Here is a 72,089-nt window from a genome sequence, read left to right on the forward strand (position 1 = left end):
AAACGCTTGCATTGTGCTTCGCTTATTCCTGAGCCTGGTGTCTCCTTCATTTTGGTGCAGCGCACAGAGGAAGACGAGACGAACAAGGAAATGGTTTTGTGCACGAACAGAGCGTTTAGTTTACGCGTGTGTAAATTTGTATAAAATAAATCTGGATTAAGAAAGAAAGAAGGACCATGCTTTATAGTCAGTATACAGGAAAGGAATAAAAGAGAAAGCGATAGAAAAAAGAAGGAAGGTATGCGTTCTTTTGGTCAGATCACCGCCGCATCACGTCCTTATTTCAGACTTATTTCAGAAGTCGAGGTTACGTACTTATACCTGGAATATGAAATATATATGAGGGCGTTAACAGGACTACAAGCATTTGAACAGTGGTGCGGCACTCATTTAATGTGTAAAGGCCACTGCGATCGCGAAACCAGAGCTACATGTCGCCGTATGAAGTCGCGCACCTATATACGGTGGAGCGAATTGAGGTGAGCTGTATAAATTTCAATCTACAGCAGTGATTCTGCGATGCCGCTGTGACATCGCACTCGTAAAAATATGTTCTCTGCTTTGCAGACTCTTTCTCGGCTTTTCGTGTGTCTTCCTGTGCGCTTATTTTCCGTCGATCTGCAATGCACCATCCAGCCCTTATGCAGGTGTTGCTTTGCAGGCGTTTGCACCTGATGTGCTGTTCCACGTGAGGCTGAAAGGCTTTTCCCGCTCCCATCGCCACTTTAACAAATTTTGCCTCCTTCGAGTTCTTTCTTTCTGATTCACAACAAGCGTAACATAACCTTCAACAAGGTCCACCCATCATGAGACGTCCCGCAATGGTATTTCTGAGGGGATAGCTCATAAATGAAAACAAGTTACGCTGCTTAGCGACTGCTTTTACCACGCGCTCTCGGCGGGGTGCATGCTTATGGCGAAACAAATGTATCATCATCATCATCATCATCATCATCATCATCATCATCGTCGTCGTCGTCGTCGTCGTCATCATCATCATCATCCTGGTTACGCCCACTGCAGGGCAAAGGCCTCTCCCATACTTCTCCAACAGCCCCGGTCATGTACTAATTGTGGCCATGTCGGTCCCTGCAAACTTCTTATTCTCATCCGCCCACCTAACTTTCTGCCGCCCCCTGCTACGCTTCCCTTCCCTTGGAATTCAGTCCGTAACCCTTAATGACCATCGGTTATCTTCCCTCCTCATTACATGTCCTGCCCATGCCCATTTCTTTTTCTTGATTTCAACTAAGATGTCATTAACTCGCGCTTGTTCCCTCACTCAATCTGCTCTTTTCTTACCCCTTAACGTTACACCCATCATTCTTCTTTACATAGCTCGTTGCGTCGTCCTCAATTTAAGGTGTCAAGTGTCAGGTGTCAAGCCGCTTAAAATAGCGGCTTTTTGCTCCTGTCCTAGCATTTGTACATTTACAGTTGAATGCTGAAATAAAGGAATGGAATGGAATGAAATGGAAAGTAGAACCCTTTTCGTAAGCCTCCAGGTTTCTGCCCCGTAGGTGAGTACTGGTAAGACACAGCTATTATACACTTTTCTCTTGAGGGATAATGGCAACTTGCTGTTCAATATCTGAGAATGCTTGCCAAACGCACCCCATCCCATTCTTATTCTTCTGATTATTTCCGTCTCATGATCCGGATCCGCCGTCACTACCTGCCCTAAGTAGATGTATTCCCTTACCACTTCCAGTGCCTCGCTACTTATTGTAAATTGCTGTTCTCTTCCGAGACTGTTAAACATTACTTTAGTTTTCTGCAGATTAATCTTTAGACCCACTCTTCTGCTTTGCCTCTACAGGTCAGTGAGCATGCATTGCAATTGGTCCCCTGAGTTACTAAGCAAGGCAATATCATCAGCGAATCGCAAGTTACTAAGGTATTCTCCATCAACTTTTATCCCCAATTCTTCCCAATCCAGGTCTCTGAATACCTCCTGTAAACACGCTGTGAATAGCATTAGAGAGATCGTATCTCTCTGCCTGACGCCTTTCTTTATTGGGATTTTGTTGCTTTCTTTATGGAGGACTACGGTGGCTGTGGAGCCGCTATACATATCTTTCAGTATTTTTAGATACGGCTCGTCTACACCCTGATTCGGTAATGCCTCCATGACTGCTGAGGTTTCGACTGAATCAAACGCTTTCTCGTAATTAATGAAAGCTATATATAAGGGTTCCCAATTCCCAGATCCCAGGTTCCCAGATTATATTCCGCACATTTCTCTATCACCTGATTGATAGTGTGAATATGGTCTATTGTTGAGTAGCCTTTACGGAATCCTGCCTGGTCCTTTGGTTTACAGAAGTCTAAGGTGTTCCTGATTCTATTTCCGATTACCTTAGTAAATACTTTGTAGACAACGGACAGTAAGCTGATCGGTCTATAATTTTTCAAGTCTTTGGCGTCCCCTTTCTTATGGATTAGGATTATGTTAGCGTTCTTCCAAGATTCCGGTACGCTCGAAGTCATGAGGCATTGCGTATAGAGGGTGCCGAGCACGTCCACATCTTGTATGATGGCAGTGTTTGCGCAGAGTATGAGGTCTATTTCATTTCTAGTCTCGCCGTGCGGGCTCCTCCACGTCTACTTTCGGCTATCCCGCTTGCGGAGGAAGGTATTCATTATCCGCATAATATTCTGTTCCGGAAACTGTACTAATAACTCTCCCCTGCTATTCCTAGTGCCTATGCCATATTCCCCCACTGCATTGTCTCCAGCCTGCTTCTTGCCTACCTTGGCATTGAAGTCGCCCATCGGTATAGTGTATTTTGTTTTCACTCTACCCATCCCCGATTCTACGTCTTCATAGAAGCTTTCGACTTCCTGGTCATCATGACTGGATGTAGGGGCGTAGACCTGTACAACCTTCATTTTGTACCTTTTATTAAGTTTCACAACGAGACCTGCCACCCTCACGTTAGTGCTATAGAATTCCTGTATGTTACCAGCTATATTCTTATTAATCAGGAATCCAACTCCTAGTTCTCGTCTCTCCGCTAAGCCCCGGTAGCACAGGACGTGCCCGCTTTTAGCAGGGTATATGCTTCATTTGGCCTCCTAACTTCACTGAGCCCTATTATAACCCATTTACTGCCCTCTAATTCCTCCAATAGCACTGCTAGACTCGCCTCACTAGATAACGTTCTAGCGTTAAACGTTGTCAGGTTCATATTCCAATGGCGGCCTGTCCGGAGCCAGGGATTCTTGGCACCCTCTGCTGCGTCGCAGGTCTGACCGCGGCCGTGGTCAGTTGCTTCGCAGCTGCTGGGGACTGAGGGCCGGGGTTTGATTGTTGTGTTCATATAGGAGGTTGTGGCCAAGTACTACACCAGGGTGGCCAATCCTGCTTTGGTGAGGGAGTGCGTTACCGGTTCTGGTCACCGGGATCAGGCCACACTCCAGGCCTGTTTATGCAATTTTATCAACACGCGGATATTTTTTATTTTTATTTTTTTAATCCGATGGAAAATTTCGCGGCATCGGAATTCGAACCACGGACCTCTTGCACGCGAGGCGGGTGTTCTACCTCTACGCCACCGCCGCACCCTCGAAACTGGCGGGCCCGTAAAACTGTCAGTGCAAAGACGCACTGCGCCTCTGGTGATAGCCCGTCGCTCAAGAGCCCGCGCATCGGGTTACACGATCCCTCTTGCTCTGAAATTGCTTCTTTGCCCCGGAGGCATTGACGGCCTAATGATGTTTTGCCCGTGGTCCGCACTAGGTGCGTGGGGGCAGCCGTTCGCGCCTCCGTCCGCGCTTCTGGGCCAAGCAGCTCCCAACGCCACCCGCGTCTCCAGACCGCACGTGCGACATGTTACGACGCACCGGGACGGCGACGCGGGTTCTTTGCCGCCGAAGAGCGCTTCCTGACCCCCTAACAAAGCGACCCGCTGTTTTTGTCCTCTGCGAAGCCCGAAAACGGCGGTCTTCCACATTTTTGGGGCGAAATTACTTTTCAGCCGCCATGCCGTTTGTCAACATCCTTTACAGGTACGTATATATGGAAAATACGGCCGCTGCATGCTATCGTTCTGCTCAGCCAACCTTTCAACAGTTCATATATACTGTTTCCGTTCCTCTCAAATGATATTGTGGTGTTTGACTTGTCGAACCTGCACAGTGGATTTCGAGGGATGCCGCATGTGGAAGACGACATTACGGGACAAGCGCTGTCCTGCGTCGTCCTCGCGTTGCCTCTTGCGCTGTTCGTGCTCCGTGTGGAGCATCAGACAGCTCAGTCGGTCGCCTCCAGCGTCGAAGTGTGCCCGTCGCGGCGGGGAGTCGAACCGGCAACCTGGTGCTCGGCAGCAGGACGCCGTCCACAAACCCGGCCGGTGTCCCTTCCCGAGCGAGCGGGAAAAGCCGTAAGCTCCGGTCGAAATCGCGGCGCCTGATGAGCGGCGTCATCGTTGCGCGGAATAGCCGGCTCTACGCGGGGTGAGCGCAGCGAGCTCTTCTTTCACGCACTCGGACGGGTGCGTGCGTGCCGATCGCCCCCGTGTGGCGCCCTTCTCGCATTCGTAATGGCACGGCACTATCCGCGATAAGCCCCCGATAAGCGCCCTGCTCTATCATTACCACGTGCCGGCTGCCGCTGCGTGGTGGGGCTGCACTGCAGTGGCGGCCCACCGCGTGTGAGTCGGAACTGCCGGCCGGCCGCTACGCGGAGGGCCAAGCCAGGCGTGTCGGCTCGGCCGCGAGGCGCCCAATTACAATCGTGGCCCGCGAAACACCGCCGCCGCGGCTTTCTTTTATTTCTTTATTTCCCGGATTTTAGCGCCCTCGATATCACGAGGTATCACGCCCCCAAGAAAGCAGCAGAAAAAGAGGGAAGAAAGATGACCGTCCATCTCTTATTCGGAAGTACGTGTAGGCATAAAGTATTCTTTATTACTCCACCAAGATAGTGGCAGGTCGACGGCAAGAGTTGGGCGCAGGCTTTCAGGTGAACTGCTTCCGTCTCAGCTGTGCGTGCGCAGGCTGCGACGTCTCAAATCACAATGGCCCCGAGCATATACCCGGGTTCCTCATCCTCAATGTTTCTCTTCTTCTAGGAAGCTCTTCATACCTATTCTAACACATGCGAAACACCGAAGTGCAATTGTTAGATAGCGAATAAGCTGATTTCGAACGTGAAAAATAAAAAAGAAAAAAAACCTCGTGAACGTTTGAACCAGTTTTTGGTTCCTTCTTCCTCCTACTTTTCTTTATATTTGAGTCTACAAAATTGACTCGAACCACGACACTACAGATGAATTATCCGTCCAAGCGGACTACGAGAGAAAGAAAATCAATTGATTTGCTAATTAGACTAATTACAGTAATTACATTCCTAACTACTAATTTTACGGCATTTGTTTATATTGGAAAGTTGAAGGGAACCGCCATAAAATTTGGGTTCCGGGTTTCTCCTTTTCAAGATGACCCCGTCGACCGAACTAACCATGGCGTCAAACGATTAGTTCAGTCTACCTAATTACGCACGAGACATTGCGAAGCGCAACTCACGGTGCAACCCCCCCCCCCCCCCCCCCCCCCCTTAGACTTAGTAGGAAGGCGTAATATAACGCTTCGCCATACCACGTGATGAGGCGGTCTTTCTCCACCCCGTTGCTGAAGTGACGACGCGTCCACTCGGGAGTTGCGCAAAGCTCCAACCGGAATCAGCTCGTGGGAAGAAAGGTAGCGCGACGGGTGCTTCATTTTTACTCCGCTTACGTGTTTACGTCACAGAGGGGTTGAACGGTGGGCCGCGCTTTCCGGTGCCACGTGAGCAGTCAGCTAGATTAAGCGAGTAAATCGACGACGCCAGTGATTTCTGCCCACACGGCCATTTTGAAATGGAGAAACGCGGAACTAGACTCCCTTCAACTTGCCAGTATAAACTTGTGCCGTAAAGTCTGTAACTTGGAAGTTAATTAATGCGATTAGTTGAATGACTAAATATGGTTGCTATATTTTCGCCTTGCAAATTGTGCACTCCTGGGCAGATTCACCTGTAGTGACGTAATTCGAGTGAAGCTAGTAGGTTCTTTCTTTTTTAAGAAGTGTTCGAGGTAAAGAAATAAGCACGCTGTATTCAGGGCTTCAAAGATTTTAGCAAAGTGAAAAATATAATACCAAATTCGTTTTAAAAGGTTGAAACATAAATGCTCCTAAGTTCCTTAATGGTACCCAATTGGCTACGTTGCTTTTAAACGTTTTCATCATCAACTCATATGCGATCAGGTAAAATATTCTTCCCGCATAGAAAGTCAGGCATGCAGAAGTGGTTTACGCGCATTATATTGCTGTTAACTTACGTGATAATCCCCACCAGTTCGGTCTAGTCTGTTGTGTCGTCACCTGCAGAAAACAAAAAGCATCGGTGAAGTGTTTTCCGAATAGCGCGACTACACGAATATATGCAGCATCAACATGCCGACCTACCCCGCGATGCTACCCCTATTTTGAGAATATGTCATTTACAAAAATCACGGGAATGAAGTAAAAGCTTTTCTGTAGAGCTGCAAACTGATTTTGATTTTGCTGACTGGTGGAGGAGGAGTTGTAGCAGATTTTAATGAAGAGAAAAGAGGAGAGGTCAGCCCGGAGAGCTTGTCTCTAGCCTGCTGCTCCTCACTAGGGTAAGAGGAAGTGAGAAATACAGGGAAAGGTATACGTGGCTGGTGATTATGATATATGGTACAATGAGATACTGTATACATGTTGTCCAACGCATGGATGTGCGCGTTAGACACACTACGCGCAGGAGTAATCTTGCCCACACAAAACGTTATCGCGCAGACACCTTTCGCACTGTCTTGACATCTCACGGATCATACAGAGACAACCGTCTAAGCTGGTCTTACATAGAAAGTTCAAGAGTGATCTTATGGTGCGTTGGGCATGGTCAACACTTCTCTACGCACATGAAATCTTTTTTTCCCAATAGGGGCGGGAGTCCAAGCAGTCAACACTAAACTTGTCCTTGGAGGGAAGGACACTAAACGTGTCCTTCGCTGGGCCACATACTGAGGGCACACGCAAAGTATGTGATCTATGTGCTGACTGGTGGAGCATTTACGTTACTCAATCAGGCGTGGTTTACACAAGTTCGATATATTTTCTGGGCCCGTATATCCTAAGTATTTCTTTTTGCTATATAGATTCTATGTGTACCTATACGGTATAATTGTGCGTATATTCCTTTATTATCATCCATCCACCATACGCAACCGGCCAATCTTGATGGTAAAGCAGGAAGAGTGCCGCTCGGACGGCGGACAGCGCGAAGCGTGGACGTTCGCGACTGCGCACCTAAATGTTATTAATTTAAATTAAGTCCTCGCAATGTATCTTGGTTTCCACCTAAGACGTGTATCGTTAATGCTTATATATAACGTGACAAGTCAAACTGAAACCCCGGCGGCTGCATTTCGATGGGGGCGAAATGCGAAAACACCCGTGTACTTAGATTTAGGTGCACGATAAAAAACCCCAGGTGGTCAAAATGTCCGGAGTCCTCCACTACGGCGTGCCTCATAATCAGAAAGTGGTTTTGGCACGTAAAACCCCATAATTTAACAACTGAAACCAGTGCGCAGCACGCGTGTGTGGACTCGTGCTTCCACACTCGGGAACAGTGGAAATAGATTCTTCGGCGCACTACGCGAGCGCTCACACCTCGCGTGCATGCGCGTGCCGATGCTGGGAAGTCGGCGGCTCAGTCGCTGGGCGGTCGGTCTCGGTACACGCAGAGGTTGAAAGATACCCGGCAGTCTGAAAGCTGTCAAATTCAGCCTTGCTTGCTGCCAACAACCTTTATCTTTGTCCCAATCAGACATGCGACTCAGAAAGGGTGTTGCTTGCTGAAGGAGTACCTATGTATATATAGCCTCGCAAAAAGTGCAAATTGATCAGACAGGTTCTGACAGCCATTAGAGCCTGTCAGAAGATGGCCAAGATGGTGTCCAGAACAGGCGCCTCGGAAACGACCCTCGTCGGGCTATTTATTTGGTTATTTATTTATTTATTTTGAACCGCTTATGCGCAAGACTGTGTGGCATGCGCGAGAGCTTGCCGGGATAATGGCGATTTCATTCCAATTATTTTCCTTTTCGCGCTTCGTCAGTGAGCCAAGCGGTGTTCCGCCTGTACGATATCGCCGGAATCCGCCGACCGTGAACGGCGGATGACGAAGGAATAGGATCGAGCGAAATGCATCGTGACGTTGTGCCGGTTCTCGGTTAAAGCCGCTTGACGTCGCCTTGCAAGCGTCTGATGCTAAACAACAAACCAGTGAGAAAGACTTTTGCACATGTTTAGCTTGCTCTCCGCCCCATCGGTGCGTACGCTGTCACCCCGTGGTTCAATCCGGGTCGAGCGCAATCATTACGACCAAATTGATTCCGCCCCAGTCGCCGCCAGGCCAACGGATGTGGTGCAGACAGCGGCGGCTGAAGCGCCAGCCGCGAGGGCGTCCCGCTCCTTTAATGAGCTGGTGCTCGCGGGGCGCTACGCCACCGGGACTGAGCAGCTGCGGTGTGGGCAAGCCGCCGTTCGACGCCCCCCCTCCCCTCCGCTCTGCCAAGGCTCGCATCGCGCTATTGCGCATCGGGCGCGCATCCTCCTACCGATTCGGGAATACTGTGCGCACCACGCAATCCCTCCTACGCGGTGCGCGGGCCGCGGGCCCGCGCGCGTGGCACCCACGTGCGAGGCGAAGAAACGAGCAAGCAAAACCACAAACACAGGACGACCGGCCGCCACAAAGGCGGCGGAAGACGAACGTAACGAGAGTCGCCTCCACTCGGCGTGCTCGCACAATGGCACGCTACGCTGGAACGCGGAGAAAGCCGCCGCGCGACCGAACGAGCGTCGTCCCACGTCGCGCATGAAGCGGCGCGCGCGCTGTCACGGGCCCGCGCGCGTGCTACGCTCTTGCGCGGCGCCACGCACCCCTCCTCGCCCGCAGACGTCGCCCCCGCGCCACTGTGGGCACCGAAAAGTGGGTGCTCGCTCGCAGGTGTGCCCGCCTCTGCGCGGGGTCCACGCACGCGAGCGCTCTTTTTCGAGGTATGCTTGGCACCCGTCGGGTATTTCGCGGTTCGCCCTTTTTCGGCAAGCCGCCGCAAACCGTCGGGAACTTCAGCTACCTTCGAGTGCTGCGACTCGGCGGAACCGGATGAAACCAGTGGCTCGATACATATACAGCACTGGAGTGCGCCGGAGCGTCCGCGAAAAGGGCGCCAAGCCCTCCGGCAGTAATCCGGCAGCGCAACCCAGTGTCTCCACTTTCACCGGGTGATGCTGGCTCCATGGATGGGCTGCAAATTCGCAGCAGATAGTGTCATTCAAAATTATACCAACGTTCGGTGCTAAGTTCACCTGATCAATAATAGGCCAGTAGGTATAGTTGTAAAAGCAGAAAGCTAGGGACCCGAAATTTTGGCAGGCTATGTCAAGAAGGTGTCACAGCAGCAAGCCCCGTTTATGTAGAGGAATGGTTCCTCGCGAATATTGCCGCTGAAGCACCGGACGGGTTGGGCGTCTACCTCCAGGGATCGCGAGGCATGAAAAAAAATAATAATTAAATTATGTTGTTTTATGTGCCAAAAACCACGGTCTGATTACGAGCCACGCCATAGTGGGGAACTCCAGATTAATTTTGACTGCATGGGGTTCTTTAAGGTACACCTGAATCTAAATACACGGATGTTGTTGCATTTCGCCCCCATCGAAATGCAGACGCCGTGGCCGGGATTTTATCCCACGACCTCGTGCTTAGAAGCACAACAAAGCCACTAAGCAACAACAGCGGGTGTGACTGAAAAGCTTTAGCACGGGGCATTTCACTCGCTCGCTTCATACTTTTATAGGGCATGAATGAAACTTTCTGCGTGACTGGTCGGTGGAGCCAAAATACACCTTTAATAAATCACCGATCGTTGTGTCTGATTTGTTGTACAAAGTATGCACTCTCTAAATGGAGCTCTGGGCGATGCTCGGTACTAGAGTCGGGGTAGAACGGTGTGAGACCGAGACCTCGAGGCGGTTGCTGCCTCGAGTGAGCTGTAAATTGAGCAGCTCTGTCAACCCGGTGACACGATTAAACGCAGTGAGTCAAGCAGCCCTTGGCACTGCTTCGCGCCTTCAGTACACGAGGCGCTTGGAACAAGACCGCGCGTGCAATGTGAAGATCATCTATTCTTTCCTGATTTTCGCCGCTTTCGAAACGGCGTTGCGCGACTCAAGAACAAGGGCTCGCATTGATGCTTTGCGGCAGGTATACCGCGGCCACGAGAGGATTCTCAAATCCCCTCACCGGCGCAGATTACGCACTTTCGTGCACCAATCCACTTATACGCTCTCAGCACGCGCTCCACTTTTGGATGACGCTCACTGTGTTTTATTTCTTCTCGATTTAATTGCTGCTTCTTGTTTTGTGTGGGTTCGCCGCTGTTTTTTGTGTCCGTGTTTGTGTGTTTGTGTGCGTGTCTGGGAGGAAGGGAGGGAGGAGTACAGTTGTGTTTGTGTGTATGTGTGTGTGTTCCTCTCTCAGCCCTGTTTACCCGCCGAGTTCCTCGGTTCATTGGTCTTGATGAAACGTGACGATTTCGTTTGCCATCAGAAGAAGTGTTCATTGCGTCGTTTCTGTTAATACGCCGCACGTGGCAGAACGTTCGGTGCCGATGCCCGCTACCGCTAGAATGATAAAGGTCCCGGAAAGTAGCAGTGGCACGTGAGAACCAGTCGAGCCGCAGTTTAATTGAAGAGAGGCGAGTTTCTCTTCGCGAAGCGGTAGGATCCGGGCGTCGGGCACAGGGACGGCCTTTCTAGAGGGCAACTGTTGCTTGGTAAGGCCCAAAAGCAGAGAGCAGCGCTCGCTCAGGGTCCAATTAAGATTGGCCACCAGCGCCATGACAGAGCAGCATCCCATTCTGCGGCGCCCCTGGAAAGGTGCCTCCGACCGAGAGAGAAAAAGAAGCCCGCGCTGCATTCCATCGCTGACAGCCTTTTTCCTGCGCGGTTCCGCTTCACGTCGACCCCCTCTCCTGGCGGTCGCAGCGCACTCGTCGGAGAGGGCACCGTGCCACCACCGGCCCTCGAAGAAGACACAGGCGCGCCGTTGTGTCTTTCGAGCGCGTCGTCGTGTCCGCGGCGCGGCTTCTCCTCCCGCTGGCACCACCGCCGGGTTTCAGAAATACACGTAACAGTATCGCGCTGACGTCTCCTTCCCTCTGCTCACATCTGTCTCCTGAGCTCTCCCTCACCTCCGTCTTTTACTTCCTCTCCTGGCGCTGAACGCCGTCCAAGAACGCTCCGCCGAACTCCGGGCTCGACTATTCTCGATGAGGAGCTGCCGCTAAAAGACCGTGCAGCGTTGAAGATGCTAGAACTGATGTTAGCCCGCCAAGAGAAAATCTTGCGGCAAGGTTGCCGCAATTCGCAGGCGCTCCTACCGTGACTAAGTACAATAGCCAACAATGCGGGCCAAGTGTTGCAAGTCAATCAAATGATGTTGTTATACTTACTGCCGCCACTTGTGGCTTAGGCTTTGCTGCACGGTTTTAACTAGCGTCTATCCCTCCCGTCGCCGGTGGTTCACCGCGGATTTCCCCGGACTTCTGTCTTCTTGGTCTCCTCGTGGGGACGCGTTTGCCGCAGCTGTCGCGCGATGCCACGAGGAGCTGTCACGCCTGGAACGGCGGTTTGCTTGGAGCGTGTCGCGCGACCTCGTTGGCCCCGTGTCTTCGCGCCCGGCCCGGGCGCTCGGGGCTGCTCGCAGGACCGCGGGCGGAGGGACGTCGCTCAGGGCCGCCCTTCGCAAAGGCGGGACACTTGGCTCTGTCGCAGCTTTGGTCGCGCAACGCCTTCTTCTCGACTGCTCCTTTGGCACTGCGCAGTCGTAATCGTCATTACTGCCGGCGCACAACTTCGGCCCGAGAACAGAACAGGTGCCCAGATTTCCTCGAGGGCTTTACCCAGGGGGGCAAGCTAGGCAGGCTGCCAAGAAGGATACCTCATAAGCTCAGATGAAGAGAGAAAGAGAGCGTTTATTATACTGGGTGTTTCAACGAACTTTCAAAATTGTTTAAATGTTGCCTGTGGCAGACAGCACAATTCTAATTCATTAGCTGGTCTACTCGAAGAGGCGGACGTTGAAATGAATAAACAACTAATTAACAAAATGTCACTAAATAAGGTTTTAACTAATTACCTTATGGCCCATATTGCAATTCACAAATTCTAGCCGTGGACTTCGCAAGGTGCATCCACTTGGAACGATTTCTCAGGATGACACCAGTTCCGAGAATTTAATTTCCAAACTTTGCGAAGAAGTGCATTGTCGTTCCACTTACTTTCTTAACAAAACGTCATTTTATGCATGCAAGCACAAAAGTAACTGGAACGCCAATACATTTCTCCGCAAAGTTCGGAAATTAATTTCTCGATACCGGTGTCATCCTGAGAATTCGTTCCAAGTGTATGCGTCTTGCGAAGTCCCCTGCTAGAATTCGTAAATTGCAATATGGGCCATAACGTGATTAGTGAAATCGTTAATTAGTGGAATGTTGTTAATTAGTGAATTATGCATTTCAACTGTTTGTGCAAGTAGTGTCCGCCGCTTTGAGTGGACCAGCTCATGAACCAGAATCGTGCTATCTGCCACAGGCAACATATAAATATATTTGAAAGGGTTCGTTGAAACACCCTGTATAGGTTTTGGGTGGTATCCGACATTTGCGCCGGACGGTGATAACGACGTCCACCACCTCTGCGAGCTCAGCAAGTTAGCTTGATCGGCTTTCATGTCGAGAACTGAAAGGGTCCACGACGACGAGGACGGTTGCAGAACTACAAAGGCGACCAACGTAAAGCAGCGCACATTCGCACAAAATCCTGCCGCGTCGAAAATCCACGTGGCTATCGCGAAATAATAACCGCTGGAGCGAAATTGTCGCCTCGGCTGCGTCAGCTCGTTCGTACAAAGCAGGGACACACGTTCCCGTGCAAATTATGCCGCGTTATTGCCATGCTCCCGTTTCTCCGTTGGCCGCACTAAACATGGAAAGACATGGGAGCGAGCCTTTCCCCCCGCGGCGACCCCGTTACACAACGACACGCGCGCCGGTGAAGGCGCGAGAGCGTCGCTCGGCGCCTCGTTATTTCTCGCGCTGCCCTAAACGCGCTCTCCCTCTCGGTACCCCGACCCACCTCCGAGCTCTTTTCGACAACACTCTCTTCTGGCGTTTGTGTGTGTGTGCGCGCGGCCGTCTGCTGCGACAACTGCGCATGGACCGCTGGAGCCGAACGTGGAGCCAGGTTGAGAGTCAATTGACGGGGATCGTTCTTCGTCAGCTCTGTCGGGTCGGTTCTGGCGCATCTTGCGCCGAAAAAGGCAGCGCTGGAGGACGCGCCAGATTTTCCACACCTTGCGACTGTGCTGCAGAGGAGGCAGGGTGTTGTCGTTGTCTGTTTGTCGGCTGCACGCACGGTTCGGCTGAAAGAGCTGCGTTGTCGTATAAGAGCCGCCATTTCGCGATGCGCGCGTTGTCTGGTGGCGTTTATCATCTGCCTGGCACAATCGCGATGACCAGCACACACACTGTAACTTGTGCACTACGCGCTCTGGCCAGCGCTCAGCTTGCCGTCCTTCCACATGCGGTACACGAACATTGCTTCGTATTGCCGCGAGATCTCCGTCGTATATACAATTTCACATGACTGAATTCACTAGCCCCACGCAGTGTGACACCTCTTGAGCTGGCTCTGCTATGCCCAAGCCTTTCTTTCTATTTTCCTTACATTTGACTTATATATGTGGGGCAGTACGCATTGTAACTGGTTCAGTGTGAACTCATCGCCTTTTCTTGCCCTCCATCAAGTGCCCTCCATCAAGTATTACCTTATATTATTCTTCCCATTTATCAATATTCTCTCTTTATTTTCAGTTCGCTTCAACTGGGGAAGTCAAATGAAGGAATTCGATAAAGTGAAGGCTCTTTAATCTACCGAATGACGACGGCATTTCTCTCATAATGCCATGGTATAAGATGCGACGAAATGATTATGGCTATTTAGTTTCTGAATCAAAGCGAAAATATGAATGCTTGAAATTACGAGCTTCTTCGTGGTGTCTCAAAGCGCAATCGTTCCGAATTTAAAGCGGTCACGTTGATTAGATTGTGCTTCAACGGCGACATCACTCCCCTTGGAGACGTTTGAGGAAATTCGCAGGGACGGAGTCGGCTGACGAAATCAAGAAAAAATGGAGATCGTTGTCCGGTGCATTGGTCATGCAGTGGACACAAAGATGATGATGGTGATGATATATCGCAGTAGTCAGATCGCAGGGCCAGTCATTCAGGAGCAGGAAAGTTAGTGGCACGGCCGCGGGAGTGCATTGGCATCGTACCAAGGAAAACTGCACCGTTAAGGGTGTTTTCTCGTGTCCATAACTCACTCCCTCACACCCACAGAAAAGCGCGTTAGGCGAACAAATAAACCCATTTAAAAGGGTAATTTTTGGGGGAATCGCATCGTCTCCTTCAGCGTGTGTTTTGCTGAAATGAACACTAGGGTTTATCTTTACAGCGATACCTTTTATTCTATCAGTATCCGAGTCTTTCGGATGTCCGCTGAAGTAACCCCGAATTGTTTTCCGATACGTTTATATAAAAAAGAAAAAGGAAGAGAAAAAAGCCGCGAAGCCTGGCTTCAGATTTAGACCTACAGATTTCCAGTCGGAAGTGTTACCTCTCGACTACTTCGGCGACAAGAAAGGGCACGCACCCGAAGATCTATGATTCGCTAACAATTGGCGGCTGATCTATAATACAACACCGTGCTGAAACAACTTAAACGAAGTCAGTGGCAAAAATCGAAAGGCAGGGTGGGCCGTAAAAGAAAAAGTTATGTTTTTGCACTTCACCACCGGGGACGCCGTGTATACATGAAGCGGCTGGTTGACATCCATAGCCTACTGTGACCATATATGACGTGCTCGAAGAATGACTTGGCGTACATCGCTGGGAAATAGACACTTGTGGATGTTTGCTCGCTGGAACTGCCGCAGTGTCCGAGCAACCTTAAATCCTGCGAGGTGTATGTTTCGCACAAAACACCATTTTAGCAACCCCAAAAGAGAGGGTGCACTGTGTTCTGCTAACGAATGCACCAATTTTAAATAACTTCGGAGAAATTAAGGGTGCACAAAAGGGTGTTTCAGCATCTAACCCACTCTCTAGGGTGTTGTTTTCCTGCACTGCTCACTCTTAAAAAAATTTACACTCTTTGGAGCTTATCTTGTCCCTCAACGATAATTGTCGTCTATCTTGCCCGCATTTCCTTTCGTTAACGCTGCGCGCCCGGTAGTTCCAGGTCACGAACGGCATGCGCGTTATCAGCGTGACACAGCATTCTCGTCATGAAAGTAGCCAGCGCAGAGTTTTCGCAGAAAGGAAACACAAGCAAGACAGATGACAAATATTGTTGTGGGTCGAGATACGCCCCAAGGGGTGCAAACTTTTTTAAGAGTGTGTGAGCCATATTGAACCGAGTTCTCAGACCTGTCTTTCTTTGCATCTGCTTCAACTCGCGTAGGCGATGCCGTCATTTAGGTTAAGCGATTTTTGAGAATTCACCGTACACGTATGCATGATGCGCGTCTGCGTTTCGGAAACGCACGCACACGCACACGCACACGCACGCACACGCACACGCACGCGCGCACACACACACACACACACACACACACACACACACACACACACACACACACACACACACACACACACACACACACACACACACACACACACACACACACACACGCACACACACACGCACACGCACACGCACGCACACACACACACACACACACACACACACACACACACACACACACACACACACACACACACACACACACACACACACACACACATATATATATATATATATATATATATATATATATATATATATATATATATATATATATATATCCATTTTTCCTCGTGACAGCTCTTGTACATCCTTATGTGTGAACAACGAAATGACTAGTGATTCACTATTAATGTCCAACGCCTTCAACGCATACTTTAAGTCCGTTTTTACTTGCAATAATCATATTGTTCCTCCTTTTCCAAGCATTCATCCGACTTGCCCCATTAATGATATCTTAGTTAGCACAGAAGGTGTCTTAAACCTCATACTAAATCTTGATACAAAGAAAATTGAAGGGCCTGATGGAATCCCGAATTTGTTTCTCGTTCGGTATGCCTTATGGACTTCACGATACCTTACTCTTATCTTCAATAAATCACTAACTTCCGGCGTAGTACCTTCATCATGGAAGATGGCTAAGGTGCTTCCGTTACATAAGTCAGGTAGTAAGCAGCATCTTTCTAACTACCAGCCGATATCTTTAACACCATATTCATGCAAAATACTCGAGCATAATATACAAACACATTATGGAATTCCTTGAATCAAATAACATTCTCTCTAATGTACAACATGGATTCAGACGCGGTTTTAGCACCATAACACAACTTGTCGAGTTCACGCATGACATAGCTTCTAACTTGGATAAGGGATTTCAAATTGACGCTATATTCATAGATTTTTCCAAAGCTTTCGATACCGTACTTCACTCAAAACTACTGTCCAAACTAAATGCCATTCTTAACAACCCTCAATTAGTGAACTGGATAGAAAGTTTTTTGTCTCACCGCACTCAATTCGTAAGCTTTAACTCGGTCAATTCTTCGGTGGTGGATGTGTCATCAGGCGTCCCTCAAGGCTCGGTCCTCGGACCTCTATTTTTCTTACTATATATTAATGATTTGCCACACGAGATATCATCTAAAATTCGAATGTATGCAGATGACTGCGTATTGTATGACATCATTTCATCTCCCTCTGAGCATGTTCGCCTTAGTGAATCATTCGTCAGATTTTCTAAATGGTGTGAAACATGGCAAATGAATATTAACTTCTGTAAGACTGTCGTTATGTCCTTCTCTAATAAAGCTAACCCGTTCCTTTTCAGCTACGGATTTAATGATAATTTAATTCAACGCGTTTCTGAATATAAATATCTTGGTCTCACGTTCACCACTAACCTGTCCTGGTCAAAGCACATTGATTCCATTACGACTAAAGCTCTACAAAAACTCGGTTATTTACGTCGTACTCTGTCTAATTCTCCGCGCGACACTAAATTACTGTTATATAAAACTATTGTTCGCCCTATACTTGAGTATGGTAGTATCGTTTGGAATCCCTACAAGCAGTACGAAATAGACAGAGTTGAGGCCATGCAAAGGAAAGCCATTAGATTTGTCTACCGACGTTATGACCATCAGTTCTCACCATCGTCAGTCATGTCTTCACTCAACCTGACATCTCTCGCCGAACAGCGACACGTTAATTCTTTAAAATTTTTTCATGGCATTATTCATTCATCTTGTCGCCTCTCCAGTAATGAATATATCACCTCTGCAAAAATGTCTTCTAGTAGGAGACATCACGCGCTTAACATTACACCATTTTTTGCACGCACTAATACTTTTAAGTATAGCTTTTTCCCTAAAACACTTGAAACATGGAATTCGCTACCAGGAGCCAACCGTTCTCTCCCATTAAATGAATTCTTGTCTGTACTCCCTCAACATTGAGCCTAAACTTTCTTTGTTACCTATTGTATTTCTTTCTTGTATTGTATTATCCACTCCTGCTATAGCCCCAGCAGGGGCTGAGGTATGTGTAAATAAATAAATAAATAAATAAATAAATAAATAAATAAATAAATAAATCCGGGAGCCCTTGCTTGGTGGGTCCGGCCGGAATGCTGGCTATACGGCACCTGAGTCCAAGAAGACACTTACCACAAAGCATTACTGAACTTTCTGTACGAATCAGGGTATTATCTGATTTTTCGAAACCTACCTGAAGGCAAACCTGCTTGCATTAAATATAAATAAAAAAACCTGCGACAATGTTGCACTTCCTGCACGAAGCTGGGTCGGGACCTATTAATATTCTTATTTTTTTACATGCCGTATAAGGCAGCCGTGCTCGGATTAAAGCAACAAATAAGCGACAAGCTTGTTGGGAAACCCTGCTGTTGCAACTTGTGCCAATGCCCATGCAGGTCTCCCTCTTCTGCGCCCGCAGCCCCTGTCCGCGTCAACCATCCTGCTCCCTTTTTGCATCCCAGCCGACGATCCTGCTGCACTCTCGCCATACTCGTGCCAACTGCGAGCGCCCCTTTCAGTGACGTGCACGAAACGGCAGCAGCAGAGCAAACGCGGTTTGGGCCCGAGCTTTATATAGCGTTCGCATCTTCGCCGTCTCATCGGGGCCGTGCAGCGTTGTGCAAGCTGCGGCTCGCGTCAAATCCAGGCCGCGGCGGCCCGCTTTCCGGTGGGGTTGGAATTCAATGACCCCGATTTAGGTGCTTGTTCGAGGGAGGGGGATCAAAAGTGACGCCGAGCATTTTTGTACAGCGTCCTCTGTGAGTGATAACAAATCAGGTTCGTTTAAACTGTAAGATTGCACCACCTTCCCGTACCCGGTAATTTAGTGGTCAGTCCGTTCGATTCTCTTTCGCTACGTGGTTTATCGCTCGGCGTCCACGTTGTTACCTAAGCGGATATCACCCACTGGTCTGCACGGCATAAACCACTTCGTTTCCGTTTAGTCTACATGGCACATCTGTCCCCGCTGCGTTTTCCTTTGCTCCTGGTTAACCATCGCCAGCTACGGCCTCCGCAGTGCTGCACGGCGGTGCATAGACCTACAGCACGGGTAAAGCAGGTGGGGTGGGAAGTGGGGGCAGCGCGGGGAGGTGGGCGTAAATTTCACGAAGACAAGCACGACTGGTCTCGCCGACAGTCGGACCTGCAACCGGAGGCACGCGCTAACTGCTCCCTCTCGGTCCGCGTATTTGCATATTTACGTGGTTCCCGGGTTGGGTATACGTGCACCTCGCCTCCTCCCTTCCGCTGCTCGAGGAGCAGGTCTGTTCCCCTCCTAGGGGCATCTCCTTCTCTCTCTCTCTCTCTCTCTCTCTCTTTTCGTGTTCTTCCATGTTGTTGTTTCACCCCACCACGATAGGGGCCCCCCTTTGGCGCCGTAACCAGGCTGATTTCACGCGTGGCGTCTTGGCACTCTTCGACGCGGGCGTGAATCAGTTAGCTTCGGTTAAAAATACTCGCGCGGCATTGTGCACGGGCTTCGCTGTCGCAGCTTTGGGCGGGGGACTCCGACTCGCACGTGGAAAGAGAAAGGAGCGGCAGGGCTCCGCCTCCTCGCACGCAGGAAGAACTGCGAAATAAAGGACTGCGAGCCAGAAAACAACGGTTCGCAATCATGTGCAGAGAAAAGCTGCTTGTTGACCGAACGCCGTCGCGGCGCGACGGCCAGAGCTCCAGTTCGGTCTGCCCTGGAAAAGGGGCAAAAACAGCACGGGAACAGCAGTGAGGAAGAGACAAATTTCTGGCTATTCTTCACTCCCGTCTCTGCGCTCTTGGCAAGATGTGTTCTCGTTCCATATAGTTCCCCACTAGAGTTGCCTGACAGGAATAAGATACATGAAGATTGGAATTTGGCCGATTCATCAACATGGGGCGCCCTAGGAGCTTTAATAGCCGACATTTCCACGACAACATAGGCATGCGGTGTGGTCGATGAAAGCGTGCAACCAATCAGTGAACTAAGTAGTCACGGTGAAAAGAAATTCCCAGTTCCGCCCGAGAACAGAAATGCCAAGTGCGATAGCAAATTAGTAGATAGCTGTACAAAGTAAAGATAGTAGTTTTATCGGGCGCATAAACTTGTAAACATTCGCTTACTAACTAAATTAACAATGATAGAATGTGTAAGTGAGACTCAACGACGACGTAGAAAGAAACAGACACACAGAGACAGCGCTGTCTTTGTGTGTCTGCTTCTTTCTTAGTCCTTGTTCAGTCGCGCTTACACATTCTATCATGGATTCAAACCAGCTAGCCCGTCAGCGTGTTTTGACTAAATTAAGCAGCACGGTGTCACGCGCGCACAGGTAAACATGAACACATCTCGCTCGATGACAGCGGAAACTGTCTGTGAAAATTGACAATTGACAGTTGGAGCCAATTGACCTCCGTGCCGCTTCAACGCAAACGAAACGTCCAAAGCACAGCGCATACGAAGCTACCGGAACTACACTCGCGGACAACTTTCTGTGGCAATGGAGGGGAAGCCACGGGGGCGGAGCTTCTGCACATGTGTTACCGCGCCAAGTAGTCCGCCAGCGTTTCACAGTGCTTTTGGTTGCTCGGAACAGACGCTAAACCGACGCAGCTTCCACGTGCGACGGTGTCGCGTTTGCCCAGACGCGGAAGGGAAAAGCCGCAAAATAAGTAAACTTTATACACTCAGTGGTCTGTTTTGTCCTATTTAACTGCTGCTAATAAGGTATTTATGTTTTCTCTTCCCGAGCTTGAACTAAGGTGGATGAAAACACGGGACTCGCTTCAGAAGCGCTTTCCCTTGTGCGCGCTTTGCCTCCGCAGCTTTCCCTTCGTTTCCAGAGAAAGTTGTCCGCGAGTATACGCGCACTCTGCAAACATCGCAGATCGCCTTGAAGATGATGCGCGCGCGGGCGCGCACTTTGGCCACGTCGCAGATCGCTTTCAAGATGATAGTGATCTAAAGAAAGGAAGGACGCTTGATTCTGCAACCCGTGAGACACGAGCGCCGGCAACGCGTCCTTACGGCGTCCGCCAAAGCGTCTACTATGGCGTCCACGATTCGCGTGGCCAGCGCCGTAGTAGACGCCGCAGTTGTCTCCACTCTGTACGGAGCGGCGGGCAAGGAGGACATCGAGGCACCCTAGCAGTCGCCGGCGAAGAAGCCCTTCCTCCCTCGCCTGACCTCCCTGGCTCGCGCGCCACAGGAGAGGGCACACATCCGGGCCGTGTTTATCGCACGCGCACGCGTGATTGAACTGCGTTCGCCGGCTCACCTTCACAGGCTTTCACTCATGCGGAATCTCACAGCGACGGCAAAAATGCGACTGTAGTGTCCATATAATTGCTATCTCCATAAAAAATCAATAACGAAAGAAACATACGTACCGGACCTCACTCACGCCTTATCACATAGCTCGTCGTCCAAACCGAGCGCTTGATCTCACAAGTGCTGTAACTCAAAGATCAGGTATACTATAACTCAAGAGTTATACGTGGAGCGCTGGAATGTTTTGATCGCGTCACGAAAAAAAAAAAAGAGAAGGGGGGCGCGTACCAAGGGAGGCGAAATGCAAAAATGATCATCTGTAGTAACCTTGTGCTCGTTCCAGAAGCGCAGCTGTTGGAATTTAGTATTGGGAAACCGACTATGACGTCTTTTATTGCCTTGTTCCGGATCAACACAATAAGCACTTGAACGCGACAATCTGAATGCGGGCTATACTTCGACTTACTATCCGGCTACTTTAATTCTTTCTTTTGGATGAGCCAATAGCTTGGATTCGTATACGAGTAACTCGGCAAAGCGAAGAGCAGGGAGACCAGACAAAAATAGGAGATTCGACTGCGGGAACCGGCAGTAGCTACTTTGTACCGAGAGGCGTGCGCTCTTATAAGAAAGGGTCATTGCTAACGGTCGCCTACGAGGCTCGAGCACGCTGATGGGGCGAATCTTACTAGCAACTAGTAAAGGATAGCAGCATTTGCTTACGTGGAAGCCCGCACGGATGATTAGCCAGATCCGGTTCACGAAGAACGCGCGCATTGTTCGCCGTCAGCGTCTGACAATACTACAGTGCCACGACGGGCACGGCGCTGCAAATACTGAAGGCCGCACGCTTGACTCTCTTTGAAACAACTGCTGTAACAATTTCTGAACATTGCACTGCACCGTGCCTCTGTATACAGACAACTTATACCTTGTTTTTATAAACTTCGCTCTCTCTCCGTCCCCGTTTACCGTGCATGTATGCAGCTCAACATAAGAGGGGTCAGAAAATTACGGCGCAAATGTCGGGTTGCTCGCGCTGCATGATGTCCTTCGTTCGAAATTTGTGTCCCCCCTGCAACGACAGCATTGCTGGCACTAATCGCTCGATTTGTCGGCGGAAGCTACCGGAGGTTGGTTTCATTTCGTCCTGTATGCGCAGGCGAGTGACCGTCGCCCACCCCGGGCACGGATTCCAGCCCTGTAGCACCGTCCCCCGGCCGAAGGGTGACCCACGCCCCTCCCCACGCCGAGCTCATGCGTTGGAAACCGCGGATCTCGCTTCTTCAATCGCCGCAGCGCGGTTCGATTCGATCTAATTGCCATTCCGGGCGCTCTGCGTGCGGCCGCCTCTAATGGCGACTGCGATGATAAGGTGGATGCATCTAATTGCGGCTCAGAGAGCTGCGCCACCGTCAGATCAAATGCGGCCGTAGCGCCGCGAGGCGTTGCTTCATGAACGCGCCTGAGTGCGCCGCAAAAACACGCTCGGGTGCAGAGAGAGAGAGAGAGAGACATGTGGAGAGTGGAAAGACATCGACGAAGCACGAATTCTTCAACGAAGCTGGTGGTCTGTAGCTTGATTTGATTTGTCAGTTGGATTTCGGTGACCTGGGCGTCGGTACAGATGGTTGAAGGGTGGCGCGAAAATCAACACAGAACAAAAGAAAGAAGCAGAACTAGCTAAGGGCTGACAGCGTTTACTCTTGTATTTCTGCGGCTTTCCTTTGACCTGTGTTGATCTTCCCGCTATGCTTCAACCATGATACCAGTAACACCGTTTCCACTGTACTATCATCCTTATATCTGAATATAGGTTTAACGCCTGTTAGCGATCGTGTTTATGCGTTTGAGGAAACAGTTAGTGTCGAAGTGCTCCATTTGCCGGCTTACGTCGTCGCCGCAGGCTCTCTCTGCAGTAGTTTCCCGATGATGATCATCGACCTGAAGTCACGCCAACGGTAAAGTATAATCAAATAATAGTGAAAATGAGGCGCCTTAGCTGGTACAGATTCCGGAAAATTGTTCGTAAACCAAGTGAACAAAAAGCATTTTTTCGATGTATTCAGCACACGATGCAAAACAATGTTATGAATGAAAAATGTTTAGACAAACAAGGGTCAGTGTTACCATGCAGTTACATAATACCAACACGCTACATTGCATCGTCAACAGAGTTAGATCTATGCTGAAAGGGGCATACAGACAATGGCTTTGCAAATTGGAAATTGCAAGAAATATCCGCAAATCAGTTTTCATTTCGTTTCATACATTCTCACCCGAAAGATTTGAAGGCATTACATAAAGTGTCTTGGTTTCCATTACATAAGGAGCATAAGCTTTCCCCGCTGCGCTTATAAAAAAAATAATAATAAGAAAGGAACGACACCGCGCTAGGATAGTTCCAAAGACTTGACATAAAGATTGTTACAGCGCAATCACATGCAACCACAAGTATGAAGGACAGGACACAAGCTTGTGTCCCGTCCTTCATACTTGTAGTTGCATGTGATGGCGCTGTAACAATTTTTATGTCAAGTATGCACCAACTCGCCCAGAAAGAAGTTTTAATGAAGTTCCAAAGACAGCTATCAGACAGTCTTTGCAGTATAATATAGCGTTTGTATTTAGCATAAATTTGACAGCCCCGATGGCCCCATACAGCTTTAGGAACAGAACCGCTAGAACCTCTGCAGTGTTCCCAGAAACTCGGCAGCGGGGATGTAGTCACGCGTGCGCCAGTGCCTGGATTTTTTTCGCAAATGGCGCGCGGCTGCATTTGTCAGCCCTTAGTGGCAGCGAAGTCGTGCCCCAGGTATTGAGGCCAGCCCCCGACAGCGGGCCGCTTTCCGGTCGACCGGATGCGGCGGAAAAAGACGCGCCCGCCGCTCTGCTCTCTCCGCCGCTCCCTTGTTTTTTCTCTACACTCTCAAGGCCTGGGACGTGGAAAGCGCTCGATCAGCGTCTTAGCATAGCGACACCCGTAATTGCGTTGTTCGGCGCCTCATCTCGCCCGAGCTCTTTCCTTTATTTCTTATTTCTTTCAGTGCCCGCCTATACCACGCGGAATTCTGCCATTTATTTCTCTCCGCGACGGGTGCACTTCGCGATGACGTCGCGTATCGCTACGGACGAGCGGCGCATGCGCCTAGCGCGTGCGCACTGTGCACACGCAAGGACAAGACTGCACGTATTAGTTCTGAAAAACACCGATGACTCAGCGGCTGTGGCGCGTTCAGCGCGACGTAGCGCGTGGGCCTCCCGGCCATGACAGTCGCATTCCGACGGATCGGATTGGAAAAACGCGTAGTGTACAGAAATTTGGATGACAGTAACCCTGTAGAAAAGCGCAGTTAAACACTGCAACAGCTACGTAGTTTTATACCGCACGTTGAAAACTGCAAATGTATCGCTAGAGAAATAATCCAGGTACGATGCCTAGTAGGCATCTTCGTGCGTTTTGCAATGCAATAAAGATACACCTTAACAGTAGATAGATTTCTAACGTATATTGTCCATTTATGGCATATCGCCTTCTTGGCTGCGATTTCGTTGCGATTCCTTCCACTCGATTCTATGCCACCCTTATCGTCCACGGACCACGGCTGGCTGATCCCATTGATAATGCGGGCGAAGCACGAAAAGGAATAACATCGGAAAAGGCATGGCTACGAAAGCGCGGCCCTTATCTCTAGCTGCTGTGCGTGTCGCCAACCACTACTCATCGCCTTCCGTTGATGCGTACGTATATTCGCATGCTTCTAGTGTACGATATGTACTTCGGTGAATATTTATATCTTAATGCCAGACATGTGCTGTCCTGATTCTTTCTTGCGCACTTTTTTTCTTCTTTACTATGCAAGCGCTTGTACAAGCTTTTTCTTTCCGAATCCAGGCTACGTCCATCTAAAACAGTGCAATGCTTTGCACATCGCACGTATATTCGTTCCTTCCTTTTCCTTTCTTCGCGTAACAAAACGCGCCGAATTGCAATTAAAAAGAGACAGAGAGAAAAGTGAAATGAAAAAAATGCTCTCTCGTCGAACAAGGCGGGCAATGTGCGGAACGGCGCGACCTTCGCTTTCCCGAACGCTGGAGCGCGCGACGCTCAGCAGCGAAAGCGTGACGAGGCCCAGAGCTGTCATCCCGGCGACGACGGCGGCTCATCTCGCGTTTCGCCACGGGACAGAGTCAAGGGCGCGTGCGCGCGTCTCGCGGAGTTCGCGCGGCTCGCCTGTACCCCTATGCCGCTGCAGGGATCCATGGGGCGGCAGGCAGCTAGTGCGCTTGTTCGCGGCACCTAACGTGCGCAACGAAGTTTGATTAAGCAATTAATCGCGCATTAAACGCATACTAGTATGAACGAACCGCACCGCCAGTCGGCGGCCTGCTGCTGGGCACGAAGTCGCGGGTTAGATTACTGGCCGCTCTGACCACTTTCCGATTAGAAATAAAGCAGGGAGGTACTTGAGAGCTGGTGCACATTGGAAGACCTCAGGTGGTCAAAATTAACCCGAAGCCGTCCACTACAATGTCATTAGTCCGTGTCCTTAATTCTTTTTCGGACGTTAAAATGAATGAATGACAACCATGGCTTTATCGGTGCACTTCGCTGTGTGACTTTGCGTACTGCGCATCATGTAGCCCATCGCATTCAGTATATATATACCGTCTTTCTATCTCCATACTTAGCACTGTTTTAGCGCAGAAATTACGAGAAAAAAAAGCACAAAGGGACACGAACGCGACAGACGCTATCCCGTTCATGTCCCCTTGCGCTTTTTTGTAAATTATGTGCTAAGACAGTGTTAAGTATGGGTTACCATACTTAGCCTGAACCATACATACATAGCCATACATAGCCTGAACCCCCCCACCAACCTCCTGCTTTGTTCATATATCTCTCCAACCGCTTCGGATGCATAATTTGCCAGCTCGGCCGTTTGATGGCGTTTCAGCGCGCTTCGAAGGAGGGTACTTAGTCGAAAATCAATCCAGAGATTTGCACTGCGTGGCGTCATTCTCAGTTCAGGCGCATATTCACTGCCTAAGTGGCTTCAGCGGCCTGTTCCGCTGTGCGCGAAGAGTGCGATAAGCAATGTCGAGTTGCCCACACCGTGTTGACCGTTCGATTTCCGAAATTGTTCATTGCACTTGCACTGGTTCTTTGACGGATATATGCTATTTGCGAAGCGACTAATTTAATTATACGTGAAGATAAGTGCGGAAGAGTGACTTCAAATACTCTTGCGTATTTCCTTTTATCACTCGCGCGCAGTGGTCAGAATAGTCTGCGGTGATGATCGTTGTGACGTTTTTAGTTACTAAAAATAGTTGTACTAATATTATTTGCTTAATTGTAGACGAGATACAGGGGTATAATAGCACGTTGCCGTTTCAAGAAATCAAGTTCCATAAGGCTCCGGGCATCTCTCGTACATCTCCGCCGCCGACGACGACGAAAAGAATTTGCTGTACTTGCGATGACTGAGGAACAGCCAACTAGAGGCCCGACTTTACAGGTATACGACAGATAGGCAGAGGAATAGTACTAAGACAAAGCAAGTTTCACTGTTGTTCGAGGTGGCGCGGACGAACCGGTTAACGAGAACACCCGCATGGCTGGTGGCCACAAATGCGCGAGTTTGCCTTTGCCTTCGTATCGGTCACCTCAAATCTCTCAGTGTTGTAGCGATGTAAACAATGCTCGCATTATCTTTCCTTCTTGGCGCCCCCGTGCGTGCTATTTCTCACGCGCATTCAGTGCGCACGTCCCGTTACGTGCACGTGACCTACGCTCCCTCAGGTGAACGTGGCTGATGTCCTTATAACGGATCCATTCTTCTGTCACTTCGCTGTGTCGGCTGATCACTTTGTTCTCTGATTAAATGATATGTTATTTCGCTTTCAAGATTTTGTCCCCCATTATCGATTTGTGGGTTTCGACGCAAAATTCGAAATTGTTCGTGCGCCGACTGGGCATGGTGCAAACACTGGCTATCGGTGTGTGCTCGCGAACTTACTATTGGCAACTTTCTTTTGGAGATTGACGCCGGGTCGTAGCCCTTAAAGCATCCCATTTTTAGCAAAAAGTTGCTAAGTGATGAAAATGATATGAGGATGATAACGTGGTCAGAAATTTGTCTTTGTTGTGTTTTAGTGCTTTCTAACGTCCTCTTAATATTTAAGCTATAGATATAGTTTTAAAAAATGAATACAACCCCCTGTTTTCTAAAACGGCATGAGATCTCAAGATTACGTTTTGTTTAGAACAGCTGTTTTGATGCACCCAGATGGCTCACTGATAAACTCTTCGGCATGTCTTTAGAAGGAGCGACTTATGGAGGAGCATACATTCCTCCTGGGATAAAAATGGGGGTGAGGCACTAAACCTAGTCGAACTGCCTTATGCAATTTTGCTAGGACATTTCAGTCATTAAGATGACTGAAGTCGCCAATGAAGTCGCTAAGACACCGAATAGACAATGTCGTTAGAGTGTCTGAAAACTCGCTAAATTCAGCGACCAGGGACAGCTTAGCCTTCTCTCACGTGAAACCGCCCGTCTGTCGCCGAACCGCTACTTGATTTTGGCCCGAAACAACAGACAGCAATCGCACGCGCGGCGTGACGCACTTGATAGAGTGCAACCGACCATACATGCTTTCGGTCTCGTTCAGCCCTGCCCAGCATCGACGTGAGCGTGCTTCCTTCGAGCTGGATTCGCTTCGCCGAAGGACATCTTGAAAGGCGCGCGAACTGCACGCAGGACGTATCGCTCGTTCGACGTGAAGAGTTCCTCAGGCGGCATCCGACTTGTCGCACTGGTTGCGAGTCTTCGTTCCTCGCACCGCTATAGCGCCGGCTATATGTCGAGCGTATTTAGCCATGTGTGCACGTGAACTCGAAACATGAGAGCTGATCTCGTATTGGGGGCGTGAAAATTATCTTTCCCTGCAATGCTCCGTAAGCACTTGTTTTCCGAATCAACCAGCATTCGAAGCGCTAAGTCGCATCTTATAGGCCGATAGGCTGTACGGTGTTGCAGTGGCTGCGTATTTTCTTTTCTTTTGCTTTTTTTTTCTTTTTTTTTTCTATAGAAATATGGCCAGATTGTTGGGCGGCGATGCCGACTTGCCCTGAAGCAGGGCGAGCGCCGTGGCAGGTTTACCAGGTTTACCGTTTCATTTCGCTGTTTTGTGTGGGTCAGCGTTGATGCCGAAAGGCGCTGGCAGATCGACGCGGAAGCACGGGCCAACTCCGCGCAGGGGGCCCGCGAAGCGAGTAACACATGCCCTTTTCCCTAGCTCGCTCGCGTGTCGTCGGCATACCACGGCGAACAGCTGCTCATTAAAAAGTGGGCAGCTACAATTACCCCATCGGCGGAGCGCGCTTGCAGAGGAGGAGGGGGCGGCAGTTATGCCTTCCTTTTACGCCCAGTGCGTAATGACGGCGCGTCGACGAGGCAGCGTGCCAGCGGGGGATCGTGGGTGGCGCTTCACCTTGACGCCGCTTCGTACACGGCGCGCATGCCTCCTCCGCGCAAATCTCCGCTGCACGCGCGGGGGCAGGGAGGGGGGGGGACACTCGCGACCAACGGCAGCAGCTGCGAGCCGCCAGTGGCACTGTCTGCACGAACGGCCGGTCCCGAATGCGCGAACTGTGATTACACGGACTCGACTCTGAGCGGCGCACCTGTCGAACCTCTGATATGAATTTGTTACGTGTTCCGGAAGTTCGTGAAATTCGTAGTGGCTCCGCATTGCTTGTTTTTAAAGGCGAAGTGCACGATAACAGATGAGAGTCATATCAGAACAGTTCGAACATAAATATTTGGGCGTGTGTCTTGTTTGATTAATACCATTCGCCAATGTGTAAGCTGGGAGTGTCATCTGTTAGCCTGTCAGGGGCGGTAAACGTGTATGGCTGATCGTTAGGTGAGACCACCTGCTGATCGGTCGGAGCCTTTTATTTTGGATTGCCCGCTAGTATGATTGCTCACCTTGCTGGCGGTTTCCTGGCGCTTCCCATCTGACGATTTTTACGTGTCAACCGATCTAACGCACGAGTTGCTCACCTAGCTTCCACATCGCACGCGGTTTAGTCGGAAGTACATTTTTTTTAGCGCGCTATAGGTTGAGAGACTTACATTCGCAGGAAGACAGAGAGGTCGGCGCGCCGTCCAGCATACTCTGCGCTGTGGGAAGGTGAAGGAAATAAGCGACGCAGAACGACGGTGACATAATTGATGTGAGTGTGCAACCCTTTAACTGTCCGAGACGGCCTTCTCAGCTACACACTTTGTGCGATATACGAGAGGCCCAAAATGAAACCCTTCGGTGGCTGTCGGCTGCCGTGTATGCAAGCCGATCTTGCAGTGCCGTGGTCATTGCCACTTGCCCGACGTATACGTTTTGACCTGATCTGAGCCTGCCGTGTCAGCCATTAAGTGTACATTGCCATTCAACTGACTTTTCGGTTGCGTTAAAGTGGCTGCATTATGATCGGCCATAAAGTGGATTAAAGCTACACAATTACCTTTTGTGACAATGTCGCTGCAACCGGGCACTTCGCTTGTTTGGGTGCTTCTTTTTTTCTTTTTTTTTTAAGCATGTTGCATTTAACCAGTGCATTAAATGCTAGTTTATACACTCTATTTCTGCCACACATGCATGGGTTCTCTTTTCCGCGCATAGGAAACAGTCTTTATTAATTATAGCGTCTTTCTCAGTGGCACTCCAGATTTTACGGTGATGGGTTTTAAGGGTACTTAATGGTATACATAAAGGTCATGTCTTTAGTCGTAGGCGTCATCGTAGCGCGAGATTCCACTCCTTTTTCTTTAAGCGTTCGAAAATTATGACCATGGTGGTTACTTGGACATGTGCTCATGCGACACTGCAGATTTTGTGATAAAGAATACCAGAATGGGCATACTTCAAAAGAAAACGCAAAAGCGTCAACTGTGACTACTATCACACCCTTAGAACTGACGTCCCAAATTTATACAACAAATTTCCTCGAACGGTGGATATAAAATAAATGTACGTATCACCTCTAATAAAATATACACACATTCTCCACCCTCCCATTCCTCGCCACTCATTCTGCAAGCGCTTGAGCAGCTGTACACCATATACCGGTTCTCACTACGCGGTAGTTTGAAAATCGGCTCGACTGGAGAAGCAAGGCGCACAGGCTGGCTTGTTCCTGTGAAAGCTCCGTGCTTCCTTCGACCGGTTCGCACAGACACGCAGCACGCGTTCTGGACACGCTCTAGTCACGCTCATACGTGCGCGTCCCTTCGCGTCAACGTATACACGAGTTTGCACGCGCCTGTCGTACTTGTGTCGCGGCGAGTCTGGCCCGTACGCGTCTTCGATCTCGTCGCTCTCACCTCACCCCCTTCGAAGGTTCGTGTCACGTGACATCACGGAGAGGCAGGTGATTGATACGAGGAGCTGCTGGCTGCTACGCCGTGCTCTCGTGCGCGCGCCGCGTGCTGGTCGTGGTTGCGTGGCTGTTAATACAGTCGTGCCTTGCGTGGCCGGGCGATCGACGGAAGGCGGCAGCACGTCCGCCGCCCATGCAGCAGCAGGGGCGGCCATCTTGTTTTCTCGTCGCGCTTTCTTACTTCTAGCAAGAACGGCCTGGCCCACGCCCTTTCTCCTCCGCGTGCGCACGAAGACGCCTCCGCAGTCGAAGTGAAGGGCGCGAAAGCGAAAGCAACCGCCGCGCTCTCGCGCACGCTGCCTTCGCTGCTCGTCAGCGCACGGCCATCTGGGCCACGTCCGGGCGCGTGCACTGGTTTCGTTGACGTCACTCAAGCCGCCATCCTGCCTCACGTGAGACGAACCGCGCGCTGGCTGTAATCGTACCATTTGCAAATTTCCATCTCCGGATCACTTATACACAAACCTTAAACACAGCAGCTGTTTCTACAGATGGTCGAGACACTCCCGAACCTAGGGCGCAACACGTTCTCGATGAGGGATAATTTATGTAACAAAAGGGCAGGGTGGTCGGCTTGACGTGCATTCATATAGCCTGTTGTACCATCAATGGGTGGCGATGGGACCAAATATAGAATAGGTTAAGCACACGACAAGTGGATCTGCTTAAGGTCTTGGGCCTAAACCCGTGCTCTTTGAGAAATCATGTGAGGTTTGGATGACCAGAAAACTAAACATAACATGCTCAGACGAAGTTTAGTGTCGACGCGGGTACGAACAGCAGCCAGTGACTGTCGATCATGCACGTATTGAGGGCAGACACATGGTGGCCGATTCTTCATAGTTTCAGGCGGACGACGCATGCTTACTGTCCGGAGACTCACTGCGTCGCATAAACTGTACATGAGGAAATTTAAATGCCACTGCCAACCTAAACTTATGGGGGATTACACTCAACTAAGTTAAATGTTTAACATAGTATATGTCTTTAAATTATAATTTTGTAATATCGTTGTGGTGTATTTTCCGGACAGGCCGCCATTGGAATCTGAACCTGGCAACGTTTAACGCTAGAACGTTATCTAGTGAGGCGAGTCTAGCAGTGATATTGGAGGAAATAGAGGGCAGTAAATGGGATATAATAGGGCTTAGTGAACTTAGGACAAAAAAAGCATATACAGTGCTAAAAAGCGGGCACGTCCTGTGCTACCGGGGCTTAGCGGAGAGACGAGAACTAGGAGTCGGATTCCTGATTAATAAGGATATAGCTGGTAACATACAGGAATTCTATAGCATTAACCAGAGGGTGGCAGACCTTGTTGTGAAACTTAATAAGAGGTACAAATTGAAGGTCGTACAGGTCTACGCCCCTACATCCAGTCATGATGACCAGGAAGTCGAAAGCTTCTATGAAGACGTGGAATTGGAGATGGGTAATGTCAAAACAAAATATACTATACTGATGGGCGACTTCAATGCCAGGGTAAGCAAGAAGCTGGCTGGAGAGAAGTCAGTGGGGGAATATGGCATAGGCTCTAGGAAAGCAGGGAAGAGTTATTAGTAGAGTTTGCAGAACAGAATAATATGCGGATAACGAATACCTTCTTCCGCAAGCGGGATAGCCGAAAGTGGACGCGGAGGAGCCCGAATGGCGAGACTAGAAATGAAATAGACTTTATACTCTGCACTAACCCTGGCATCATACACGATGTGGACGTGCTCGGCAAAGTGCGCTGCAGTGACCATAGCATGGTAAGAACTCGAATTAGCCTGACTTGAAGAGGGAACGGAAGAAAATGGTACATAAGAAGCCGATCAATGAGTTAGCAGTAAGAGGGAAAATAGAGGAATTCTGGATCAAGCTACAGAACAGGTATTCGGCTTTAACTCAGGAAGAGGACCTTAGTGTTGAAGATATGAGTGACAATCTTATGAGTATCATTAAGGAGTGTGCAATAGAAGTCCATGGTAACTCCGTTAGACAGGATGCCAGTAAGCTATCGCAGGACACGAAAGATCTGATCAAGAAGCGACAATGTATGAAAGCCTCCAACCCTACAGCTAGAATAGAACTGGCAGAACTTTCTAAGTTAATCAACAAGCGTAAGACAGCGGACATAAGGAACTATAGTATGGATAGAATTGAACAGGCTCTCAGGAACGGTGGAAGCCTAAAAGCAGTGAAGAAGAAAGTAGGAATAGGCAAGAATCAGATGTGTGCGTTAAGAGACAAAGCCGGCAATATCGTTACTAATATGGATGAGATAGTTCAAGTGGCTGAAGAGTTTTATAGAGATTTATACAGTACCAGTAACACCCACGACGATAATGGAAGAGAGAATAGTCTAGAGGATTTTGAAATACCACAAGTAACGCCGGAAGAAGTTCAGAAAGCCCTGGGAGCTATGCAAAGGGGGAAGGCAGCTGGGGAGGATCAGGTAAAAGCAGATTTGTTGAAGGATGGAGGGCAGATTGTTCTAGAAAAACTGGCCACCCTGTATACGCAATGCCTCATGACTTCGAGCGTACCGGGATCTTGGAAGAACGCTAACATAATCCTAATCCATAAGAAAGGGGACGCCAAAGACTTGAAAAACTATAGACCGATCAGCTTACTGTCCGTTGCCTACAAAGTATTTACTAAGGTAATCGCAAATAGAATCAGGAATACCTTAGAAATCTGTCAACCAAAGGACCAGGCAGGATTCCGTAAAGGCTACTCAACAATAGACCATATTCACACTATCAATCAGGTGATAGAGAAATGTGCGGAATATAACCAACCCTTATATATAGCTTTCATTGATTACAAGAAAGCGTTTGATTCAGTCGAAACCTCAGCAGTCATGGAGGCATTACGGAATCAGGGTGTAGACGAGCCGTATCTAAATATACTGAAAGATATCTATAGCGGCTCCACAGCCACCGTAGTCCTCCATAAAGAAAGCAACAAAATCCCAATAAAGAAAGGCGTCAGGCAGGGAGATACGATCTCTCCAATGCTATTCACAGCGTGTTTACAGGAGGTATTCAGAGACCTAGATTGGGAAGAATTGGGGATAAAAGTAAATGGAGAATACCTTAGTAACTTGCGATTCGCTGATGATATTGCCTTGCTTAGTAACTCAGGGGACCAATTGCAATGCATGCGCACTGACCTGGAGAGGCAAAACAGAAAGAGTGGTCTAAAAATTAATCTGGAGAAAACTAAAGTAATGTTTAACAGTCTCGGAAGAGAACAGCAGTTTACGATAGGTAGCGAGGCAATGAAAGTGGTAAGGGAATAAGTCTACTTAGGGCAGGTAGTGATTGCGGATCCGGATCATGAGACTGAAATAATCAGAAGAATAAGAATGGGATGGGGTGCGTTTGGCAAGCATTCTCAGATCATGAACAGCAGGTTGCCATTATCCCTCAAGAGAAAAGTGTATAACAGCTGTGTCTTACCAGTACTCACGCACGGGGCAGAAACTTGGAGGCTTGCGAAAAGGGTTCTACTTAAATTGAGGACGATGCAACGAGCTATGGAAAGAAGAATGATGGGTGTAACGTTAAGGGATAAGAAGAGAGCAGATTGGGTGAGGGAACAAACGCGAGTTAATGACGTCTTAGTTGAAATCAAGGAAAAGAAATGGGCATGGGCAGGACATGTAATGAGGAGGGAAGATAACCGATGGGCATTAAGGGTTACGGACTGGATTCCAAGAGAAGGGAAGCATAGCAGGGGGCGGCAGAAAGTTAGGTGGACGGATGAGATTAAGAAGTTTGCAGGGACAACATGGCCACAATTAGTACATGACCGGGGTAGTTGGAGAAGTATGGGAGAGGCCTTTGCCCTGCAGTGGGCGTAACCAGGATGATGATGATGATGATGATGATGATGATGATGATGATGATGTATTTTCTATGCACACCCACTATGGAGGTACGATGCATGGTGTTGTCAAACTCTGCGGTAGTGCCAGACAAAGAAGTGCATTGCGACGAATTGCAGACTATGAAAGCGAGGCTTTTCCAATAACGTCAGTAGGAACAGCTGCCTATACCACATTTCGGGGGTGCATATCTCGAAACTGGTGGGGTTCAGGACTTCTATTAAGATCTGACTTCACTACTGCCCGAATTCAATTTTGAAATCGCATTATGTGCCCTGATGTGAATAGTTAAAAATGTAATGAGTGGAAGTTTGTCAACCGAGCATGGCGATTTGCCATGCAAGTAGCTTAATTAAGCCTGGATGCCCTACGTGATTCACCTGAAAAGACCTGTGTGTATTATCATTCCGGAGAGTTGGACAGGTTGGGGTGATTCCATGACGCACGTTAGGTGATCTATCTATCTATCTATCTATCTATCTATCTATCTATCTATCTATCTATCTATCTATCTATCTATCTATCTATCTATCTATCTATCTATCTATCTATCTATCTATCTATCTATCTGTCTGTCTGTCTGTCTGTCTGTCTGTCTGTCTGTCTGTCTGTCTGTCTGTCTGTCTGTCTGTCTGTCTGTCTGTCTGTCTGTCTGTCTGTCTGTCTGTCTGTCTGTCTGTCTGTCTGTCTGTCTGTCTGTCTGTCTGTCTGTCTGTCTGTCTGTCTGTCTGTCTGTCTGTCTGTCTGTCTGTCTGTCTGTCTGTCTGTCTGTCTGTCTGTCTGTCTGTCTGTCTGTCTGTCTGTCTGTCTGTCTGTCTGTCTGTCTGTCTGTCTGTCTGTCTGTCTGTCTATCTATCTATCTATCTATCTATCTATCTATCTATCTATCTATCTATCTATCTATCTATCTATCTATCTATCTATCTATCTATCTATCTATCTATCTATCTATCTATCTATCTATCTATCTATCTATCTATCTAAAGATCTGCTGCTTACTTCCTAATGTTATGCTCCGACATGCGCCCTAGCATACAGCTTGTTTTGGTAGACAGAGATTCTCAATTAACCTTGTCACCCGACACCGTGCCAGTTGAAGGCCATGCATAGACCAACTCTTGCTGAGTTTCGTGCGCTTTATTTGCTCTCTGTTGCTAGACTTTCGTTGGGGTGCCAACACTGCGCGACATGGGCGAATGGTACATTGTGCGGGACTTTCCGGGGTCCTATATAGCTGCATGCAGTCCGGCTGACTCAGACGCCGGTGATAATTCCATGCCGGCTCTAAAACACAGGCGTCGAGGGTGGTATCGACATCGTCATGTTGGAGCAGGCTACGCTGCAAATATGTTTTACATCCCTCAGGGCTTGCATTGCCCCCAAACAATCGTCGTCCTCTACATTGCCTGCGTTCTCTTCTTTTTAGTGCTGCGGGTCCGATACTTTCCTGTTACGAACGCTATGCCACGCTGATAACGCACATGCCATTCGTGACCACAAAATATTATATATTGGGATCGAAGAGATAAGGAAAGGAAGTGCTCGCAAGATAGATGATCATTATTGTTTGCGGACAAGACAAACCCCAGAGGGTGCAAATTAGGGTGTAGTCGATTCACCTTCGAAGCAAACTGTGCTGCGTATTCGCTTCTTCGTCCTTGTTTAGTTGCGCTGTTTCAGATTACGTTTAGGGACGCGAGTATCGAAAGCGGCATGATTAGAGAGCCCTGTTTGCATTCTGCATGGTGAAGTAGCTGGCTCACTACCAAGCCGACTGCGTGTTGCCGCGTGCGCGGGGTCACGTGTTCGGCGAGGCGCGCGCGTGTTCCTCGACCAGCAGCAGGGGCGAAGTGAGTCACGGGCGGTGCGCACTTCGCCTCCCGGTGACGAGGGCGCTCGTCGGCGCCCCCATCCTTGAGCAAGCGCTCATCCGCCCGCCCGCCTACGCTCACTTTCACCGTAGACGTCGTCAAACCGCGCCGACCGCGGCCATCCCCGTACCTATTTGCGCCAAGATTGAACAGCGGCGCGGCTTTGCCTGCATGCTTGTACGGAATGGAGCTGTTGCGAATATTCGGCAAGCGTGAAATGTTTGCGCGCGAAGCAGCACGAGGAGCGACAACGGGTAATATAAGCGCCTAATGTATTATTGTATCTCCTTCAGCATTTCGGTAGTTTCTTTTTTATTTCTTTTTTTACGGCGTGCGGCATACGATATGCAGCAAGGCTACATGGCAAGGAGGACTTTGCTCAAGAGCTCGTGGAAAGAGTCCCGCGTCGACAGACTCTGTATCACAGAAGACGCCGATGTGAAGTGCTTGCCAGGAAATCTAATGTCGCTTGACGAAATAATGTCAGCGCTCTTGTAACACCTGTGTTTCTTCTTTTCTCTCTTTCTTTTTTTTTTGAATGGCGTGTGTTAAATAATTTACAGCCTTAAATTATAAGCAGATTATTTAAAATGAGTAATGCTTTAGGGGGACAAATATACTCTTCCAGATTAACACGATCCAGATTCACAAAAGTTATATTAAGTAATAACCCTTCTTGATATGCGACTGCTAGGGCGCGCCGCCTACAAGCGACAGCGATCTACGTGACAAATCAGGCGATAATAATTGTTTCGCATATCTGCATGCGCTCTTATTAAGCGATCACGTTCTAACGGCATGTCTGCTCTGCGTACCAGGTTTCTCGTAGAATGGTTGTATGCCACCTCAGTTGGCTCTGTTTGTATTTCCCGCAAGTGCGCTTCGTCTACCGCGTGCTCGCGTGAGTTTTGACCACCTTTAACGCGTACCACAACGTCCGTGTACTGTCGTGCTTGCGTTCAGCCTCCGCGAATCTGCGGTTGAGCAAGCTACCCACGTCTAGTCAGCAGAGCACCATAAACCCTGAGGCACCGAGGCGAGTGTCACAGTGAAATTATATATCAGCAAGCCGGACTATACTGAGCCGCGTTGGTCATATATAGGGCTCATCCCATAGGTACGTGACGAACGAGGCCGAACTACGACATTACGATGACGTCGAGTAAACGGCGCGCATTTTCCCGACGTCTGATAACAGCTTTTATTGCGGCGACAATTATACGGACGATCATACGGTCGATCAAGGCGTCGGCGCCGTCGTAGTGTGGTCCCGCTATCGACGGCGCATGCGCCACTCGCTCGCGGAGACGTCTAATGCGTTTGGTCTGGTTCCTTATTCTGTGGTTGGACGGCAAAAATTTGGACGACGCTCAAGCTTCGCCTTTAAGAGTGGAACGCGACAGGATTCAAAGATCCCCGACTGCTCCTCGCGCTTCCCCGCAACCGCAGATTATGTAACCGTAATGTTTACACGGAAACCCTGACGGCGAACGCTATGCGCGAAGGCGAGCTTTCTGGTAAAAACGCGGCCTCTTGCGTGGGCCGATCCCGGAGGTAGTGCACAGCCGCGCCAATATATATATATATATATATATATATATATATATATATATATATATATATATATAGCACCATTTCCAGGTTTCTGTTATTGTTTCGCGCTTTTAATGTTTCTGTCTGAGAAGATTTAACATAAAAAGGCCTGCGCTGTCGGCGTTTTGTTTCATGACATTTGTTTGTGAGCTGCGATTCTCAAAACTCCGAGCAATAGCTTTGTCAAGAATGTAAGGTATGAGCAACTTTGGCGATATAACGGTGTGACAATATAGCCCGCATATACCGCATGTCGTAGAGCAAGGCGTGGCTTATACCTAAATATACAGGGAAATTTTAGCTCACGGACACGCCAACGCCGACACCGGATTTTCTGCGACACGGAGCCCTTAAGAGGAAGCTTTAGCTCGGGTGCTCCTATCTAAATACATGTAAAAAGAGAATTCGTTTTTCTCGGCAACCACAGCACCAAATTTGACGGGGTTTGTTGCATTTAAAAGAAAAACTTAAAATCTAGTGACTGTTGGTTTCGCATTTTCGATTTAGGTCGTCAATTTTTTATTAAAAATTGGCGAAAATCGCAAATTTTCAGAAAACGAAACTATCAAGTTTACAACTCTGTAACTCAGCAAGAATAGGTGATATCGCAATTCTGTGAATTGTCCCTAATAGCACATCTAAAGCGGACAAATTTAACATCTTATACATGAATCTCAAAAAATGTGTTAATATGTAATTACAACTTTTGCAGAACCCTCGTAAACAACGTAACAAACTCACGTAAGATGTAAAATGACATATGAAATTTGTCCGCTTTGAATGATCTAATGGATGCCGTTTACAGAACCGCGATATCTGTTCTTGATGCAGAGCTATTAGTTTGTAAACTTCGTGCTTCTATTTTTTTCAAACTTCTGAAATTTTGTAAATCTCTTTAACAAAATTCAAGCCCTAAATCAAAATTCCGCTTCCAACAGTCACTAGAATTTAACTTTCTCTCTCAAAAGCAACAAATTTCATTAAAATCGGTCCAGGGGTTATCTCAGAAAAACGTTTTTGCGTTTTTACATGTATTTGAATAGGCCGCGTCGGAGTTGGGCCCGAGCTAAAGCTTCCTCTTAACTCTATCGCGTTAAAACGACGAAGCGAAGTGGCCGCACCGTCAACGCTTCGTTCAATCGGCTCCGTGGCGCGCAGTCAAGACGGCGTTCTGCCTTTCCGCTGCTGTCCTGAACGTTTTGCTCACGCATGCTGTGCGGCCCACTATAGCGTTACTGCCGGTCCGCAGTGTGTATGCACTGGTCTGAGCGGAACAGGCAGTAGACGTGAGGCTAAAGTTATCTGTGTAGTATTTCACCAGGTGTTGACTATAAGGTCGACGCGCCATCCAACGTCACTGGCGGTGGTCCTCATCACGCCAGCGTAGGGGGCCTTCATACTCCCCACAGGCGCGCTCAAACTCGTGAGCTTATGAGGGCTCCCTGCGTCAGCGTTGTGAGCAGAGTGTCAAATCAAACAAAAGGAAAAAAAAATCAAAGCCCCTTTCTTCAAGAAAGACTGTTGAACGCGAAGCTTTCCCCAATGCAAATTGAATCAAAGTCCAAAGCCAACGACCACGCAACGAACCCAAGAAATGCTGAGCGACCCGATGCATATGTGATTTGATTGCTTGTTTGGGAATGTGTCATGTTGTATTTTCCAGATCCAAAGACGAGCCCGTGTTGACGCGCAATTGCTGTCTGCGATAAGCAGGGAAGCCCGGTTAATCGCCACAGGGGTGGTGTCATGCCTAGCAGACGCAACTTGCGCTTCCAGTCAACTCTGTGCGCGTGCGCTATACTCTTGCTGAGCTCGTCGCTTCGCGCCGTTATCAGGCACTGACCGACCGGCCAGTTGACGCTGGCGTAGCATACTGCGAATGTAAACTGTAGTGTTCTACGTGATGTTGGCTTTCCTACAGTGCGTTTTCGGCGCTCCCGGACGAATCATGAAACATACAAAGCTTCGCTTTAATAACGGTTCCGTTCAGGTTCGGGTCCAACGCTCTCTGATTTCGCTCCAGTTAGTTCCGTTTCAGTTCCGGTTCGGAGGAATAACATATTATAACAGTTCGCGAACCAGTTCGGTATAGTAAACATTATCTTGCCCTATGTTGGCGACACGCTACAGAGTGCTATTGACTTGTCCGCATGGCGCATGTGCAGGTGTTGTGAGGAGGTGAAAAAAATGGGGGTGGGGGGGGGGCTCTCTGGCCCGCGGCCGCAGTAGAAATTTATCTAGGTGTTCGAATAGCGAAATTTTGTAATCAAATCAAATACAAATATTCGAGAAAAACGACCGTCGTATATAGAATTGAATATCGAATACTCACAATTTCTTTTAAAAAACATGTGAAATGAGAAGTTTTGTGGAGTGTGTTCAGCAACAAAAGGCGTGTTTACATTATTTAATACCTTGCACCATATGTGATACAATAGGGCCACATTTGGTGCACGATAATAATAAAAGTAATGAAAAGAAGGGAGGACAAGTCCCACGTGCATTTAGTCGAGTGTATGTAGTGCTCGTTGAAATAGCTGACGGCACTACTAAGCAGCGAGCATCGTTTCGAAGAAATCTAAACGTTCATGTGGGTAAAGTATTAAATTGCTTTGTATATATCGAGACAGCGAATTCATAGGTGGCCTAAGACGAGACATGCTTACTCGACAGCTGTTTATGTGCGTGTCTCCATATGCATCAGTCGTTTCTCCTGTAGGTTGCAAGAACTGTTGTTGTCCCTCGTAGTATTCAAATGAAAGTATGGGAAATGCCCTTTAGGATGCAGCGTAGCCATGAGCTTTGAGGTCGCGCCATTGATTGTATATTTATCGACTACGCGAAGACTTTCGACACCGTGTCACATCAATTGTTACTTTATAAACTAAGTAAACTAAATATTGATAGTGCTGTGCTAAAGTAGATAGAATGTTTGTTGGTAATCGGTACCAATATGTAAATGCTAATGATCGTGACTGCCCTATTTCCCCCGTAACATCCGGTGTTCCGTAAGGATCACTGCTAGGACTTCTTTTTTTTTCTGCCTTCTTCAATTACTTCCAAAATAGAAATTTTCGCTGATGATTGTGTTTTATACAGAGAAGTTACTAACCAAAGTGATGCGTGTGCTCTTCAAAGTGATCTGAACAATATTGTAACTTGGTGCAATACTTGGCTTATGAAACTAAACATTAACAAGTGCAAATTAATGATAATTAGACGCATGACTAAACAAATCACTCCGTGCTCATACTCCTTTAATGTCACCCCACTGACCCGTGTTAGCAAATATAAGTACCTCGGTGTTAAAATAACAGATGATCTGTCCTGGAAGGCGCACATTGAATATATTACTAACGATGCCAACCGCATGCTTGATTCTTGATTTCATTCGTCACAATTTTCCCCTTGCCCCTATCCCTTTAAAACTGCTGCTGTATTCGAAGATTCGAAGTGCGTTCGAAGATTGAATACGCCACATCAGTATGGGATCCATGCACTAACTCTCTAATTGCAATGCTCTAATCAGTTCAGAATCGCTCGGCTAGATATATAATATCTAATTACTCCCCGTCATGCTAGTGTTTCAGTGATAATAAAAAAAAACTTAATCTTACAGACTTTTTCATACGACGTCGCATATCTCGCCTGTGCACCATTTCATAAAATATATTACGCTAACAACACCCTAAAGCAATCCTTGTTTACTCTTCCGGTGTACTTATCGTCTCGCGGAGATCACCACCTAAAGGTACATGTTCCACAGTGCCGGACACACCAGTAATTGAATTCCTTCGTCCCAATAACTGCTTCGGACTGGAATCACCTGCCCTCCTCTGTCGTCACCATCAACGATCCTGCGAAATTTAAGGATGCTGTTCATACTTATCTGCTGTAACCTTTCCTGTTCTTGTTTGTTTTTATTGTATCTTTTCCCACTCCTCTCTGTAACGCCTGACCGGCCCTGAGAGTAACAAAATGAAATGAAACGCGAGCATAAAATTCACATAATACTCTTACGATAGAATTGCTACCAAGAGGTAATTCCCGCAAATCCGGATGCTAGTCATATTATCAATAAAGGTTACAGGCCAATACCAAAGAGCACTATCGAACGTAAAGATTGGTGAGTTCTGCCCTTGTTGACTCTAAAAAGGGAGAGATGGCACACGGGATTGATATTTCTTCCTTGCAACTGCGTCTAGCCGTGGTTACATGGCTGTCCTGACTACTGCAGAGCAGTATAGGATTCCTCGGCTTCTCTTATACTATATCGTCAAAATGGATGCAGAAATTGCACTGATTATGTTTGGCTGCGTACATGCTTCCATTTTATTCTTCCCCCGTTCTTCACTGCTTCCGTAGTCTTTTCCAACGTTTCAATTTAAAATGTCAAATATTTTCCTCCTGTCGATCAGGTTGACAGTCCATCCAATTGGACCTGATCCATGGGGTTGGAGACTTTCATGCTTTGTGGATTATCCAGATCATTTGTTGCTTCGAACGCGTTTTCGCTTTCTTGGTACCATACCTCATACTTTAATTGCAACCTTTGAAAATATTTTCGTTAATATTTCATTCATTACCTCCATGCTATCCGAATTCCGCTGTTCGAAAGTCTCATGTTTGCTCGCAAGCACTAGCCTAAATTTCCGTGCTTTTTAGCTGAACGCTGTGCTATATAGGATGGCCTATCTCTTCCTTGCTGATTTTCCTCTTCCTCTCTTCAATTTGAGGGCAAATGCGTACCTCTTTAAATTGTGATCATCGCCCTTTTACCCTACCTAACATTTCTACACCGCGCACAGCGCTGGGGTGCAGCCGAGAGTATGAAATTTAGTTTGCTTTATAGTTCGAGCAACAGCGCAAAGACACCAGAGAGGGGACAGAAGACAGAACAGGGCGCAGACTTCCAGCAGTTTTCCCAAACTGTCGGAAGTCAGCGCCCGACAGTTTGGGCGCTGACTTCTGATTTGACGCACCTGTAATTTGTTCCACACTGGACTATAGTTGGCGACATATTTGTTAGATTTTTGCTGAAATTTAGTTTTACGCTTGCAATTAACGCACTGATTGTGTGACCCACTGCTGCATGGGCGTTGAAATGGTCTGCGTAGCGAAGAAGACGAGCGTGTGCTTCAAACGCATCGTCAACGCCTCGCTCGAAAACATAATTATATCTCGCGCGTTCGGTGCCTGACGCTCTATCAACAGACCTCCCTGAGTATCGTTCTGGCTTGTTAATTAAAGCGCGTTACATATTTGGTGGGATTGCTAGGCTTTCCCCGGCCCTGAAACACAGCAGTATATATGAATTTGCCGTCCATCACGCCTGAAGGCGCAAGCCGAACACCAACGCCGGTCTCGCCCACACTTCTATGTTTCGGCTCGCTGCGTCAACGGGATTCAGCAATCTCCAGCGGCTCCGACGAAAACGGCATCGAAGATTGGCTCCCATCTTATGCGAACGCGTGATTGCCCACAACAAATGGGACGATGCTCATAAGTTGAACAGTGCGGTCTTCTACCTCAAGGGCTTCGCGAACGTGTGGTTCTTCAACCACGAATCTGACATTCGCACCTGATACGGCTTCAAGACGAGCTTCACGCAAGTTTTCGGTCGCCCCGCGGCGCGAAGGTTTCGTGCCCGAAGACCGCTTGCGCAACGGTTCCCAGCAGCCCGGAGGGAACTTCAACAACTACATAGAAGACGTATAGTCGACCTTTGCAAGCGCGTCAATGTATCAATGACCGAACCCGATAAGATCCATCGTATGTTGAAGGGCATCGAAGACAACGCCTTTCAAATGCTCCTGTCGAAAAAACTGCAGACCGTCGTCGAAGTCGCTGATCTTTGTCAGAGTTACGATGAACTCCGTAGACAACGTCTCCTCACCCGGCGTTCTTCCACGCAGGATGCCTCTGTTTCGAGCTTAACCGCAGTTCTCGACCACGACTCCCTGCTCTGCGAGATCAAAGAGTTCATTCGTGCCGGAGTGGCTCGGCAGCTTCCTCTACTCACTGCTGTTCCAAGCTGTACGCCACATTCGACTCCGAACCTGCGACAACTGATACAGGAGCAAGTATGTGTGAGGCTATTCTGTCCCGGCGTGCACTGCCGCCAGCGCCTTCACCTATAACTTGCTTTGAAGTTGTCGCGTGGACCGTGCCGCCGCCGTTCTCGTCACCACAGCCCGCTGTACTATCACGTCATCCCGCGTTTCCCGCTAGGTTACCAGCCAACACTGGACCATGGCGCACGCCCGACATTTGCAGCATCCCGGTTCACGTGGCACTGTTCTGTCGATGTTGCTAATGGCTTCCCCGAGCTGATAAACCTACACCATGCTACGCCCCTCCAGTTCCGTTCTTCTCGTCGCCTCGTGAATCACATCCGACTTCGTTACGCACCACCAATCCTTCTGCTCACGATCACCGCTCGCTTTCCCCATTGCGTCGTCTTCTCACTTCTAACAGGAAACCTTGTCTGCCCTGTGGCTCCGTAGTAAGCGCACACCACATTACCCTTATTGCTGCATGCGCTACCCACATCACCATTTAAGGACTGAAGTACACAACCGAGTTTGTTGTTCTATCTTCATGCTCATACGACATCATCTCACGACATCATTCCGATTACAAGGCCTCCACTGACGGTTCTCGCCGCGAAGTCGAATTTTCGCCGCTTCCTGCAGTGACGCCCAACTAGATGATGCTGATGATTCCGGCCCAAGCTGCTCGTTGCTGACGACACTACGATACCTTCGCACTCATTTGTGATTGCGACTGCTTGCTCCAAATGTGTAACAGATGCCGCTACTCTTTTTACACCGTCGCATACTTTTGTTCATCGACTATGTTATCTTCCCTTCGTTGTCGATCATCATTGTCAGCGGGGGCTTCACTCATATGCTTGTCTCCAAAGGTTATGCCTCGCCCCTCACTCTGCGTCGTGGTGAGTGCCTTGGACGTCTTGAGCCCATCGACTCGATTACCATTTTCGACGCGCTTCTTGACGGCAGCCGCTGTTGTCCTGCTTGCCCCATGTCTACGCTGGACGTCTTTGACAGTTTTATGGATACCAACCAACCTGAGCCCCGCACAATGTTTTCAGCTTCTCAACCTGCTCCGCAAGTACTCCTCTACATCCTATTGTCAACAAGCGACTTTGGGCCGCACACCGGCGGTGTACCACGAGATCGATACGGGCACCCACGCTCCTCTGCGCCAGTGACCTTATCGCGTATCACCCACAGAGCGCCGTGTTATTGAAAACCAAGTCAGCGATATGCTTCAGCGCGTGGCTCTTCAACCTTCAAACAGTCCCTGGACGTCCCCTGTAGTCCTAGTAAAGAAAAAGAATTGATCCATCCGGTTTTGCGTGGACTATCGCCGTCTTAACAAGATAACGCGCAGAGATGTATATCCTTTGCCGGGCATTGACCATGCTCTCGATTCTTTGCAAGGCGCGGAGTACTTTTCCTCACTCGACTGACGTTTCGGCTATTGGAAAGTGCCCATGGCTCCTGCCGTTCGCCACAAGACAGCTTTTGTAACACCAGACGGCCTGTATGAATTTAATGTTAATTATGCCGTTTGGGCTTTACGATGCGCCTGCTGCTTTTGAAAGGATGATGGACGATCTCCTCCGTGGCCCAAAATGGAAGACCTGCTTATGTTACCTTGATGACGGGATCGTCTTTCGTCCTGACTTCGCCTCTCATCTGTGCCATTTCGAGCGGGTCTTGCAGTGCTTAGATAACGCAGGCCTCCAACTCAATATGAAGAAATGTCGCTTTGCAGCCAAGCAACTAACGACACTCGGACACGTGGTTTCCAAAGACGGCATTTTACCCTATGCTTCTAAACCTTGCGCTGGCATCGATTTCCCGAGACCCACGACGCTGAAGGAACTTCGAAGCTCTTCATCGCGAATTTTGCTTCCATAATTGCTCCATTAACCCAACTCTTGAGAGGCGACACCAGCCTTTCTACATGGTCCCCAGCTTGTGACGACGCGTTTACAACATTGCGCCGTCTGCTCACATCGCCTCCCGTACTGCGCCATTTCGACCCCACGGCTCCCACAGAAGTCCACACGGAAACCGGCGGCGTAGGACTTAGTGCTGTGCTCGCTCAGCGCAAAAGTGGATACCGCGAATACGTATAGTAGCCTACGCGAGCATGCAGGACACTAACCAAGGCGGAATTTAATTACTCCGTCAGAGAAAAAGGCGTGCTTAGCTATCATTTGGGCCCTTGCAAAATTTCGGCCATACCTGCACGGCTGTACTTTCAATGTTGTTACCGACCATCATGCCCTATGTTGGCTGTCGACATTGAAAGACCCACGTATCAGGCCGCCTCGCCAGCTGGGCCCTCCAGTGACAGGACTTCGACATGCGCGTTGTCTATCGGTCTGGTCGCAAACACACCGACGCGGACGCGCTCTTCCACGCATCGCACGCGTAATGCGAAAACGTGCGGCAAGTTGTTTTTTCATCCACTTTCAATTCCATTAATTTATAATTTATTTCAGTAAGTAAGTACAAGTAATTTCCCCTGTGTTGTCCTTGGTGTCTTTCTTTGTTGGTTTCTTATGACATGGCTAATAAAAAATCGGGCCCCTTCAGTTGGTTAACCCCCTTCCTTCTCGTCCCCCACGTCTCCCACATCAAGTGACACGACTTGCCTTTCTGTCATTGACTCGGTGTTTTCGTCACCATGCAGCGTTAGTCGATATGACTGCTAAACAGCGCAAAGACCCGTGGATTGCGGATCCTTTCCGCTGTTTATCTGGATCCCCGGCGACTCGCCCTTCCCGTGCTCTCAGCCGTCAAGATTCTCACTTTGCGGTACGGGATGGACTTCTCTATCGGCGCAAAACTGCATTTCCAATGGTCTCAAGTGGTTGTTCGTCGTCCTTAATCACCTCCGCGTGGATGTGCTCCGCTTACCGTGCAGTCCCACAATGCACCCGCGCTGACCTCTTCAAAACGTACACCAGGTTCCGATTGCCCTTTTATCGGCGTTGGATGTGCACTTTCCTCCACAGGTACATCCGCTCATGTACATGCCAACGCCGCAAGTCTGCTGTGCGCCGCCTTTGCGGTCCCTTGCAGGCAATTCCGTGCCGCTCTCGACCATTTGACTGCGTCTGCATCGACCTCTACGGCCCTCTACCCTGCACACCAGCTGGGAATCGCTGGATTATTGTTGCCGTAGGTCATCTGAAGCGTTATGTAGAAACAGCTGCCCTACCAACCGCCACAGCCCGCGACGTTGCGTCCTTCCTGTTGCAACACTTCGCACTTCGCCATGTTGCGCCCCGGGTACTTCTCAGTGACAGAGGACGTGTCTTCCTTTCCGAGGTAGTTAACGCGCTCCTTACTGCATGCCTGCAGACTAACAGAATGATTGAATGATTCAATCGCACTATGGGCGATACGTTATCCTTGTACATTACGCCCGACCACATCAAGTTTTGACCTCGTTTCACCATACGTATACGCATACAACACCGCCTCACAGTCCACGACAGGCTTTTCACAATTCTTTCTCGTATATGACCATGAACCTTCCTGCACATTCTACACGATTCTCCCCCTACCGACCTGACCCATCCGAGTGCATGCCACTGCCTGAAGCTTCCAGATACGCCGAGGAATGCCGCCAGCTCGCCCGCTCTTTTACGACTGAAGACCAATGGCATCGAAAGTTCCGTTGCGATGACGACCAACCCACGAGCGCATATCAGCCGGACTCTTTGGATGGATGGATAAAACTTTATTGGATTTATTTAAATGTGGTTGCGCCCCTAGAAGCTCGGGAGCCCCCTGGCCGACATCTCCAGGCAAGCACGGTCCACCAGCCAGAGCTGGTCAACCGAGCAAGTGGCCCGAAGAGCGGCCTCCCACGAGGGAAGGGTTGGGAATAGGCTCTACCGCCATGGGCGTGGGGCAGCTCTTTAGTCTGGCTCTGGATACCTTCCACCACTCCCGGTCATCCCTCAACTACTATGGTCCCTACCGCGTCGTACAACAGATGTCTCCTTTCAATTACCTCGTCGAGCCAAACCTTACTAACACCCGGTCGTCCTCTCCTCCCCTTGAGTCGCCAGGATGGCGCTCTCTTCTCCGGGGGGAAGTTGTAGCGAAGAAGATAGGCGCGTGGCGCATCGTCAACGCTTCGCTCGAGAACAGAGCTCGCGCGCTCGGTGCCAGTGCTCGATCAATCGACAGACCTGCCTGTGCATCGTTCTGGCTTGTTAATTAAAACGCGCTACACCTGCAGTATCCATAAATAAATAAATAAATAAATAAATAAATAAATAAATAAATAAATAAATAAATAAATAAATAAATGTCAATCGTCCGGTGCATAAACCAATGGACAAGGGATCGGCCGGGCGCATGTTGTCTCTGCCATACTACTGCCTCTCCGCCATTCAAACAAAATTTTTTTTTACTCGCTAGCGGCCTAAACATGGCGAGACCAGGTGGAATGGTACACCAAGATACAGCACGCATAATAACTGAACGAGGGATTTCAAGTGGGTCCGAACGTACTGCAGGCTTTCACGAGGCCACAGCGCAGTACTGCTGAGCAAGCGTGCCTCACGGACCATACCGCCTTCTTTGGATATGTGTTCGTGCGACCTCCGCGGGGACCTGCGGCGAGGCAAAGGACGCGAGACGAGAATGCGCTGCCGCTTGCTTTCAGCAGTTCATTACACGGTACGAGGAGCCCGATCCTCTTCTTTTAGGATTTGGCTAAAAAATGAGCCCGTTGGGCCACTCGGTTTCAGGCATGGCGATGCCCTGACAGATAGGGCGTGCGCACACACGCACGTGCATGCAAACAGGGAGGAAGTGAGCGTGTGTGATACTAGAGGTAATGAACGAGCAATAAAACCAGGAAAGAGGGGCCTCCCATTAGAGAGATGACGTATGGATTCGGCGCGCTGCGTCTCGGGTAGGATACGTGCTTTGTGACTTCACGCGGTGTGCCGTCGAAGCCATGCGGTTCGGCGTGGAGGCAAGAGCACGAACAACGCACACACCCTGCAGGCGCGCACGAGCACGAACTTTGCGTGTGTATGTTTTTGGCGCGTATGCGCGCGCCCAGACGCGCGTTGCCTCGGCCGGGCCCCGGCGTGCTCTAACCGGGGCTTCGCAGCGTTCAATTTGCGCACTCGTGACGCGCGGCCGACGGCATCGTTCATTTAGCGGCGCGTTGGCTGCGTGCGTGCGTGCTTACTCCGAGCCGTACAGCGCACGCCCACGAACACTCACGCACGGCGGAGGCACTCCCTCGCCTGCGTTGTGTACGGCCGCGCGGGAAATCCGATTCATTTTGGAAGGAAGCCGGTGCTGCCCCGTCTTGATTCGACGCTCACGCGCGCCGCTTCGTCTTGCTGCTCCCGCGGGGAGGGCCGTGCGCTCGGCGCATTCTGGGGAGTCGTCTTGAGAGGCGAGGGCGCGTCCAGTGCGCAGTGCTTTGTTTTTGCCTTTTCCACTGCGCGTTTTTCGTTTTTCGTTTTCGTTTCGCAGTCCGAATAATCCGCCGTGAACCGTAGCCTATGCAAACTAGTTACTGTGTTTCACGTTCCTAATTCGTTGGTGCCTTCATATAGAGAAACGGCCGGAGCTTTCGGATGCCTCATTTGTACTTCAGTTCTTTCTGTATGTATTTTTCAGTAGCAAAAGACGTGAAGAGAAATGTCCACACTAGAAATGTCTCGGCAGCGCAATGAATCTTGCACACACGGCAATATACCACCAGGAACGACGAGTGTCTTCTATTATGTTATCGTCGTGCTGTCGACTTACAGTATCGTTATGAGCCTGGAATGTAATAGCCACCCCCGCTCACTGGCAGAAAGAAAACCTCGTAGGTTTTGAAACCCCTTATTTTCTTTTATAAACACAACGACTTCTGCTTCGTGAATTGTATGATGTATTCTCCCTCTTCATTGTTCCTGTTGCCGTGGCTTCGAGTGTCGGGTAATATGCCGAGTAAATTGACGTAAAGGGGTATTTCAGGCAGTAGAGAACGTCATTCACTGTTCAGGGACGCAGAACGATACGCCCTTGATACGTTAAATGGAGGAGGAAAAAGAAGCAATAGCGGAAGCTTGATCTTACGTGGCGAGCCTTTCAAAGACAATTTCTTCGGACGGCAGTCCTCTGCACCATTCCTGTTTTTCTTCTTCTACAGCGAAACATTCTTGGGTGCGAGATGTAAAACTCTGCATTGCGGAAGTATGTCGCATTCGCACATCTGCTATGGTACCGAAGCGCGTTCTGAAAGACACGAAGAAGCATCTTGCCTGGCACGCACGTATTCGCTACGCTCCAAACGCGGTTCAGTTACCACAAAGCCAAACGGCGACAGGACACCTCGGCCACGTGAGAACAGTGGGAGTTCGGCTTAAGTACAGGCTCGTTGGTTTTCCACGACGAGTAGAGTTGAAGCGCGAAATAGGGACGGGGAGGACAGGACAGACACGCACAAAGCGCTAAGTTCATGTGCTGTCGCCGCCTTCCTTCCACGCTTCATTCTACTCGTAGTGAACAGTCAAATAAAATTTTATGCATGATCTGTTCCTTTTCTCAGCGTTTATTTGAAAAGTTTCATCAAAGCTTCGCTTAACGTAGTTCGCAACAAGTGCGTTGAATCGGTCACATGACGCTTCCTCTTTTCCTCTCCTCCACGGCAAGTCATTCACCTGCGAAGAAAGAGGAGGAGGAAAAGAAGGAAGGAAAAGTAGGTAGGTCAACCAGAAGCACATCCGGTTTGCTACCCTGCACAGAGGAAGGATATTAATTGAAAAAAAGAAAGGAGAGGGAAGGAAGAAGGTACTATCAGTGTGAATACGCGCGGTTGTCCATAACCTCACGGCATATAATTGGTCACTGAGGCTAGTCGATTTCATGAAACGTAGCAGTGCCCCCGTCGCTTTGTAAGCCTGCGACGCGTGGCCATGGTCCGAGGATCTTAGTGTCTGAAAATGGTCTGCTATCTAATTGGTTTAACACCCTCCGACGAACATCGCGTTCGATCTCATAGAGATTATAAAAGCACAACACATGCTTGATTGTCTCTTCACAGTTGCAGGAGTCACAAATCGGTGTGTCGGACATTTCAATAAGGAATGAGTAAGCTCCCGTGAAAGCCACCCCTAACCAGAGGCGGCACAGTAAAGTTGCATCACGGCGGGAGAAGTTCGAGGGAATCTGCAGCTTCAGCGTAGGATTCAGCTGGTGCAGACGGCAGTTGGAGAAAATCGGGGTGTTCCACAAAGTTCATTATTGGTTTGAGCAAGTAAACGAAGACACCTCGCAGCGTCTGTCCTTGATAAGGGGACAGGAAGTGTCATGGTTTCTTTATAGGCTGACCGGGCATCATCAATAGCAAGGCCATTTCCGACGATGCCACTGTGCCCCGGAATCCATTGGAAGATGATGTCATATCCGTTTATGAGGGCTTGATGGAGAACCTCTCTGGTCTCAAACAGCAATTGTTTATGGGTCTTGCGTCGTAAGGCTGACTGCAGACTCTGAAGGGCTGCCTTGGAGTCACAAAATACGACGCACTTTCGAGGTTTGGCTTGTGCGATGTAATTAACAGCGGCACGTAGAGTGCCAAGGTCCGTTGCCGCAGAGGTCGTTATATGGGACACTTTGGACGTAATTGTGACTTGTAAGGTCAGGATGATAACAGCGCCTGTGGAGCTGGTCGCTGAGACAGATCCATTGGTGTAAATGTGCGTTCTTTGTTCATATGCCTCGTTCAGTAATGACAGTGTGAACTGACGTAGAGCCACTGTTGAATGACGGGTCGTCTTCGTGATTCCCTGAATCATGAGGTGTACTTATGGGTGTTCTATAGGCGCCACTGGGATAACAGTGGCCTTGCTTCTGGTGTAAGGCCCGACGGAAGGTAGCCTTGATGTTTTAAAGTATGAGTAACAGCGCAGGGACAGCAGAGGGAACCCTCTGTCCCCTCTGCTGTCCTTGCGCTGTTGTTCAAACTTTAAAGTATGTTTTGCCAACAAGCCCTATCCTACACCCTTCTTAGCCTTGATGTGTCGCAACAAGTTCGCAAAATGTGGCGTGAGGCACATTTGAAGTGAAGCAGCAATATAGTGAAGCAGCAATATAGTGACTGGGTACGCGACACAGGAGGAGGAGGAAAAGGAAGGAAGGAAAGGTAGGGAGGTCGACCAGACGCACGTCCGGTTTGCTAACCTACACAGGGGGAGGGTTTAAGGGAATAAAAGAAAGGAGAAGGAGGGAAGAACGTACTATCTGTGTGAATACGTGCGGATGTGCATAACTTCACGCCTGTAATCAATCACTGAAGCCAGTCGCTTTCATGAAACGCAGCAGTGCCCGCGTCGCTGCGGCACAGATGTCGAATGCGTGCTCTAAGGTTGTCAATCGTTATATATATGTTGGAACCAAGTAGTCTCTCGCAATCATGATTGTTGCGTGAGTCGAGGCGCATAAGACATGTCCGTAGAGAATGGTCTCGCAACCTTTCGAGGGTACGAGTGTTTGTTTTACATGAGTTCGCCAAAACCGGCAAGCTGCACCGTAAAAATCCCAGAAACAGTGCTCTGTACAGCTGCAGCATAGACCGTACCGACGTGCCCCAGGTTTTCCCGCACAGGAACCTCAATATACGTACAATCGAAATTAGTCCCCGCTTCAGGTAGATGCAGTGGGGGCTCCACGAAAGGTCCCTGTCAATAATCAATCCTAAGAAGCGGTGAGACTTGTGGTATTTGATAGCCCGACCATTGAGAGAAACAGGGTACGCTGCCATGGGTTTACGAGTACGCGCGATTAACGCGCGTTTACTAGTCAAGCTAGTCAAAGGCGCCGTAAGTGCTTTCTCTTATCGATGACGTCATCACGGCTTCGAGTCATTCAGAGAACGCGCACCGATGTTTTGTACGTTACAACGGGTGGCGTACAATGCGCCGTGTCACGGCCGCACCTGTTACAAACGTGGCACAGGGCGTGCATGGAGAGCGAGTCGCCTCGAGGATACAGCGCGCTCGGCGGAGGGGATTGCGCGCGCGAGCGAGCCATTAGCGGCGGCATCCGGACACGGACGGGGAAGCAGCTCTCGCTCGTCCCGGCTCCTCCGGCGGCAAGGCGCTGCTGCCACGCTAAAGCTGTGCAGTCTTGCGGAGGCCTGGCGAAAGCGGCCGCATTGTAGTGCGTACAGCGCCGACTCTGGTTCGATGCCCACTAGTTACACAGCAGTAATCCAGGAATCCGCACCTCAGCCTCGATAAGTGTGGATGGGCGCTGAAGGAAGGAAAACGCAGCTAGGTACGGAAGACGTCCATGAAAGCGTACAATGAAATCCGTAAAAGTATACAGCCCCGAAAAAAAAGAAAAAAGAATGCTTTCCAGTTTTGTATTTTTTTACCATGCATCTTATTTATTTGTTTTTTTCACAGCATCGCCTATTTCAACTGTAATATTATTTCGGTGCTCTAGTGGCAGGCAGTATATATATTTCGCTTATATGTATGTCTGCCTCATGCATGCGCTTGCATCATTATATGTCTGCAACTTGTTCGTATGTCCAGTCAACAGTTGAAACTGTAACTTCTGCAGCTGCTGATGCCAGGGAAATCCAATAGGGGCTGCGGCTTCGTCAAACTGTCAAAAACAGCTTTTTATGCAGCTCCCTTGCCTGTGTCTGTGAAGAACAGATGTACATAAATGGTCGGATGTGGTGTAGGACGCAGCAGGTTGACGCCGGGTAGGATAAGCTGAGTGCTTATCGAGAACTCGTTACACAGTGAACCAAAATGGGTCGGTAGGGGTGTCTATAAGGATGAACAGCGGCGGTGGCGTCGATGCCGACAGCATGATGGTGGCACTGATGATGAGAAACAGTCCCAACTATTCGCGGAATTTTCTTTTCCTCCTATCCGATGGAGCTCCCTGCTGCAGCACCCATCACGTGACAGTTCCGGAGGCGAACAGTACAACAGAACAACAGAAGCGGTGCTATACGCTCAGTGCCCCGACTGACCGAGAAGTGTAGCTTCCAGCTTCGCTGCACGGTTTTCGCAAAGCTGACTGCAGATGTCGGGGCGCCTCAAGAAGGAATGCCGGGAATCTGTTCCCCCTTGGGCGATGGACGGCCGCCGCCGCCACCACCCTGGAAGGCGACCCGAACGAGCGGGAAGGAAAACAACCGGTCCGATGGTGAAGGCACGAGCGCAGCGTTGTAAACAAACTCTGTGACACATTTGTGCGTGCGTGTGTTTGCGACAGTGGCGTGTAGTTGACTTCCATTAACGCCGTCACGTGTGCGGAAGTGAACATTTGGCTGAATTATTCGCGCATATGGCTCATTTAGTCGCGAGGGTGGGAAAGCGAGACGATCGGAGCGATCTCGCGGGTCGTAGCCGTTGCTGATGGGTGTCCCTTCCCCGTGAGGCAAGGTGGCAAGCTCGACGTAGCGATCCCTGCGGAACTCTGCGGTGAGGACGGGGATCGCGCGCGTCCGCCAGAATGTTACCCGTGGAGAAACGCAGACAAATGAGGCTATTGTACAATGTATCTACAAGAGCAGGCCCGCCAGGGATCTTAGTTGAAACCAGTTGGCGCCAAGATCCCAGAGGCATCTCTTGATGTTCCTTGGGCAGACGGCCTCTTGTTAAGCGCCTATTTTCGCAACAGTATATTTAAAGAAAGAATCACGGTTTCCTTGGACCTCGGATATAACACAGACCGAAAGGCGGGGGGGAGTAGGCACAAGTTGTCAACTCTAAAAGCACAGAAGTACACACAGGCGATAACAGCATTGCGCCGCATCTCAGGTGTCTTAACTGGGAACAGCATATTCGTGGGCGAGTGCCAGCCTTCCTCATGCCGCGCTGGTCTCGTGGCATGTAGTTTTCTGGCCTGCAGTTGGGCTTCTGCGTTAGTCGGTTCCGTGTGCGCCCTTCCCATGTTTGATCCCTACTTGCGCTGGTAAACATGACGTACAATAAGCACACGCAACCTGCTAAGCTGCCTGGCCCAATTTCGAGCCTTGAATATTTGCCAAGGCGCCCAAACAATGACGAGGCAGTTCAAGTTGTGGCTGCCAGGCGTCCATGTTTTCCGAGTGGGTGGCGGAGCCCTCCCCTCAGCGCGATAATAACGGGATGCCTTCCTCGGAGTCTCGGTGCGTGAAGAGCCAGGAATATCTCGAGGCGCGCTCAGTTTTCCACAACGACCGCACACAAACACACAACGGTGTCCCACTGTCCTGCAGCTCGTGCGATGGTGGCAGTGTTGTACTCTGCGCGTCTTGTCTGCTCGTCCTTCGCCTCTAATTAGCGAAGCTCCAACGGTTCTTATTTAGCTAGGGAGATTGGTCCTCGGCCCTATGGCAGCTGTCTCCATCCGCGCGGGCTCCGTCCCGACGAAGAAAGTAAAGTTAAATGAGGAGGGTGGAGCGTTTGCGACATCCTCCCCCTCGCAGCACCATCAACTCCAAGCAGTAGCAGAGCCAAGAGCGCGTCCCGCAACCCTCGGTTGGGCTCGTCCCAATAAGACGGCCGCAGCAGACGGGGCTAACGCGGAGCGCTGTTCTTTTCATTTTCAATCTACGCAGCTCTTGGAGAAGCGATCCCACGGGGAAGTCTGCTTGCAATCAAGTGGCAACGTATAGTTCGCTGCATTTTCAGCACGGTTGTGGGACTCGTGTATTAGAGCCGCCTGTTGTTCACCAAGTAGCTCCAATCGCGTTTCGCAGGTGACAACAGACCGGTCGTGTGTGCGCATGAGTACGAGCGTGACACACACGCACGCACAAAGAAGGGAGGCAACTCACAGCGCTCACTACGAGCACATTTATTGTCCCGACGGGACAAGGCACTTGAAACTCTATAAGTATTGTTAAAGGTCCCGAGAAACCATCCAACGCTGCATTGTTTCTTGTGCTAACATTTTTATCTTTCTTTGTTTATCCTATTATATTGTATTTTGTTATCTTATACCCCCATCATTAACTGCACTCACAGGAGCCTGTAGTAAATAAATAAATAAATAAATAAATAAATAAATAAAAAGGAAGTTCTGCCAGGTGCGCGGAGGTACCTTATGATATTATGGGGCCCTAAAGAAAAGCACCAATATTTAACATAAATTAAATATAATGCCAAGGAATTTGCAAAACTGTTTTTTTCACAGGGGATTTTCGAGAACTCTTTAGTGAACAACCTTCAACCTCAATAACTGACTGAATGCGGCTCCGAAAACGGCCGCATGCTCGAAACAAGTTGTGCATGTTGACGTAGACCATTTCTCGCACCTGTGACAAACATATTGTTTGCATGTGTGGCTCTTTGTTAGTCTCCCTCTCTGAGAAGAGAGAACACGGTGGGTAGGGAGGTCTAGCGTATATGGTGTCCACGTGTTCTGGAGAGGCCTGGAAAGCGCAGGATAGTGATGGAGCAAGTGCAAGTCAGTGACTCGGACCAACGCTTCCTGAATAATCAGCTCCGCGGTGTTGCTCGGACTGAGCGCAGTCCGGGCGCAAGTGTCACGTCCTCTCCACTGCTCGGCCTTCGAGAGTGTGCGCAGAGGGGGTCTCGCACAATGCCAAGGTCCGGGCACTGATGTTCGGCGTCGCTGCTCTGGTCAAGGTATAACTAAGTGCTGCTTGATTATGTATGCGTGTCGTTTCGTGGTGGCAAACGACTAATTACTGGGTGAAGAGCCTCAGCGGCGAGCTTCAGCTCTTGCGATACCAGCATCTATGTTACGAGTGTGCCCATAAGACATATTTCTTGACTGGAGCAGTCAGGTATTCATCTAAGTTGTATTATGTTGTCACGTACTCTACAGGGTGTCCCACGTAACTTGAGCCATGGTTTTAAAAGTGAAAGACGCCTCGGAAGCGAATTGAACCGGACGCATACCATTCGTGATAGCCTATAGTAACTCGGACAATTTCTTTGATTTCCCCACAACTCCATCATTAATTAAGTTTATTAAATCGAACTTCTTAATTATTGTCTAAGGATCCCAAGTATAGTACGCAGATTTGTAGAGCACTTTCACAAATCACCGATCGAGTTGTTTCCTTTACGATACGTCTCACGTAGTCCTTTCTTCCGGGTCGCAAAGACAGCCCGAGAAATATTAAAAAGCCACGTGACGGTGCGTTTGCGCAGTGGTATTGTGCTGGTCGCAAGCGTGCGTTCGGTGAACAAGGTCGGCTGCGTCGTGACTGGCGACGTGCAAGCGGCAGGACGTACCTCACCTCATCGGCAGCACTCGGCCAGCAGCATGCATTTTCTCCGTCATCCGACAGGAGCCGACATTGTTCATCGAACGCACGCTGGAGAGCAGCACGTTAACACTGCGCAAGCGCTCCGTCACGTGGCCTTTTTCATATTTCGCGGGCTTTCTTTGCAACCCGGAAAAAAGGACTACGTGAGACGTTTCGTAAAGGAAACAACTCGATCGGTGCTTTGTGAAGGTGCTCTACAAATCTGCGTACCATACTTGGGGTTCTAAGCGAGTAATTAAAAAAGATGGGTAATTAAACTTAATTAGTGAGTTATGGGGGTAAAATGTCTGAGTTACTATAGGCTATTGCGAATAGTATGCGTTCGGTTCAGTGCACTTCCGACGCGCCTTTAATTTTTAAATTCTTGGCTCAAGTTATGTGGGACACCCTGTACATATACGTCGCTCATATTTCCCCATAGGGAAACATCAATTCAGAACCACATCTCTGAGGACTACATCTGCTCCTTTCCTGCAATCAGGGCCCTCTCACGTCAATTCAAATCGCCGTGCGCATTAAATAATGGTGAGACTAGGGGAGGAAGGAGGGGAAGATATTCTGTAAATGTCCACCTAGTGGGCATGTCCATTACGTCTGCTACTGAACAAGTCCACTAGGTGGACATTTACAGAATACCCCCCTCCCTCCTAAAATTCGTCATCCTAGTAACGCTGTTGCGTTGGCTTAACATAAGCGCATCCTGGATCTCTCCACACGAGCCCACTTGCGTGCGCTGTGGAGTCTGATCGTCGTCAGCCATGCCTGAAAGCTGGAGTGAGAGAACAATGCGGCGCGAACCCTCCGATGAGTCGGGGTCTAACGTTGGTATTCTGAAATAGGCCTTGACTCGAGGCTCTTCCTCCACTCCACCGAGATAACAGTGCCTCTAGACTGAAGTACTCGTCGCGCATCAATACCACTCTACGGGGATTTCACATACCGGTAGTTTCTCGAAGAACATCAATTCCTTCCAGTGTATTCGGGTTTACGCCAAAAACGCATGGCTGCGTTATTTTATTTGAGCAACCGCCGCGGAGTGCCATTGAAGCACACTGGTTAGCTCAATCTTCCATCCGCTTTCTCGAGACTAAGTGCGTTGTCGAATGGAGGTATACGCTTGAGGTTACGGGGCAACCGCCCCGATGGCCCGAGCACGCCCGAGTGGCCCTATACGAGCGGGCATATTCGAGGGAAGAAGCGCGCGTCGGCTACTTTTTCGCAGTGTGCGCTTGGGTCCGTGGGACTCTGGCTCGGTGGCGTTGGCGAATTTCGCAGCGTTGTCAGCAGCAATAGGGACTCGCGCCCTTGTTTCTCTTCCGTCCTGGCGGCGCACTGAGCACTGCCCTGTTTACAAATCGTTTCCGCTGAGGCCTCAGTCGGGATGCGGGTGCTTTGCTTGGCAGAAAAATGGCAGCGGGAGGAGAGCGTCCGGCGCTCGGCGCTGTGCAGGGATCACTGCGTGCGGTAGACTCCGCTGCTTGCTTTCGAAAGCAGCTCACGTCCGCTCGAAATAGGTATTTCGGCATCGGCTTGTATAGTAACCTCTGTCTGTCACGTTCTGTTTGTGTGTTCGTGTGATCACTGTGTATACCATAATTATCGCCCAGTACCTGGAGTAGCATGCCAGGCGATCAGCCAGGCTACCACCTCCTATACATATCATTAAAGTCTCTCTCTCTCTCTATCTCTGCCTTTCATATCCAGCATTAGCGACAGTGCCCACCATGTACTATGGTGACGGGGCAGCGATATATGCCTCGTTCTTCTATCACTAAAATTACTAGTGTACTTAACGCTTCGGACCAAGCTGCGATACGCGCTTGGGACCTTCATCAATCTAACCTCTCAGCAGGTTTGGAATCAATGCAAAATCGAACAGCAAGTTCTATTTAGTCCAGCTATTCTTACCATACTAGCGTGATTTGACTTATATCAGCCGTGAACCCTCCGACCCGTGGCCTGCGTCGTAAAATCACAAGGTTGTGTCTTCTACACATTCGCTATCCTTCAAGGCTCCCGTCGAAAGCATTAACCGCTGGGAAAAATACCCACCCCTTTCTCAACTTTCCTTCCCATTTTCCCCACATGTAGGATATAGTCAACCGGACGAGACCTTCGTTAACCTGCGTACCTTTCCTTCTTGTCTCTCTCTGTCTCTCTCATGTAATAACGTAAATCGCTTTATTCTTTTGTGCTTAATAAATAAATAAATAAATAAATAAATAAATAAATAAATAAATAAATAAAAGCTTATTTTTTCTTTGCCGATTCACACAGTTGAAAATCGGATTGGGCGGGAGATGCACTGTGCAGCTAAATAGCGCTTCCATCATCTTTAGCTTGCGCGCCAAGGCAGCGGACAAGTGAGTGTTTTTCATCAATTCCGCATTCCAGAAACGTCTCTTGGCAGGTGCGTGCCCTTATACAGCGCTTTTTTCTGTGACGACATCCTGGGTCGCATGTGCCAACAATAATAGACGAGCTCCTTTCGAACACATCAATATCACTCAGTGTCCCCATGCGATGGTTGTAATAACCTCGATCATCACGAAGCCGGCGTTGAGGGCCCGTCTTTGAGCGGCCACTCTCTCTTTCGTTTCTCTTGTGCGACTGTTCCGCACTCTCGTACTTCGTGGCTCCTGGCCTCCCCGGTTCGTTCGCTCAACGAGCTCCTAATTTCTCCTAATTTGGCATAATTGTACACCGCTAGTAGTTACACCGTACTACTCCGTGAGAGCTGCCGCGTTAGACCCAACGCGCCGCGTGGCTCAGTACGTGGGCGATGCGTATGGCCTACACGGGTGCAGAAATTTTGGACATTGCCCGTTCGGTCATCTGCAGCAGTATCTCGATCAGAATCAAGGCACTGCCATAACGCAGCAGGGATGTTACGACTGAGTGCCGTAAATGCGTATGTTATTAAAGGCAGTACCACGGTGGACGTTGCTCCGTGAAGGATGACCTCGCACTCAAAAGACAGAACCTGGGTACAAGGGCGCTTACTGAGCGTGTAGAGGAAGACAAACTGGTAGTTGGAGAACGGGAATACTCGGAGCACAGATAAATCACTGACAAGGGGGGCGGAGCGAAGTTAGAGCAGCGTTCGGGGGATGCCGTGTTAAGGGCACGACACGACTGCCAGCTAGCTCCGATGACGGCAGCACCGCACTTCAGACCGGCGCGTTTATCCCAAGGCCCGTCCCGCGAGCGTTCCGTGCACCCGCGGCTCGCCAAGGACGGCACCCACGGCGGGGTTTCCTACGGACGCAATGGCCGCGGCGCATATGCCACGGGCCGCCGTCGGTCAGTGGCCTGTGGCGGCACCGCGGGACGCGGCTCGCGCCGCGGGGCTTCCCCCCGGCTACGTTGGTCGTTCTTCCCCCGGTCGCCCGTGTACACCTTTCCTCGCAGAGCGTTTCGGGTGGCCTGCGCTTTGCAGCCACCGGACCGTGCAGCGGCGGCAGTTGGGCGCTCTTTTTGCGCGGACGCTTTTTGTCTTGGCTCGCTTTCGCGCTTCCGCGAGCTCGAAAAGGGGCCCGTTTGTAGCGCCGACCATTAACCCTTGGGAGGGAGGAGGGACACCCCGTGCCGCCGAAACGGGCGACTCGCGCGGACGATGCGCCGAGCCTGGTCGTCGCGCTCCCGGTGCGTCTGGCCCCGTGGCTGTAGATCGGTAGCCGTGCCGCGCTATAGGACCTCTTAATCGTGCCGGTGTGAAGCGGCGAGGATGCAGCATGTTTGCTCTTTTGCAAACTACAGGGTCTTGTACAATTTATTTATTTATTTATTTATTTATTTATTTATTTATTTATTTATTTATTTATTTATTTATTTATATCCCTGCAATTCGTTAGCAATTATGTCCTGAAAGGGACATGAGACCAACCCACTGGTGCCATTCGTTCTCTTCCGTTAGACGACTTCTCTCTTAAACTTGAATGTTATTGATCTATTTCTTGTTTTTTTCTCTCTCTCGTGCTGCTTACCTTGCACATTTTTGTATGATATAGAACTATATAATTCCTCAATCCTGCCATAGCCCTAAAAAGGTTGCAGTATGTAAAAATAAAGAAATAAATGAATAGAAAGAGAGAAAGAAAGGAAGACGAAAGACGAAGGAGTGATGAACAGATGAGGAAGGTGCACAATTACATCACACACATAGTATGAGCAGTATAGACTATAATCTTGGTAACCTATAAGTTAACCTATAAACATGAGTAACGAATAAAATAACGGTTACATCGTCCGTCCTCTTGATGTTTCCATTACATTGCTCACGCTAAGGGTTACAATGACGAAACTGAGTGCGACGGGTGCTGTTAATTAGTTACTTTGATCTGCTACCGGCATGTAGCCTCTGTATTGTAACCTATAGAATTCTAAGTAACCTTTAACCGATATTCCACGGAGACCTCATCTAGGGAGTGGAAGTTCACAATTTACACATCAGCAAAGCGTGGGATAAGTTGCCTTCGTGCTCACATGGTTGATCCGCTTGGTAAGCCTGTGTACGGCTGCTCAATCAAATGTTTCCTGAGGGCAAATTACTCATTGAGTCGGCAAAGCCGCATATCCGAAGTAGCCCATGGGAAAATGATCTCCTGCAAGAATAATGACGATTCTTGCCGGAATTACAATCACTGACTGAACAAATATATGCAATTAGCTCTTTTGAAATGCCATTGATCTGTCCTGCAGAAAGTTACCTCGTTGTTCTACTGCATCATATTCGCTCGCTACACGCGATCTGGTTAAATGTAACATTTTAAGTTACCAGATAAGCCGACACATGCCACCGCAAGTGTTTTTTGTTGATGTTTGTTATATGATTCACACATAAAAACAGATTGGGGACCGCTTTTCACATACGCTTGTTTATTTTGTGACAAAATAATGCTCCTCTACCAATTGTGGCTTGTTCATGAGGCGAGAAAAAAGGCTTCGTGACTATTTTGGTATATATGGTAGGAACATGGAAGGCCTCTTTGCCGTGTTTACTAAGTGCGAATTCGGTTGGGTGTATGCATGGAGCGAGCTCAATCGCATACTGATATACTAAAGTTCTCCTCATATTAAAACCAGCCGGCGCAATGCATCGTTGCCTATAAAGCGCCCAATGAACTTAATTAGTGTTGCCCCAACAGAAGATATATTGATCGAGCATTTTTAGCAATCTCTAGCGAAACTGGAGCAAGCAAAATGCAATTAATACGCTTGGCACGTTTCTCCCATTATAATTTGTGAACAGTAACGTATGAGTAAACGTCTGCAACGCGAAATATTTCGCTATATTATACAGCAACACGGTTGGTCCAATGCACCTATTCATGTCAGCGCGGAAACCCGGCACGGAAAAGCCACACGCAGCCGCTCCACTGCCGCGGAGCAATGAAAGACACAATTGGCTGAAGTTACACCACCGTGGCGGTAATAAAGAATGATTGTGTTCAATGCGGCGATGTTAATAATACTTCTAAGAGCGCACTCTGTCACACAAATGTGTGTTTTTGTTATACTCTCGACAAATTTTCTTTCTTTTTAATATTTTCTTTTAATATTTCTTTTCCCAATCCTGCTTCAGTTCAGAAGCACCGGCCATATTTGTATGTCATCTCTCCGCCTCTTCTTATATAGTTGCTGCATTGCACGACGGGACGGAGTTGCAAAGATGGCTTCATGAGCTGTTATGCGTCTGTGTTTTCTGAGTGGTTTCGCGCCAATTTTGTACCATTCGTGTTTTACGCGCCGCGTCCGATCATCGCAGTGACGAACCAGGACTTGTTTGAAATAGCGCGAGGCCGCTGCAAATATTCATTTTGCGACTGTGACCGCTACGCAGCCCTCAGTTCGGCAAACACAGAGTATCTACCAACCGGGAAAACCGGGAATTCTCAGGGATGTTGAGTAGTCTGGAAAAACCCAGGGAACTTGTGCCTTTATCGGGGAAAATTAGATGTTTTATTCAAAGGGTCGAAAGTCGAGGTAATGCTGGCTCGAGTAACAGACAGGAATCGTAATGAATCGTCTCTGACGCCGTGTTTCGGCTGGAGGAGTTGCCAGTGTACAGACAACGACCGACTTGCCGGATTCTCGATAATTTGGACGGCTTCGTGGCTCCACCACGTACCCCATTAAGTCAATGTATCGGAACGTCGAAAAGTTGGAAATTTCCGACGCAAGACACTTTCGCCGTCTGATTTTCCGGATGTTTTGCCGTGACCGGATGTCCGGAACGGCATTAATCAAAGCCACCACGCTGCCATTTTGATTACCTCGCCGCCTCGAACCGGCGCTCTAGCACGCAGATCCGCTGGCAGACATAGCGACCACTGCGGCAACGCTAGGCCTAGCTGCTTCGACGTTTGCTATGAAGCTTATTGCTGTTGGGTGCCGTGTTTTTTATTGAAAGAAGTCGCTGTTGTCAGCAATGGCTTGGACTCCGCCTTCGTTGTCCTCGCGATTGGCTCAGAAGCTTGAAAAGCACGGTGCGTTGCATAATGCTGGTTCCCGAAAGTCAGCTTCGCCTCTGTACAGTAATCTTATATGTTAAAGCACAGGCAAAAGTATTGGAGTGAAGCATAACAAGCGTGGGAAGGGGCTACTGCCACGGCACACAGTATGTATTCCTTAATTATACACGCGTGCACCCGGTATTTCCTGTCACAGTACGAGCACCGATATGCCTAATACGTGTACCGACAGGCCTTCAGAGCGTTTTCGTATGTGCCTGTGGTGGTTTGAGCCCTGAAGGGCAGTAGATGACATGCATTTATTTTTTCCAACTGGCCGATTTTTCGGACGTTTTCGCGGCCACTAGGGAGTTCAAAAAATTGGACGTGGACTGTGCATCTGACCAAGAAGATGCTTCAAGTGGTCCGTGGGGCGAACGAGTGGCGCAAGGAGGACAAGAACAGAAGGGACCTACGCATTGAGGAATGAACGGGAAAGGAAGCGTGCTGTCACCGTTTTGAAGGACCTTGAGCTCAAAAAACAAAGTGTTGGCTGATGCCGATATGCCGGTGTCCCTCATCCAAACCAAAGTAAACTCTTTAAAGCAGTGAAACACAACACTGAGGCGTTGTGCGCGGGCTGAGAGTATGTCAGGACACCGTTGAGGTTAACTTGCGAGCTGTTGAGAGAGTATCTCAACTGTGACAAAGTTCGGGCCTCGTATACCACTGAGCTTGCTATCAGTTAATAGAAATAGCTCATATTCGAAAATATTTGCTTCTGTATGCATCTCCTTTTATTCGTATTTGAGAATGTCCGACTCGATTTGCAATTTCTTTCGAAGACATCTTATTTGCTGTACATTTTACTAACCAGTCCCTTCTATTCTTTTTTTGAATAACATAAACACTGCTTCTTAGTATTCAAATTGGAGTAAGTCGTTCTTTTTCATTTTTTTTTCGTATGCTTACTAGAGAGTGACAGCATCGGGCGATATGGTTTCAGCCCGTCTTGACATAAAACATAGTTCTGCGTCACTTAGGGAAAACCAGGAAAACTCAGGGAATTTGGAATATATATATATATATATATATACATATATATATATATATATATGGGCTTCTTTTTGTTCTTTCCGCAATGCTTCTCGTCGCTTGAATGTGTGGACGCTTGTCAGCGTCGTATAACTGCTGGTAATCGTGCGTGAGTGAAGCACTACGTGCGCTTTAGTGAGAAAGTGTTCAACGCCGTGTTAATCGGGCTTCCTCACGGTCCCGGGAGAGTGAGCACCACTGTTCTCATGTCTTTGTAGCAATGAGACCTTTTGATGGGGGGCCCTGATACACACTGACAATAGATTCGACTATGCAGCTGCTGCTATCGAGAAGAGACGTGAACTAGGCTGCAGCTTGTTTTTCAGTAGGGGAGAGCGAAGTGGGAAAAAAATAAAGCAAAGTAGTGAGAAGCGATTTGCGCGGGAACGCGTCGGTGTTTCCGCCACGCTCAAAAAAGAAACTTGGCTTTTACTCTTTTATGTAGCCCGTATTGAGCAACAGAAAGCTGTATCGAGAGTTTTTCATGTTGCTCCACAACTTTCTCATTGACACTTTTCATCTAATTATAATGGTATTTGATAAGTTTATTCATTAAGACTAATTATTTAATTGGGCGGAATGCAAAAAATATTCTTAAGTATTTCCAAGCGACGGCAAACAACGTTGCCTTGATTCTGTCTAGATAGTGGAATTTGCATATTTTTAAATCTTGGTGCATGATAGTTGGCACACCCGGTATATGTACTAGTTGATAAGCCACTGCTGGTACCTGTATGTGGTTTACACCTATGGTGTGGGAGAACTTGAACATTGCCTTGCTTGTGCAACCTCCTATTGCCATTCACTTGCGAGCATGAAACTAATGGGCTACAGATGTCGGAAAATAAACAAGTTCTGCTTATATCTTGGGAAAACAAAGAATTTGTTTAAGCTAGAATAGGAAGGCAGATTATTCATTCTGTATTGTGCAGCTATTTCTTGCACAGGAACCTTGGTAAGGAACCTTGGATGCGAACTTTTATGAGAACAATATAGGGGACCTGGCTCAACCTACACTAGGCGATGGATACGAGAGTTTTGAGCATTGCATTAGCGGTGTTGTCAGTGAACTAGGAAATCCAAATTACACTAAGGCTCGATCAACGCTGTTAAGAACGGCCCGCTGAAGTTCAAGTTTTGCCAGCCAGTTGCGACAGCGGCGTCAACTTTTCTTGGAAAGCCACCGTTACGCTGTAGCCTCGGTGCCGTTGTGACTAAAAGCGATCGGCGGACCAACTATTGTTACTGAACCCGCCACCGCCGACCTGATCTGCTATGAGCGGGGGAGTTGCCAAGGGAACGTCTCCGGAGGCCCCTTCTCACGCGCCATTCAAGACGCAAGACAATGGGCAACCGGCGGCCGTGCTGCGGGGGTCAGCTCGGGGAATTGGATGTGCCTTTCCTGACGTCAGCTCCGAGTTCTAGGGAGTAGTGCTGTTTTCGCTGCTTTCCATGCTTCTTAGCAACTATGAACAAAAAAACAGAACATATGGGATTTATTTAATGCTCTTGCTTCAACCCACAAGTAGCTGTTTTTTTGCACTTCATGCATTGCTCACTTTCAGTCACAAGCGGTGCATTTGCTTGTTCTAGTCATTTGTACCTCTCACTTGTGGGCAAGGCGGCTTGATATTGTTCTAACTGCGTATTTATAAGCTTCACAATTTCTTATAAGCAGAATTTATACACTTCATTGACCCACGTAGATGGTTCTGTTTTGCAAACAAGTAATGCGCACTATTTGCCATCCCTTGCTCACTGCTAGCATATCGGTACATATATCTGTGCCTGTGAAGAAATCTAGTATTGCAGTGGTTATTATGTAGCATCATTTGTGAGATTTTGTTATTTCACACAGTTGTGATGGGATGACAGCACATGAGAGGTCTGAAGGGTGGTATGTTTTATACTAGATCTCGTTGAACAAAATACTTGTAGTAATGAATTTCGTACCTGAGAGCACTCCAATTTATTTTTCGAGAACATTCACAAAATATTTAACGGAACAGCTTACAAAGGTTCACGTGCATGGTTAGCAAGTGAAATAATGACATCGCCTTGAAGTACATTAAAATAAATCATTGTTGCCATATTATTGCCATCAGCACTTTGCAATATGCTTTTACTCACCTGCACTAAATCATAGCCAACCTACAAAACCTACGAAAATGTTGCTGCCACAAATGGTTTTTCTTCATTGCGTGTGTACTTCAAGCTCAAATATTTTTGTGCCCGTAGGAGAATGGATTTTTGCTTAATAGGAAGCTTTAGCTCGGATGCTCCTATCTAAATACATGTAAAAGGAGAATTCTTTTTTTCTCGGCAACCACTGCACCAAATTTGACGAGGTTTGTAGCATTTAAAAGAAAACCTTAAAATCTAGTGACTGTTGGTTTCAAATTTTTTATTTAGGACGTCAATTTTTTATTAAAGATTGGCGAAATTCGAACATTTTCAAAAAATTAAGCTATCAAGTTTACAACTATATAACTCAGCAACGAAAAATGATAACACAATTCTGCGAATTGCATATAATAGTTCATCTAAAGCGGACAAAATTGATATGTTACACATGAATCTGTAAAAATTCAGTAATATGGAAATAGAGCTTTTGCAGAACCCTTGTACACGACGTAACAAATTCATGTAAGATATAAAATGACATACCGAATTTTTCCGCTTTGAATGATCTCACGGATGCCATTTAAAGAACCGCGATATCTATTCTTGACGCAGAGCTATGAATTTGTATACTTCGTACTTCTGTCTCTTTTTTCAAGCTTTCGAATTTTTGAAAATCTTTTTACCAAAATACAGGACCTAATCGAAATTCCGCTTCCAACAGTCACTAGAATTTAACTTTCTCTCTCAAATGCAACAAATTTAATTAAAATTGGCCCAGGGGTTATCTCACAAAAACGTTTTTGCGTTTTACATGTATTTGAATAGGCTGCGTCGGAGTTGGGCCCGAGCTAAAGCTTCCTTTTAATAGTGGCTTTCGTGCACACGTAACAATGTAGGAACTGGAGGCGCGCATTTCGTTCGTACGCATGTTCCCAGTGCTCCTTCGTCATGCGGCGAAGCGACGACGACCAACTCGCCGTTTGCCGCATCCTTCGTTGTCGGAAGCACGGTAAGCATTCTTCTTACCAATGCACGTGAAGATTTAATTATTGCAGTGATGAGCGTGTGTCTGTGCCAATACCTTAGATCTGAGTTCGCGTTCATCGCACGAGACATTAATATGTGCTTACAGCTACCGCTGTGCATGACAAGGCTACAGTGATTCTTTACATGGACTGATATACGGCGGGGGGGGGGGGGGGGGGGGGTCATTTTTAAGTTTTACGGAATTATTTCAAAATCACCTGTGGCAGATAGCATAATTTTTGTCGTTGAGCTTTATTATTCCAAGTGGCGGACATAACTGGCATGATAAATTGAAACACGTGTTCAACTAATTAAAACAATAACGAATTAACAGCTTAATTAATTTGCGCCACATATTGCAATGTAGGAAATGCAAGCCTGTCAACTTGCAAGACGTATCCACTTCACATGAACTTCCAGGATGACACCAGTTTCGAGATATTTTCCAAAGTGAGGGACGAAATACATGAGCGTTCCAGTTACTTTCGTGCTTCAATGCATAAAAGAGCGTTTTGTTAAAATAGTAAGTGTAACCACAACGCATCTTTACGGCGAGTTCTATTACGCATAACTCCAAATAGGTGTCACTCCGGAAATTAATTTCAAGGTAATTCGCCTTGCAAAATCACCGGCCACAATTCGTAAATATGAGCCATAAAGTAATTCATTCACTTAACTTGCAAGCTTTGTTAATTAGTTTAATATGTGTTTTGGTTTCTCGTGCAAATAATGTCCGCCCCTCGGAATAATCCAGCCTAAGCACTAGAGTTATGTTATGTGCAACAAGCGATTTCTAAAAATACTGTAAAACTTAAGAATGATCATTTTTAGAACGACAGAAAGCTGAGCTAGTTGGTAAGGATTGATTATGCAAAAAAAGGTGAGGAGTGCAGGCAGGACACAAGAGAAGAGAAGTGGACAACACTTGATCGTGTTGTCCACTTCTCTTGTGTCCTGTCTGCACGCCTAACCTTTTTTTACTTAAGAATGATCACTCCGTATAATAACTGACAAAAGCAAAATACGTGTTTGATTAGCGCCATTGCGGCACACTTAATGCATTGTTACTTAAATAGTTGCGTCGTGATCTGCTGAAGTCGTTGCAAATGCAATGTGCGTCCCGGCGTTTCGAATCACTCTGAACGAAGGTCACATTCAGGCCTTCACTTTTCCACACGGATGAGTAATAATATTTGCACACACGTTGTTGGACCCAGCCAAGGCTCGAATTGAGCTGGGCAACTTTATTTTCTTTTTGTAAGGGGCTGTAAGCCATCGCGATGTTAACATCGCGATGGGCTAGGCTGAAAGAAAGACGGTAGTGGAGCGTGACGGAATAATTTAGATCGCATCAGATTTTCTCACGTGCAGCCACATCTCAGTGCGAAGGTGCTTTTGTATTCAACCTGCGTATGGAATGTGGTTGCCACTGCGGGCGTCGAACCCACGACTTCGACCTGGGCGGCGCAGTCGCCTCTCTCTGAACGCGCCCTTTACGCTGACCATAATCCGACTCGCCGTGACGCCTTATTGGACGAGATGCGCCAGCGCCGTTTACGCTCACGAGTTGCGCTTGTCACGCGGGCTCAGCGCTGATCAATGTTTCTCTCCGCGCACGCATTTCGCCACCTCTTACGCTGTCTGTCTGTCTTTTTTTTTTTCACTGACGAGTTAGATACGAGAACATCGACGAAGCGTTAAATCTGACCCTAAAGCCCCCCCCCCCCCCCCCCCCCCCCCCACTTCAAAAAGTTCTAATAATAAAAAAAAAAAAGTAAAGAAGGAAGACTGAAGACAGGGCCTGGCCCCAACGAGGCACGGACACTAGAATGATGAACAGGCTTGGTATGTGCGTGTGTGTGCGACCGAGCGGACGCTCCTCGCATTTCTATTCGCGTCCTACTCTCGCAACGGACACAGCTGCTCGTGCGCTGAATGCGAATGCGAATGCTTTGATATAGTCACGGAAGCTACGCGTGACGCGCCGCTGCCGAGAGACGACGATGCTGCACCTTGTTTATGTTTTCCTTCTCCGGTTAAAGCATCAAGCGCCGAGAGTGTATCAGAGGCCCCAATCAGAACAAAGTTAGTTCTTTGTGCAGAGTAGCATGTAGGTGCCTATACTTATGCGCCGGCAGAATTCTCTGTATTTCAGTAAAGAGCTCTCTCTCTCTCTCTCTCTCTCTCTCTGCAGCGTGCACGATTCACAGCTTCGGCCTCTCCAGGTTAATCCGTGCAGCGTTGCTAAAGGCTGGAGCTGGCGTCAGTATTTAGTTAAGTAAGCTTTAGTACACAGATCATATCGGCCCAGAAGGCTGCAGTGAAGGCACTTATTTTCTTCTCTCTCTAAGCGACTGGATCGTACCTTTGACTGCATGGTGCTGTCCGCGCACGTGCACATTTCACCGACGCATCTCTCTCTCTTTCCAATGCATATTACGCTGAAAGCGTAATATGAATTGGATTCGCAATTTGTTTTCGATTACCATGCCATGGATTCGCAATTTAAACGCGCTCAAATCAGTACCTCCATGAACTCATGCCACGTTGATCAGCGTCCTTGCACGTAAGGAAGCTCAACCAACAAATGAAGTCGACAGGTCGCACGCACTTGGGTGGTAATATATACCGAGGCCGTACCGACGGACCACTTCTGGGTATTTCAGTTCACATCCACCGGCTGGACTAGCGTTAACGAAGATGACAACGGAGCTTTTTGGACTTGCCCCGTAAGTGCAATTTTCGGGTCGCATAGTTGGCCTTTGCACTGAAAGAGGCATGGGCAGCAGAATCGTCGTCGCTGCAGTTTACACGAACTGGACGCGCGCGGATCGAATCAGGAGTCGAGCTGACCAAGCCCGACCCGACAGCATTTGCATGCATGCATCTAGCCAAGCGGGACGGGCAAGTCAATCCACCCCTTCCAGGCAGGTTGACAGAAATAGCCTCGCGACGGTTGCTCCGCTCGACTCGCTAGCTTTTGCATGAACCCGATGGTTCTATTCCGGTCCGACAAGTCGAGTCGGCCTGATTTTATCGGGTTCGTATTAACGTAGCTAGTGACGTCGACGCTCGTCCGCTGCTATCGCAATGTCAAGCGAGTGCGAGAGCCTTGACGTAAGGGTCATGGCATAACGGAAGTCAAGCCAGTGTCGTCGTCGCACACCCATCGCGCGCCGTGCTGTCCCAAGGCTTGTAATTGTGGGGTTTTACATGCCAAGACCGCGATTTGATTATGTGGCACGCCGTGGTGGGGAACTCTGAATTAATCTTGAACACTAGGAGGTTGTCTTTAACTTGCCGCCAATGCACAGTGGACGGGTGTTTTCTGCATTTCGCCCCCATCGAAATGCGGCCTCCGCGGCCGCGATTCGGGCCCGCCACCTCGTGCTTAGCAGCGCAGCGTTATAGCCGCTAAGCCACCGCGGCGGCTCTACCCGAAGGCTGGAAACGTGCATTTGTGTACACGCTCCGTGGTGCGGTTCGTGTGCAGGCAACCGAAACTTGCAGCGCGAGGGGGCTCTGTCGGTGCTGCCGGCGGCTGCTGCGAAGCTTTAGCGCGGGAGCATTACACTAGCCTGCCAAACTGGATTTCGCCTCTGTCTGTGTGAAGCCTTTTCACGCGCGCGTGCACAGCCTCTTCCTGTTCTTTTCACACATACGCCCGCGTACGTATGTGAGAAACAAATACGGAAAGTCAACTGGGATCGTCGTCGGAAATGTCCAAAGAGGAGATTGGTCGCGCCAAGCGCTGCGAACAAGAACGAGCTCGGCGACAGGGGCAGCGCGGGAGCTGACGGACGAAGAGGACGCGGCCAATTGATTGCGAATGCAGCAACGAAGAAGACAATTCATGGCGTTGAATCGTTAAATACACGCATTGTACCGAACGCAAGAATTGAACTAGAGACCTTCCTGTATACAAGTACTCTTGAATTGTGACTTGATGGCATTAATATCTCTCCTACAGAAAAAGGCGTCATCAAAATTTTCCCTCGCAGCGTTTCCGAGCAAATTTCGATTCTTTATCGACAAGAGAGTATCCCGCAGCTGTATTCACGTAAATGTATGGGCGTCATATACGCCGAAAGGTTCATTGGAGTTCTCATATAGAGCACATCGAAGGGAGCACGTGCAGTAGGAATGCTGCGTAGACTTAGTAGCAATCGATCAGGATTGCGCCTGCGTGCTCCCATTATGATCTGTTGCATGTATATTCGCCCGATGATAGTGATCCTCTGTGGTTTGTTTTCTGGTGGGCCTGCGTA

Source organism: Dermacentor andersoni, chromosome 6 (genome assembly GCF_023375885.2).
Source record: "Dermacentor andersoni chromosome 6, qqDerAnde1_hic_scaffold, whole genome shotgun sequence".
NCBI classification, from domain to species: domain Eukaryota; kingdom Metazoa; phylum Arthropoda; class Arachnida; order Ixodida; family Ixodidae; genus Dermacentor; species Dermacentor andersoni.